The following is a 72,089-nucleotide window of genomic DNA, read 5'->3' on the forward strand; positions in this document are numbered from 1 at the left end:
GTAATGCAGGCTTGTTGAAATTGCCTGTGTTTAAGTATCCACAGTCCTGTTTTATACAGTGCACTCCACAAGTAATTGGACAGTGTTCCATTTTTGCTGTCTAGGTGTTTGAGGACGGCACTGTATATTGTGATGGCGGCATATATTGAGCACCTTGTTACGTGGTTGACATTTTCATTACTGAGGACTGTTGAATTTTTCTCTTGCCACATTCAGTATTCATTCTCTTTTAAACAGCATGATAGGTGTGCTAGGTTAGATAACAGGGTTTCGTAACATGTGGATGTACGAAGAATGAAACCAGTAGTTAATTTTCCATTACATAGCATAATTCGATTAGCCTCTCCAGCTGCAGATGGCCATTGAATAACCTGAAATATGTCGAAGTGTATGGATAACACAGTTTCATTCAGTCTGTCTGGTCAGGATGCGTTAGCGCACCAAGATGTTTGTATCATATATGTTCATCGACGCTAATAATGCCACACGGTGCACTGAGTTCATTATTTTAACGGCATTCCAACCTGACAACTACTAAATTAGTGATAAAACCAAAATAATTCAGCTCAGATCTGCAGGGATGTCTCTCTTACGTCTTTTGAATTTGTCACTTATTATTTGAACCAAAGATGAAACGGCATGTATTCAAAGGACCTGTCATCATCAGGTACAACCGAACGACATCTGTATGCATTTGTAATCTGAGTGGATAAGAAAAAATTGCTTCCATGCGTTTGTGTGTTTCACAGCATTTATTTTATTTATTATTCTAATACGAATGAATGCATACATGAATATTAATGTATGCAAAATCATCTTCATATTTATTTTATTATACAGTGTTTTTAGTAGCTTCGAATAAAAAAAAAAAATCACATATTTGAAGATGTGGGTTACATTAACATTAATAAACGTAGTATCTTCACTTCAGTCCTATCAAAAAGAATGCAATATTCACTGATTACTGTTCGTCATTTCATTCTGTCTGCTCACCAGCCGTGTTTATGTGTTGGCTCCTGATCACTGAATTTCTTATCTTAGATTATTCAGAACAATGCCTGAAGTTTATTGCTACACACGTGCCCTCTGGTGGTGGAAGAGCTTAATGACATGTTAGAATATTTGCTTTATATCTGTGAATAGCAGGGTATTTTGTAATAGAAGGAGAATATTGCTATATTTCAAGGTAGGTCAATACTACTTTTCCAGTACTTTTGCTGTTAAGGCGTGCTGGTCTGTGCTCAGTAGAAGAGAATTGACTGTATGCAGAAACGTCAGAAAGAAATAAACACAAATATCACAGTTGAAGTGTCGTTTCTTGATTGAATTGTCCTGTTTCTGTCGTGTGTGTCAAGTTATATATCTTTTCCCCTGATATACTGAAAAACAGGCTCTTCTAAAATGCTGTACTTCAAAATCTGTTTTTTCCAGGGATTTGTCGGCCTACTTTGGGAATTTTTTTTATGGTGGCAATATGAACAATATTAAACCATATTTTTCTCTGTAGCTTTTTCTCGAAGAGCCCATACCTTACCTTTATCTTGGATTTATTTTTTCCCCCGAGGTCTGCGTATTAGGTCTCTGTGGGTCTATGTACCAAAACCAGTCATCATGACCATGACCATGACCAAACCTCAAACCCCTCATTGTCCTGTGGACTTATGTAAATCTATATATGTCCATATATTAATAAAAACTAAGCCACAGAGATAACTCACAGTGCAGAAACCTCTCAACTCTCATTTTTATCCGTAATTCAAACGTTGTGTAAAAACATTGCTCACAAAAGCAGTTCATGCTGGGTTCTGCACCTTAGTGGGATCAGCAGATTTACTATCATACTATCAACCTCCTGTTTAAGAACTAAAACGTTTTCCATGACCCTGGCCCTCTTAATCCTTTTTGGTCAGTCACATTTTTGTATTTGCAAACAAGCCTAAGTGCATGACCACACTTTTTCATAGCTTCTGATCTGGAATCAGTCTCATGTCGCGTGATGAGTTTATTCCTACACAGTGTAGTAATAAATGTACTATGTGTGGCTTTTTTTCTCACCATACTAAATGTAGCTGTTGGACATGAAGGGGTTAAAACACATCTGAGGCAACTTCTCAGTTGAAACATTAGCAGTTCTTTCACAGGACATGTGATGATCTGCCCTTGGAGGCTGGTTCTAAATTTGTGCTTGTGTATTATGATGGTATCTCAGCTCCGGTGCTGTTTTGCTTTTTTCACCTGTGCAGCAGAGAATCACGCTCTCCTGCTCTTTTACACCTGATTCAGCTCCTGAAGGACTCTGTAGCTGATGTGACTCAGTCGCTGGGGAAGAAAGCATTTTACAACTGCAGTTATAAAACATGGTATTGTGAAATTCTTTGGGCCTGTGATGTGACCAGTGAGCTCAGAATGAAAGACAGAAAAGGGAAATAAGTGGATATGGGGAATGAGAGAAAGAGTGTTGGAAAAAAGGAAAGTGAAGACAAATTGTGAGATGGAGAAAGAGTGAAAATAGAGAACAGTGAATAATAGAGATGATGGAAAGAGACAATAAAAGACACATATATGTATGTGTGTGTGTATCACTCCATTTCTCTTTCATTCTTATATGTATATTATATATACCTATAAATTTATAGAATGAGAGATATGTGTGTGTATGTGTATATATGTGTGGGTGTGTGTGTCTTTTATTGTCTCTTTCCCTCATCTCTATTATTCACTGAAATAAAATCAAGAGGCACGAAATAGAAAAATGAGAGAATGACTAAAAGCGAATAAAAAGGAGAGAGAGAGGAAGAGAGAGAGAGATGAGAAGATGAGAGGATGTGAGAGAGAGAGAGAGAGAGAGAGATATGAGAGAGAGAGAGAGAGAGAGAGAGAGAGAGAGAGAGGTGAGAGGATGTGAAAGAGAGAGAGATGAGAGGGTGTGAGAGAGGAGAGAGATGAGAAGATGAATGAGAGGTGAGAGAGAGAGAGGAGAGAGATGAGATGTGAGAGAGAGAGAGAGAGAGAGAGAGAGAGAGAGAGAGAGAGAGAGAGAGAGAGAGATGAGAAGATGTGAGAGAGAGAGAGAGGAGAAGATGTGTGTGAGAGAGAGAGGAGAAGATGTGTGTGAGAGAGAGAGAGGAGAAGAAGATGTGTGTGTGTGAGAGAGAGAGAGAGAGAGAGAGAGAGAGAGAGAGAAAGAGAGAGAGAGAGAGAGAGATGAGAATATAATACCGAGACTGTAACAAAGGAAGTGACGTCGCCGTGTCGTAACTCCTGTGTTGATGTTGTGTGGAGAGTGAGCGGAGGGGAAGAAGCTAACAACAGCCGCGGCGACTCGGTTTGTTTTTGTTCTCTGCGCGTCGCCTTTTACCGACAAAACCGACTCCTTATTTCACCAAAAACGTCCAAGGACGAGCACTTCGGCCAGAGACGACGGCCAGGCTGAAACACGGCCAGCTCACAACACTCCCCGAGCCGAGCCGGAGGACTCGTCACCCCTGACCCCCTCCTCCCTCCTCCCTCCTCACATAGGCAGCCAACATGACGATCCTGCCTAAGAAGAAGCCCAGCTCCACCGTCGGGGTCCCGGATCACGCCGACGAGAGCGACAGACGAGCCGGTTCGGATCCTCACCAGCACGGCCACGGTGTTGTGCGGACCGGGGCGAGGCCTAGAGCTTCTCCGCCGCCTTGGTCATATCAAACCGCGCCGCCTCAGTCCAGAGAGGACAGGCGGAATGAATCGAGCTCCCGGCCGCAGCAGGCCTCCCCTCCGCCGGTTGGAGCAGGCTCCCCCGCCGGCCCGGGAGATGGAGGCGGTCTGGGAGGCATTAGTTGCGTGTCCGGTGGCCGCGGAGAGCTAGCGGGCGGCGTGGTCGGCTGCGGAGGCGCTATCGGTAGCTGCTGCTCTGGGCCGGGACTCAGCAAACGGCGGCGACAGGCGACTTGCTCCGGAGGAGTAGCAGGCGGAGGGACACCCGGTGTGTCCGGTGGTGGCGGGGTGGGTCCAGGCCCAGATCAGGAGGAGGGCGCCGGGTACAACAGCGAAGATGAGTACGAGAATGCTTCCAGACTGCAGTCAGAAGATCCAGCAACAGTTGAGCAGGTACGTATGGACGGTATGGAAACGTCAACACAAAACAAAGTCTGATAAAAAGAGGTTAGTTCGCCTTAAAGTTACAGTATCGAAGATAGAGGAGCTTAAATGTTTTTGTATGAATGAAGAAGAACTTTTAAAATGTTGAAACAAAGAATCGTCCATTCTTCAGGGAGTTTGCAGTGGTTCCATGGCATTGCTCCAAAGAACTTGGGAACAAAAGGCATTTGATTCTTACTTCAGGCATTTGTTTAACATTGAGCAGGGATGCTATTCATCTTTAAGCCAGCCTTTAAAAGCAGATGCAACATCTGACATGGGAATGAATTTGTTCAAGCCGCAAAAGAAATAATAATTTAATAAAATTAAAAACATCAAATATCTGCAGTGATTTGCTGGTCATGGTCTTGGTTTCCATAATATGGCATAAGTGATTAAAATAAAGGCTTTAACCAATTTGCTGATGATCGCAGTTGATTTTACAAGTTTGCTCATCTTGTGTCTCTATGTTGAACTGGTACATAGTGGAAGTGGTCCAAAGCAGTAGTTCTCACACCGGTCCTCAGGTCACCTGAAATGGTCCATATATTTTTGCTCAGTCTCAGCTCAGAAACACATGGATAGAACAAAAGTGTGCCTGAGGACCAGTTTGAGAACTATTGTTTATTACCTTATTGGGGGGGGGGTCACTTAAAAGAATCTGTCAGAGAAAGGCAGTGGTGCACAACCATCTGAAGACGAATGAATGAATGACACGGTCATCTTTGCTGTTCTTTGCTTAAGCTGTTAAAAATAAGCAACACAGGAAACACATCGCTGTAACTTTATTATACTGTAAAAACTTGAGGCTTTGCTGTTTCCTCAGTTTTGACATGCGCCTGTGTGAAAATGGTGTGCCAAGTAGAAGTAGGTCTTCTGCTCATTTTGGTTCATCTGCTTAGAAAACCTGAAGGCCTAGCCGTTCTAAACCGTGTCTGTGATTTTGTATTTAAATACAGATGAATTAAGTGTACAGCATCTCCAAGTAAAGCTGCCACTCAGCGCTGTATTCGTGGACTGGCAAATACCAGTGAAATGGAGACTTCTATTTTGACAGCACACTTACAAGGAAGTGAAGGAGCTGACTGTAACACTGTCTTCCTCGTTCATGAAATCAGAAATAATTACTTATGAACTTATTTTACTAAAAAATGACGGCCGAGCTCATCAGAGTGTTGGGTGGGATGGATTAACTAGCTGTAAAATACCCTTTACAGTAGTTGGGTTAGCATTAGCTTAGCTCCTGGAAAATAGTGGCACTTCCTGCGCTGTGGTCATGTCCTACTTTTGAATATCAGGGAATAAAGTCTAGATATCCCTCCCTCCCCTCAACTAGCCAGTTTCCCATTTGCTTAAAATAGAACTCCACCAGGTTTTCCCAGTTTTTGGATGATGGAATGGTTAAGATGTAAACAGTCATTCAGAGTGGTTTGTTATGAAATGTTCCAGAACCCTCCAGAGGCAGGATTGTTCACGGTGTTGGTGAAAGGAGCCAAACGTCTGGAGTGTTTAATGTCTCTAAACGTCTCTCACAGAAAGTTATTGCATGAAATGGTTATGAATCCACGCCTAACTGATATTTTAGGACAACGCCTCATCTTAAAATTGTGTTGTGTTTAAACCTATGTATGTCAGAGATGTACATTCATGGCATTGTAAGGCAAAATAGTCTTACTTTTACTTTTGCATGATAAATAAAGTATATATTTGTTATTTGTGTTTGGTTCCTATTACCATCACTGTAAAGAAAATCTGAGTCTAAGCTTCTGCGAAATGACCTATTGTACATCAGTGGTACATAAACATTTCATAAAACTCTGAATGAACAGTGCTAGCCTATAAAGGGCCTGTATAAATCATGCATTCTTCTTTTTCTGCATAAAAACAGTCACAGTTCCTTTTGCATGACCATTTTTCAATTTTTATCTCTGAGAATTAAACAGCCTGATTTAATTACTGCGCCCTAAAGACTAATTTATTTAAACGAGCTCTTATCTTATTAGCTATCCTGTGTTGTACATTCAAAAAGTCTTTTTTTTTTTTTAACACCTCTTAACTTCACTTAACTACACTTCCCTGACTTCAGTGTGAAGGGGTGAAGGCTGAAAACATGGATGGATATAATTGTTTTGTATTTTTTGTGACATAAATTGAAATGGGTTGGTTTTTCAGCTTAATTTATATAAAAGGTCTGTATGGACTGGCAAGTGAAACTGTTGAAAGTTAGTCTTAAATTGTTTATCATGTTGTAATATTGGCAACAGGATTGAACTTTCACTACTTTGTGCAGCACTAGCTGTATCATATCAAGGCTGTGTAGAGCCATCAATTAGACTAAAATGAAGTAAAAATAAAAGCAGACGTCCAGACTTGCACTCTTTATTGATCTGTTAAATAAGCCATTCTTGCATTGTTTATATGTGTATGGACGGTGGTCCCTGTAAGGTTCTCTACTAAAATAGCATGTCTGTCTCTCACGAGTTCTCCTTCTCCCTTTGTTTCTCTGTTTTGTGTTGCAGCAGGAGCACTGGTTCGAGAAAGCACTTAGGGAAAAGAAAGGATTTGTGATTAAAAAAATGAAGGAAGACGGTGCTTGCCTCTTCAGAGCAGTTGGTGGGTCTTTTCTGTAACTTTCTAAATTTGAAATTTCTTTTAGTTCACAGGGTACATGACAAATGGCCTCAAAACGGTGCTTCACATTACCTCTTGATCAGTATGTTTATCCAGGCTCCAGCCTTTCAATTGAACAATAGTATGTAAGAAGGAGTGCCTGCAACCAAATCACAGTTGTAAAGGGGGATTCCACTAATATTTCAGACAGTCTGTGTAATGAAATGGATAACACAAACAGTCGTTCAGAACTGTGTACTCCTGATGTCCCCGTCATTGTTTGAGTTCTGGCTTAAATAATTTAAAATAGGTGTGTGTGTGTGTGTGTGTGTGTGTGTGTGTGTATGTTTTATATATACGCACTCACTGGCCACTTTATTAGGTACAGTGCTAGTAAAAGGTCGGACCCCCTTTTGCCTTCAGAACTGCCTTAATTCTTTGTGGCAGACTTTCAACAAGGTGTTGGAAACATTCCTCAGAGATTTTTGAGGTTGGTTATTTGAGTTACTGTTGCCTTTCTATCATCTGGAACCAGTCTGCCCATTCTCCTCTGACCTCTCACATCAACAAGGCATTTTTGTCCACACAACTGACCGCTCACTGGATATTTCCACTTTTTTGGACCATTCTCTGTAAACGCTAGAGATGGTTGTGTGTGAAAATCCCAGCAGATCAGCAGTTTCTGAAATACTCAGACCAACCTCTCTGGAACCAACAACCACGCCACGTTTAAAGTCACTTAAATCACCTTTCTTCCCCCATTCTGATGCTCGGTCTGCACTTCAGCCAGTTGTCTTGACCACCTCTACATGCCTAAATGCATTGAATAACCAGCCAATCACATGGCCACAAGCTATTTGTGTTAACAAGCAACTAAACAGGTGTACCTAGTAAAGTGGCGTGTGTGTGTTTTTATATATATATATATATATATATATATATATATATATATATATATATATATATATATATATATGTATGTATGTATATATATGTGTGTGTGTGTGTGTGTATATATATATATGTATGTGTGTGTGTATGTGTGTGTGTATATATGTGTATATATATGTATATATATGTATATGTATATATGTGTATGTATATAAATGTGTGTATGTATGTAACACGCACACACATACATTCATACAAAAAACAGTCAGCATCTATGTAAAAAGGCTACATCACAATGTTAAATTAGCTTTGTTTGTATATAAAATGGGGCCCTGTCTGAAATAAGTGGGAAAGGACTTTCTAATGTGCCTCTGCTGAATAGAGGGTTGGCTCGGTAGCTATTTACATCTTTACAGAACGAGTCATTTATTTTGCCCGTTTTGAATTAGCGCTTAGCAACTGCTTGACTCCAGTGGGGAGAAGCAGCTGCTGAGACTCGTGTTTTCTCCATTAGACTGTAGTTGGTTTCCCACATGCCAGCTTCTTATTTAAATGATCTGTTCCACGTTAAGTGGAGAAGCAGTGACTTATAGTGGAATTGATATTAATGTGGGTGCTTGATCTTCATATTTTTGTCCATTTTTGTCACACCATCACTGTTCTGTATCCCCCTTCCGTCATTGATCATCAGCCTATCATCGTTGCATTCAATTAAAACAGTGGGTGGAATCCAGCTCAAGCTCACTCTCTTTGCTTGCCGTTTCAAACAGCGTGGCTATATAAGGACCTCTGGCTCTAAGCTGGTTTTTCTCTCTGGGAAGCATCTCAGCTATTGAACCATGTGGTTAACAGAAGTGTTCCAAATCCTGTACGCTTTGCCCAGTGTGCACACTTCAAAAACCTCTCATATCTTTTGAATTATTACATCCATTCTAAAAGTGAGGTAACACTACTGCACATTTAAATGCTGATGCAGGAAATAAAATTCAGCTCTAATTTTATTTTTACATGTTTGTAATACCTGCAACTCACATGGAAGGCTTCTGCTGCCACACCACAGACCTAGAGCTTTACAGAACAACAGCACAAGTTCAGAGGTCTGTGAATCAGTTTCTTACATAAATAATCCTCTGAAATGAAAGTGTGGCCTTGCATTATGGGGATGGGTTTTAGGTTAAATATGTAGTGACCAACAGAAAAGATCTACTAATCTAGACGTTATAAAAGGCCAGTTATCAGAGATTTCATTGAAACAACAAGCTTGGGACACAACTTATTCTGTATCCTTAGATACTTTTTTTCAAAGAATTACAAAGAATGTCTTTGTTAAAGGAATACGCCACAGTTTTCTGCCTAATTCCTGTCTGCCACATCTGTATCCTGTGAAATATTAACACATTTGGATCCATTGACTTAAAACTAATCAGGCGTTTGTAATGTGAGACTATAGAAAACAAATTTGAAACGACAGCTGTTGCACTCCAACGTTAAGGTCTTTGTTAATAAGACAAACATTAGCTTGTCTTACAAAAGCTCCACTTATGAAATTTTATCCACTTTCGATCACTGGAGCAACAATAAAAAAACAGTTTCGGTTACCTTTGCTTTTCCCCAAGGTATTCTGGTATCCGTGGTGATTAAACTGAGCCTGTGAAAACTCCACCCACTGCGCCAGTAAGAAGTCACCACAAAAAAAACCCAAATAATTTAGATTTACTTTTGATTTGAAGAATTAATGAAACTATTCTAAAAATTGCTTTACATAAGCATTTATTAGAATTGGCAATTGCTCAGTTACTTTTATGTAACTGTTTTTATGTCCATCGGTTTCTGTTCTTTTGCTAAGTACAGGGAAAAGTAGTATTATTGTTTATGGTAGTTGAGTATCGTCGCTGTCACGACAACCTTGCATCTGCAAAATAGAGAAGTTTTTAGGAAATGAAAGAACTTTGAATGGAGTTTAATGGAACAAGATTTCTTGCCTTCAAGTGACTTTTAATTTGTTTCTATTGATCCATTCATCATTTAAAATATGTGAACAGTGTAAACAACGTAAATAACAATGGTTTTACCTTTTTTTTTCAAGCTCTGGGTAAAAAAAAAAAAGGGGGTAAAGGTTTTTCCAGCAGCACCGATTATACTCCAGAGGCAGCAGATATAGTTTATGTAAAGTGCTGTAGTCTTCCTTTTGTAAATGCCATCAGTATGAAGCAGGCGTATGCACTGAATAAAGTGTTGCCTTGAGTTGACATGATTCGAACATGCTCATTGGTTTCACATGAATAAAATGTTTCAGCACAATTCTTAGCAAAAGTAAGTAAAGTGGAATGAGTGGTTATGTCAATGTAATCCATTTCATTCATGTGGAAGCAGTGAACACATTTCAGTCAAGCAAAATCAAAGCAGCGTTTTTTTTTTTAATTCAGTGTAAGGCATTCTGCAAACACTTGATGGCGCTACTAACTCACATGTTTGGAAACCTGCTCCTCCAGGCGGAAAGACTTTAGTCAAAACAATAACCTCCCACAGCTCAGCTACTGTTCAACCCACTTCCCTCAAACCGCAATTTCATCACGAGTCTATTTTTTCATGATCGTGCTCATTTCCGTGTTATTATTATTGTGAGCCAGGGATTTTCCCTGAAAATGGTACATTCCTCATTGGGACCGAAATAAATGACATTTAAATACATTTCTAGTTATAACACTGCATGTACTTTTTTCCCCCCTGTGTGTGTGTGTGTGTGTGTGTGTGTGTGTGTGTGTGTGTGTGTGTGTGTGTGTATATATGTATGTCATGCAGCACACATCCCGTTTAAATGCTGACATGTATGCTGCCGTGCAGAAGTTTGGATTACTTTTCATATTAATGATTATTTAATAATAACTTATAACAGAGCTTACACAATGATAACCTCTTAGTTGTGTTATAAACTAGATACCAAAATGTAAACTGATGGTTTGGGCACAGTTTAAAGTGTTTTGGGAGCAGGTTATGACATGATGAAGGAAAAATAGCAAGTGTTAATGAATAATAAATTCTATAAAACAGTAATAAATTTCTTGTAACAAAATTACCATAAATCGCTGTTCAGTCAGTGAAATTGGTCCCTTTTTTTGTAAATATGAAGTATTCTGGATATAAATTTTTGCTATACAGTTGTATGGAAAAGTTTGCACACCCTTGGTTAAAATGACCTGCTTTGTTTATTTTGTTAAAGTATGCAAGTTTAATGTATTAAATTAATGGGGGGAAAAAAGAAGCCTAACATACAAGACATGCCATAAATTTTGCAAACTTTTTTCCCCATGTTAATTCATTGTGTGTATTTAGAATGTATACAAACGTTCTTAATGACTCCGATTTCTTTACAGTGGTGGTAGTAGGAACCGGGGGTCACTGTGTCTACTACACAGACATAGCCATTTTATTTACTATCCAAAACAACCACTGAACCTGCACATGTCCTCTGGGTTTTTATGTTTAACGCTGATGGTTGGAAAACCTGAAGGTTTTCTTCAAACTATGTACTAACTTTCCGAGAGGAAAGCATGCAGGGTGACTTTGACTTTGTTTACAACTTAATGATCCAGTTATGTAGAACGATTGGTGTAATTCCCCTTTAAGGGTGTATTTTGTATTTTGTTTGTTTGAAACCTGAGCATACAACTCCTCTATCTCCCTTCACACATTCATTTCTGCAAGAGCTATAAAACTTTATTGTGGGAAACTCTCTCAACAGCCCCCGCCCACACAAACTAAACCATGCATCTCTCTCTCTCTCTCTCTCTCTCTCTCTCTCTCTCTCTCTCTCTCTCTCTCTCTCTCTCTCTCTCTCTCTCTCTCTCTCTCTCTCTCTCTCTCTCTCTCTCTCTCTCTCTCTCTCTCTCTCTCTCTCTCTCTCCCCCCCCCTTTTCTCACTTTCTCTCTTTGAAACCCACATTTTTTCCCACTCTCTTCCCTTTATCAACCTCATCTCCTCCTTCCCTCTGTGAGTGTGGATGTCATACAAATCTATGATGTTTGGTGCTGACCTACATGTTGTAAGTTCCCTGCAGGGACTCTGGGCTGCAGGTTTATAACCTCCGATCAGGCTCTAAACATCCAATCAAATAGGCGCCCAGTTACACAACCAGCCTGATTTACACAAAGCTATAGTCACATCTCCTTATGAAGCTCTGAGAGCCTAATCTCTCATTCTCTAGGCTCATTATTTAGCTCTAAATCTTAAGGTTTATTAATCCAATCAGTACTATGAAGTACATGGTCATTACGTTGAAACTGTTATTTGAGACAGAAGTTTGGGACTCTGGATCATTTGGTACCAGGGCGCAATAATGTGGCAATGAAAGACTGCATAAAGACTGAAATCTGCTGCTTGATCTCTTGTTGTTGTCGTTGTCATCGTCTTGAAATTAATTGTATTATAGTAGTTAATTAAAGGGCCTGTATTGTGAAAGACTGAACGTTCCCCACTTTCTTCAACTAGCAGAGTTTTCTAAAACATAAAAATAATGCTAAAGATTCCATTGTTTTTGTCATGTCACAAAAAACATTACATTTACATATATCTATCTCTTTAGCCTACAGCAGTTTAGCCCCCCCCCCCCATTCACACTGATGTTATAAGTAGTGTTTCAGTCTTAACAGACTTTTGAGGCTCTATACAGGGCAGCCAATAAGAATAGTGCTCATTAACATATCAGTCCTGTCGAAATGTAAAAGATAAAGAGAGGTTAATGGACAAATGGACATATAAAAAATAACATGTTTTTGTTGAATAAAACCACGCATATATTTTAAATAGTCCTGAACAAATTATATTAACAAACTTTTTATTTGGACTGCAGCTCCAGGGAAAAAAACACAGAAAACGAGAACGAAAGCATAATTCAATCTAAAATATGCTGACAGCTACATAAAATATGGTTCCATCCACTCTAAAGATGCTAATGAGTCCAAATCATTGAGTGCGATTATGCAGAAAGAAGCTAGTATATGTGGCTATGAAGCCGTCCAGGTACTTCACTATTAAGAGGCAAAATATTCCACAGAAGCAGAAAATTTTATCAAGTGTGTCTCACATGTGAGAAATTGACCTGTCCACCTATAAACACATTTGTAGCACCCGTTTCTAGATTGGACAGACTTTACAGTACTTTTCCAAAAAAGAATTCCCATCTAAATAATTGTGATTTAATGATTTACTTGTTTGTCTTTTTTCCATTATATGTAGCTAGTAAAGCGACAAAATTGGCTGATTAGTCATCGGGCTCTCTAGCGGTCATTCTGTGGAACATCCTATCTTAGGATGGAAACGGCACCAGCTCAAGTAAACAAACATTGGCCACTATTATTCTTATGTTATTAACAAACATCAAATAAATGTTACTTACCACTCTTCTCTGAATGTGATGTAGCACCTTTAAAGGGCAGAAAGTAGAACTTTTGTAGTTTTTGTACGACCCATCAATCATGTTTCAAAAGCTTTATCTGCTTCATTTTATTTGTGCATTTGCCTTGGCCAGTAATTATAATAAATAAGTGTACACTTGTCACAAACCTACATTTAGCATAGCATTCAGCTAAAAAAGTAATGTTATGTAGCAAATTTAATCTAAAATGTAAATTATTAGGCTGGATGAGAGAGCCTGAAAGCCACATCTCAGCAGTTGCTACGAAGAAACAGTGGGTGAAGCATGGGGTAGTTCGACTGAAAACTGGACCCACCATCAGTTGAAGATGCAGCCCGTAAGGGGATATGCATCTAGCTTTCTCTCGAAAACCAAAAAATAAAATCATAGAGATAATCAGAGATTGGGAGCAAGCACTACATATTGGTTGTGCTTACTGGCATTGCTCACCAAAACCCCTGCCCCTGAACCTAGAGTGGTTTTTGAAAAGTCCCCCCCACAGCATCTTTTCTCAGAATTGTAAACATGTTGCATGTTTCATACACCACCATTCAGAAGTTTGTGTTCTCAATAATATTTAACCAGTTTTGTTGCATAAAATGGGTCAAAGATGCTTCATGTGGCACTAGGAATGGGCAGTTAACTCAATGAAAGCAGGTGTAATAGATTAGATCATTGGTATTTTATTTATAATTTATCTTATTGATCACAGAATGTTTGAGTTGTCAAATAAAACATCGAAGAAAATCTTTTGGGGAGTCATTTGTAATGTCTAAATCTGGATATTGTGTATAAAATATCAAAAATGTATATGATTCGTGAGTTCTGAGTGGTCATGTTTGTTATCTGGGTGGTAATGAATGTTTGAATTTTGCGAGTTACAAGTTGCAAGGAACGAGTAATAAAGCAACAAGTCACAAGCAAACACACAAACGTCTGACAGCCTTTCTCTCGTCTTTGTGGGCTTTGTTGTAGTTTTGCACGAGGCGAAGTTTATCATGTAGTGACTTTGATGTCCTTTGTAAGTTGGAGAGTAGCTCTGAGAACAGCAGCCTGTGAAGAGCTACAGTTTTGCATGTCAGTCTAAGCCTTAGGTGACTTATTTGGGTTTTTATTTTGGTTGCATTGGTGTGACTTAACCTGAGCTTCTTCTTGCCCTACCTAGATTAGTAAAGGGTTCTGTTGTGATTATGGACAGAGGGCCTTTTGGGCAGTTGCAGACGGAATACTGTGTTTTTAATAAGAAGCAAACTGGTAATGGAAACAGCAAGGGGCTACTGTTCAGCTTGATTGCATGAGAGGGGATCATTCCCCATCTGACTGTGTTTCTCAGCAGTGTAATAGCAGTCATTTCATTTTACAGAAAGCCCCCCATCCAATGCCTGAGACGCGCACACACACCTGTGAGTTGTATGCGATAGTGAGAACGTCTATCTGCGGTTTCAGTTTTGCTATGACACAGAATAGCCCACTAAATGGCTTGTGGTTTCAGTGCGGGTTTGCTAGGCTGCAGCACAGACTCAGGTGTGAAATGAGCATCTTCACTGGCTCTTTTTTAAGAACCTGCAGTCTATCTTTGTAAACAAGGTTAAACTGTGTGGCAGCACTTTAACTTGGTCAAACTTAACATGGTATCAACTGTTCACTTATAGCTCATTAATATCTGCCCCCAGAGGAGAACGTAAGCGTACATGTGCATGTTGGTCGTAGTAAAATGGATCAGTGGAATCGGCGCTTTCTGTGTACTGCTGTGTTTATCACTATGAAAGGAGCACTATGTCTTCTTTAATGTTGGATGCACTGTGATTTCTGAGCAGCGCTGGAGATGCACTTATTATTCATTTGTTTAATCAGAAACACGCAATAAATTAACAATAAAAGGAGAATAGGAGTGTAGTGGGTTGCATGCAAAGCAGGCCCATATGGCAAAAATCTCACAAAAGTGAGTACACCCCTTGCATTTCTGCAAATATCTTATATCTTTTCATGGGACAACACTATAGAAATGAAACTTGGATATAACTTAAAGTAGTCAATGTTCAGCTTGTATAGCAGTACAGATTTACTGTCCTCTGACAAAAACTCAACACAGCCATTAATGCCTAAATAGCTGGCAACACAAGTGAGTACACCTTCACAGTGAACATGTCCAAATTGAGCCCAATTGTGGTGTTGTCCCTAGCTGGTATCATGTGACTCGTTAGTTACAAGGTTCCAGGTGTGAATTTGGAGCAGGGCTGTTTAATTTGGTGTTTTGGGTACAATTCGCTCATACTGGACACTGGATATTCAACATGGCATCTCATGGCAAAGAACTCTCTGAGGATGTGAGAAATAGAATTGCTGCTCTCCACAAAAATGGCATAGGCTATAAGAAGATTGCTAACACCCTGAAATTGAGCTATAGTATGGTGGACAGGGTCATGCAGCAGTTTTCCAGGACAGGTTCCACTCAGAACAGGCCGCACGAAGGCCTACGTGTTCAGCGTCATATCCAGAGGTTGGCTTCAAAAAAATAGATGCATGAGTGCTGCCAGCATTGCTGCAGAGGTTGAAGAAGTGGGAGGTCAGCCTTTCAGTGCTCAGACCATACACCATGGCCGTCGTCCCAGAAGGAAGCCTGGAATAAGTTTGCTGAAGATAAGCAGTTGAAGAACCATGTCCTGTGGTCTAACGAAACCAAGATAAACTTGTTTGGCTCAGATGATGTCCAGCATGTGTGGCGGTGCCCTGGTGAGAAGTACCAAGACAACTGTCTCTTGCTTACGGTCGAGCATGGTGGTGGTAGCATCATGGTCTGGAGCTGCAGGAGAGCTGGGGAGCTGCAGGTCATTGAGGGAAATATGAATTCCAGCATGTACTGTGACATTCAGAAACTGAGAATGATCCCCTCCCTTTGGAAACTGCGTCACATAGCATTTTCCAACACAATAATGACCCCAAACACGCCTCCAAAATGACAATTGCCTTACTGAAGGTAAAGCTGATGGACTGGCCAAGTACATCTCCAGACCTGAACCCAATTGAGCACTTGTGGGGCATCCTCAAGCGGAAGGAGGAGAAGCGCAAGGTGTCTAACATCCACCAGCTCCGTGTTGTCATCATGGAGGAGTGGAAGAGGATTCCAGTAGCAACCTGTGCATCTCTGGTGAATTCCATGCCCAAGAGGGTTAAAGTAGTGCTAGTGATTATGGTGGTCACACAAAATATTAACGCTTTGAGCACAATTTGGACACGTTCACTGTGAGGTGGACTCACTTTTGTTGCCAGCTATTTAGACATTAATGGCTGTATAATGACTTCTCAGAGCACAGTAAATTTGCGCTGCTATACAAGCTGTACACCGACTACTTAGTTTTTATTTTTTTATATATATATATATATAAATAAAAACTAAGTAGTCGGTGTAACAGCTTGTATAGCAGCGCAAATATATATTACACACACACATCCTGCAGTGATTCCAATTTAACAATTAATTATGCTGTCTTTGTAATTAAATATGCAGCTGGTCAGTGTTTAAGCACTGAAGTACTGATGTCCTCGATACTCAGAGAAGCTTATTATGACATGATGCATCAAGATAACGTTTAATATTGTCATTTTGCCCAGCCCTAGCAGCAAATTCATGGTACAGTTGAACACCAAGCTGACTCAGTTAACTCTTTGTGGTGTCTGTATTTGAATACTGAAATAACTACTCAGGTATTAATTACATTTACAGAAAAATGGAGAAAACGTTCATGCCAACAGTTCAGGGACGCCTTTGTCATGTCCGCCCCTCAGCCTCCGTTACTCATCCGATCTGAAAACCTTCTGATTTTTCTGTGTTTTTAAAAATTTTTTTTAATTTTAGTCGTTACTACAGAATCACTATCCTCTACAGATTACACCTACAGCCCTGTGCTGGTTTTACTGTTTTTTTTTTTTTTTTTTTGACTAGTTGATATCAGAGATAAATGGTTTCTAAATTAGTCATCCACTCATGACTGAAGTTACACAGAAAAACTTTATCAGCAGAAAGATAGAGTGCTAGAAAGGTGATGAGCTTCTTTAAGGAGGTTTTTCCCCCTTTTTGGTTGTTGTTGTTGTTAACTGGTTAGTCTAACCAGAGGTGATTGTTTGCAGCATCGAACAGAAAAATCCACAAATTGTCTGCTTTGTTTCGATTATGCTCCTTGTACTTTATAAAATAAATATGATAAGCTTTTGATACCAATACATGAACATTTATGAAATGTCAAAATTGGGGCCTGGATAAAGCAGAAAATACAGCATTTCTTTCTGTTTGTTATGCAGTGAAATGCAACAATGCCAAAAATGATATTACATTAGTCCACTTTGTGTAAACATTCTGTTCAAATTGGCTGGTATTAAACTGGATTTTAGTATTTTTCTGTTTTAAATCAGTTACCTATATAAATAAATGAATTGAGTAACATGCTACATTGAACGCAAAGAAACTGGCTGTTGAGCACAATGAGTTATTTTGTCATGATATTTTGTCATAAATGCAGCAGCAGCATTAACCTCTTATTCTCCAGGGTATATTTTGGTTTGTCCATCTGAGTGAAATTATTAAGTAACTGCATGAAAAAAAAATGCATATTTTATTTTGTTTATTTTTTTTGTAAAAGCTCATGAAATTAAGTGTTTTATGATCATGCACATTGCTTTATGCTTACAATTCATAGCTGAAAGGCAAAAATCTTAGATGCTCTTTGTATTATTTTATAAAAATATTTTTTACTGAAAATATCACAGAGACGCCGTCTGTTTATAGTTTATAGCCCAGATTTGTGGAAAAATGGGTCGACTTTCAGTAGGAAAAAAATTTGAGTTCAGCATCTTTTATTATAAGGGTTTAAAATTACATCACCATCTATTTGACTGGAAAGAAGACAGTTACAGCCTCACACGACGCCCAGCTTCTGAATGCAGCTTATGAAATATGAAAGTTATGAAGAATATGACTAAGTGCGTTTTGGAACCACCGGTGGTTCCAAGGAGTTTAAGAGAAGAAAAGTGCCAGTGCACTTACCTGATTAGACTTCACATTTTAAAATGGCAACACAGATCAGCTACGATTGAAAACAATCAAATATGTCCATAATTTAGACATCTCTTTGTTAAAGGAGAATTAGAGTAATCTGCAGAAATGAATGGGTCAGTACGTGAACATGAATAGGTTAATCGTTAACTTTTTAATATTGTTAATGTGTCAAATCTTCCGCTTGCCAACATTTGTGAGCGTTCATTTCTATTGAGAGCAGTAAGCGCAGTGTTGTGTTAATGGGGTTACTGGTGGAATGTGAACTTGCGTTTCTGAGACGTGGGAAACGGTGTCAGGTTTTAGTGCCCAGCCCTGGCTCCCAGCACTCTCCTTTCAGCTGTGTGCGGATGGCTCCCCTTTCTTTCTCTCTTTTTCTTTCAATCCTCCCTCCTTCTGCTCTTGGCTTGGTTTAGCTAGGTTTGGCTTGGCTTGGTGTGGGTTAGCGTTGACACTGTTAGCATTGTGTACACACATGCTGAGGGCAGCGAAGGGAAGAGTGGGGCGACCTGACCCAGGCATGCTAAGCAAACTATCGTTAGTTTCCTTGAATGCGGGCACAGAGAATTTTGGCAACCAGGCGTTGACCATAAACAATAGATCCTCTTCTATCAGACCTGGGCTGGGTTGGATTAGGAGAAGTTAAGGACAGGTGATTGTAAGATGAACTGTAACTGTTTGGAATGTGGCAGAAACGGCCAAGTTTCATGGACGTGACCTGTCCAGGCACGCTTACACCTGGTGTCAGGAGAAAGTGAACACCTGCACTTGGACATTCATTATCAGATATCAGTCATAAGTTACCTTTACCTGCTTTAAAATGCTTCTAAGTTGTCTGTGATGAAATCTGAGATTACATCACAGACAACTTAGATGGCTTGAACTCGTTCGCCCGTGACACAGCTACAAGCACTTCGGAAGGTGCTCGGCTAACCAGATCATGAATTTAAGCGTCTTTTGAGCCATTGCACCTGTGCACCGATATCCGATCATGCTTAAAATCTTCTTGGGCAAATGATTTGATATCCGGTGTAAATGGCCTCTAAGATAGTCATCCACTCATGACTTAAATTACAGAAAAGAACTTAATCCACATATAGATAGTGCTAGAAAATTGATAAGCCTCTTTAAGGAAGCAGTACAGCGCTTGTTTGTTTTTTGTGAGCAGGTCTTTCACTTTCTTCGGTAATGGAGCGATCAATCAGGAGGAGCAGACTCTGCCAGCCTAGCACTTTGTCACATGCTTTTTTTTTTTCCCGGCCAATTTCAGTGCAATGGCATGAAAACATCCGGTTTTGTGACTGAGCGTCTGTTGAGCTAATCTTGGCTGGCATGATCTGTCACAAGCTGTTTTGTCTCCCTCCCATCTCAGTGCTTCATCATGTGTTCGTGCCTGCTAAAAGAGATCGTGTTACGAAAAGTGCATACATGACACAGTAAAATATTATCAAACTATTGTACTTTATCGTACTTCATGCTATCTGATTTGTTCACAGTTAGCTGCATTGTCAAATGGTTCTTGTAATCCAGCATGGTATTTATTTCCTTATGAGAAGTGAGGCTGTTTTTGCTGCGGTGGATTCCAGTGTTCGGTATGTGAGGCATTTTTGCTGATGTTAGTCATGAGGCTGCAGGTTGACCTGGGCTGATGCGAAACTAACCTGTGCATGCATGCGCTCTCCTGGCGAAGGTGTGTCGACCTGTGTATGGAAATCTTTGTCATGCACAAATTGCATTCCATGGTAGCCGCCCTGCGTGCGTTGCCTCGAGAGAGTCACCTGGCTTGCGGCTCCATTGTATTCCATCTGGTTTGTTTGTACTGCTGTCTTGATGTGAGGGCATACGCCATGACCTGGTTTAGCGATGGGAGCCATACAAGCAGTCTGGGACAAGCAGCATGGGTGGGGCTGGAATTCCTAACTTCCAGATTGTCGATGGAGGATGCCTCTAGGGAGTCTGAGTGATGGCTGTGCGTCTATTGTGTTGTGGTGTTTGTTTGGCCTGTGTATTTCTGTAAATACACTCACTGCCTGGTCGTGTCAGGTGTGTGCAGCATCAGGGCAAGATTTTCATCACTCCAGATGTATGCATCTTGCCATATGTGACATCAAAGCAGCTTTAAAGAGCTGATTGTAGAGGAAAGCTCCCTTAAATAGAAAATGTTTAAAATTTAGGCCACATCTGGAGCACCTATCAAGAAATTTAATATACCTTGTTCTTTAATTCCAGTTGCTTTCTTAATAGAAAAGGCAGTATAAGAATAAATGTGTATAACCTCAGAGCAGTTGCAGGCAGTTTTTTTCCTGTTTAGTCTAGATTAGTCTGAATGACGAGTTCATAGAGAGTGGGCAAGAGGTCCAGTGAAATGACTTGGTCATAGGTCAGCTTTTGGTGCTACCTTGAGCGCATTCAGTAGAAATGAAGCTGTTATGATCCAGCAGATACATCATGTCCTATCCAAACATGGAACAAAGGTTGAAGATGTGCTGGAGTCAGACGTTCAGTAAATTCCACAGGCACTCACATCATTATATTGACCTGTCCCCCCCCCAAGCCATGCAAATGGCAATACAGGTTTCATAACAAAACAGCACTCACTTGATGGTACATAATATACTTTGTGCTTTGTTGTATGATAAGTGTGTAATTAGTGGAAACACAGATCTAGACCTTAAGGGTCAGATTAGTTCTGTGTTTTCTTCACTCTGACTGATTAACCTCACTTGATTAAAGTGACAAAATTAAAGTATGTAGAGTGAGTAAGAAATAAGTGCTGGCAAATGAGCAGTGAGGAATAATGAAACTTTGCAGGACCTCAGCTCACTGTATTTAAAGTTGTGGAAGAAGTGAGACTGGAAATGAGATAGCAGAGGTTGCTAGTAGAGCTTTGATTGTGCCTGAAATTGAAAACATTTTACTGACCCAACTCATACTTGGTTTCTGAACTCAACTGTAGGCTGACGGAGTTCAGTCCAAACCTGAAACTGTAGCCTGACAAAATTATGTCTGAACCATATTTGGCTACCCCAGTTCTATTGTAGCTGGCAGTATTCTGTCCTGACACAACTGTGGCCTGGCAAAAGTCTGTCTGAACCCAAATGTAGCTCTGCAAAGTTCTGTCCTAACCTGAGTACACCCAACAGAATTCTGGCCCAAGTGGCCTGTAGTCCAAAAAAATTCCATCTATACTGTGGCCTGACATAATTCTGGCCCAGTCCGATTGTAGCCCAACGGAATTCTGTCCCAGCCCAACTGTGGCCTGACCAAATTCTCTCCCAGCCTGACTCTAGCCCAACAGAATTCTGTTGGAATCTGACTGTTTGGCCATGAAAACTCTGTAGCCCTGCAAAACTTTGTCAAAAGTTACAGCTGCCCATTAGCTTAGATGGCAAACAACCTTATGAAAGTAGTAGCCTATTTACGAACAAATTCAATCGAATTCTAATGACTTTTTTTTTTTTCAATAATTCATGACTTTGAACTACATCCTAAAGTATTTTAATTTAAGCTTTTCATAATGTGTCCTCATGGCTGGTCTTGTGAACCTCAGTGGGCCTTGCTGCCAAAAGCATAATTTCTTCCAATGTGCCAGAATTAAGGTCAAAGAAGAGTCAAACAAACTAAAGCAGTGGTAAATGCAGGCCAGAATCCATTAAAGATAGGAGACTTTGGTTAAAATAAACCACCCTGTTCTCAAAAAATATTAATTATGTCTGACCCCAATAACGCTTTGACCATAATATTCACGTTCCGTTAAGCTCAATCAGATATCTCGGGCATTGGTTTGCATCTCCATCCAATGGAAAGCATGACCAGGTTTCTGAAGTCATTACACGAAGAGAACAGAGAATGGGTTGAAATGAGTGACGAGTGTGAAAATATACATGAAAGGCCATGAAAAAAGATGATCCATCTGAAATCTTGTCTGTAACTATTTCAGCTGTACAAAAGTCATGTAACTATTACAGCAAATGCTGTCTAGCCAAGAAAACAGGTCTTCAAGGGCCTTACTTGGCCCGCCAGCCATGTTTGGGGCAGCCATGTCAGACGATTATGACAACGATGTCAGACAGTTATGACGTCTTGAGAGAATATGCAGTGTTGACGTACGACGGTTTTGAAACCCGCTAACCCCAAAACAGTAGGTGTTTCCGTGTAATTTCTCCAGCCGTAGCAGACAGTGATTGTGATATGGAAGTCTGTACCCTTTGCCTCCGTTAGTGTAAAAGCCTGCAGATTCCCCCTCGTCTCGCCTTTGAACTTTTGCACAGCGGGACTCAAGGATCAGCCATGCTCGCTGTTGAGAGAGTGCAGCGATCCTCTCTCCTCACTATAGGACATGAGGAACTTCAATGAAGGTGACCTTTCACCCAGTGAGCGGTTGACACCTTGATGTCATTAGATTGCACATCTCTGCATCATTTATTGGAATCTTGCTGTCTGGTTTCTTAAGAAATTTAATTGAGAGACAGTGTAAGGTCATCAAGACAAGTAAGCCCCCCCCCTTTAGTGCGTTTAATAATAAAGTCTAGTGAAACAACTTTTTCAAATTATGACATTTCCCAAGGCTTTTTTCCAGAAATGTGAGCAGGTTGACAGCAATGGTGGCAGGAAAAGCTCTGCCTGATTGCATGAGGGAACAAAACTAAGAGGAACCAAGACTTTAAAAGGGGATCCCGTCCTTCTCTGGGCCACACCAGATAGTGGAGATGAGGTTTTGAATGAAATTTTAAAAAGTAGGAAGTAGGGCGACAGGATTGTTCTGGAAATGATTCAGTGCGTCACGGAAAGGTGGGCAGTATGAAGGTAATTTCTTTGCTTTTAGTTTAGTGCAGCATAATGTGAAATGTTGAAACGTGTCTAAATATAGTGGTCCGTGTCATGTATCATGAAAAGTGAAATTAGTGTGATTTGATGTGATCGGCCACCCCAGCCTCATGAAATCTCACGTTTGATCAGAGCAGATTCAGTCTGATTCAGTTATTTTGCTGCATTTTTAATGCACTGAAAAACAGATGTTAGAGTATTTGTATAATAGGGGAACTTGAACTAAAACAATATACAAAGTGCTTATTGAATATTCCTGTGGGCTCCTGAGTGGTGCAACTGTTTCCCTATCATCAGGAGGTCGTGAATTCAATCTCCAGTGATACAACAGCCATCTGTTGGCAAAAGTCCAAAGTCTTTTTCACACGAGAACACACACACGCACTTTTACACGAGTTTAGTGATAATTAAACAGGAAGGAATGAAGTATGAACTCAAGCCGGAGTCAAAATCCCAGCAAAGTTGACACAACAGTTTACCTGCATGAGACCTAGAACAGTACCTGGGAAATTACAATAAGGGCTCATGTGTAGATAGATGCCAGTACTTTATTGGGAAATGCAAAAATTGCTTTAGCTTAGTTTTGCTTAGTTTTTCTCCTGAAAAAGGGAGATACAAGGTTTTGTCCCAACAACAGTGGTATATTTTTACAATATTAGTTTAATTAGTTAATATTTCACTGCTTCTGCATTGTGTGCCCCACCAACACATAGCTGGATGCAGAAATTTGAACGTCTGTGGTCAATTGTCATTTTGTTGATTAGTTAACATGTCACACTTAAATACGTTGCACAAGCCACATTTTATGTATTTTGTCTGTTAAATTCAGCAAATAAACAGTAACTGTGTATCAAATTGTGCAGAAGTGTGTTGTCTGTAGAGGATGTTAACCGATTGTCACTTAGAAAATCAATAAAGCATGTAAATTGACCAGGAGGGCCCAGACTTTTGCATATAACTGTACACACACATGTATAATGGCAAAGGTTGGGGGCCATAATTCAGATCTGCTGATGAGTTTGAACCCTGGGTGAAATGTCTGTGTTCATCACGTCCAGACAGCGTGTGGGCTGAGCGTGCTGACTCATGCCCACTCTGTGTTGGAGTGTACAGCGGCTGATGGAGAGATGCTGTTGCTCTCTCCGGAGGGATCAGAGAACTTTGCTCTTGCTGTCCCTCTCTCCTCTTGCCAAACCCCCTGTGCTCTGCTGCTGTTAGGTAATACTGGGCCCTGAATGAGGGGTTTTTTCTTTTTGGTTACCATATCCCATTTAAAAAAAAATTTTTTTGTTTGCACAACAGTTGCACAAGTAGCCGATGTGTTGAGTTTGGCATGTGAAGAAGAAAAAAAAAAAAGTCCACATTTTACCTTTTACCTGACATCCACCTGTGACAGTTGTACTGAATGAAACGGGCTGTTTTTGTTACTGCGCATTGAAGTTTCTATGTAAATGATGCTGATTAGGTGGAAGTATGTAAATGCATTGGTTTTCATGACCTCTCAAAAGCAATGAGTTCAAAATAGGAAATTGTTGGCAAGTTAGGTTCTGTATATGGACTGTATGATGTATATGGACAAATGTGATACGTTTGAACTTTTAACAACATTATTATTTTGTTTATAAATGAACTTTTTCTTGTGTTTCTGGAACTGTTACATTATCAGAGGAAATGAAGTTACAGTCAGAGTAGGGGAGGACTGAAAATAAATAAATGCACAAATAAGTCGGGGGGGAAAAAAGAAGGGAGTTGAAGGGCAGAGTCTGTTACCATTTGGAACAATTTCAGGAGTTAGATAGTGAAAATGAATACTTGGTGATGTCTTGATCCACATGCTGTGCTCCTGTGTCAAGGTACAAATCATGTTCTCCAAGGTAAGAACATCTCAGATCTACAGTCTTTTAAACAGGCCCTTTAATTCTTACCTGTCTCATTAGTTTTGTCTTTCCTTTTTCTGTTCTGTTTACATGTAATTGCATATTTAGTTGTAAATGAATTACATTTGTAGCCAATTCACATTCTGTATGGAGTGGTTTGAGTCTGCATTTCATCCTTTTTCTTTAGTTTCAGTGTCAAAAAGTGACTAATGTGGCAACAGGGCAACGGATGGTTTACCTTTTTTCAAAACGAGGCTGTTCAGTTCAACAAATTCAAATCATTATAATATCACTGCACTGCTTTTTAAAGAATTACTAAGCATACAAAGATCTTGGTATGAAAGGCATTTAAGGTAGCAATCGTGCCTGTAGGATCCATGGCATTTTTTTACTGCAAGTGTCTGACTGACTGGATTTTTGTAGCTTTTTTTTTTGTTTAACAAATTTCATACGTGACTGGCTGTAGGAGGAGCTTTAGGGAGGGTGAAAAAAAAACAAAGGTTAATGTCTGTCTCCTATAAAGTGTTTTGTGAAGACTTGTTCATGTTTATTTTACAAAAACATTTTATACCTATCAATCCTTACTTTGGTCGCTGCTGATCAGATTCAATAAACAACCAGTGAGGTTAACGTAATGTAATTAGGAAACTGCTGGGACTCTTCCCACCAAAACTGCAGTTGATCTGTCAGAGGTTCCTCTGCAGAGATCTTTGTATGACTATTTAGAGGAAGAGTACATATTAGGGATTGTGGGTGGTGTTTTTTTTTTTTTTTGTTTGTTTTTTTATTTTTTGGACTTGGTGGGGGATATTTATCTCCTCTTCAACCACTCAACAGGGTCAGAGGTGGAAGTGACTGGTCAGATGTTACTAGAGTTCGTTGGAACCTGACGGTGTAGCAGCATGGTCAGAGCGGGTGACCTCAGCTCTGAGCAGCTGAACTCTGATACTCGTTGTTCCACACGTTCAAAAACCATCCAAAACTCAGAGCACAGGACACGTGGAGCAGCTCTGCTGAGGGGCTGATGTGAGGCATGCTGATTTAGGACTAACATTCTATCCTCATATTTTGCAATTAAAAGAATGCTCAGCTTAGAAATGGCTGAAAGCTCTTGGGCACCAGTTGGCATGATCTCATCTCGGAAACACAAGCTGAGATCGGCCAAATTTAAAATTGTACATTGGCTGGTTTGCTGATCACATTCGGAGCAAAAATCTGCCAGTTCAGATCTTGGCTGATTCCAATTGTACGCCACTGTTCCTGACAACAAAGCCTGCTATTGCTGTATTTTCTATGCCATCAAATTCTTTATCCTTACAGAACTACATTTTAGATCTTTACTTTCAGAACCACACCGCTGACACCATATCTGTTCGGTAGTTGTTCCAGAATAAATTATAATTGTTACTGAATAATACATCTTTATTTCTCTGTAAAAATATATTATTGAAATTCATGGACAAAACCAAAACACTAAGATTTTTCAAAAATGTATTTACTGTTTTATTCATGCTTTTGAATAAATGTGCTGAAAATATAAACTACAAGAAAGTATTCATTTATCCTTAATAAATTGTGCTATTAATTGGACAAAACTGAGCTGACAATATATAAAAATTTGCATATGATTAACATCTGAAGGCGACAGCATATGCCACAAAATCCAGCCCAGAGAATCTCTTGTCGGTCAAGGTAAAGAATTCTGAAGGCTGTCGTTTGTGAACATATTTGTTTTATACTCAGGATGAAGAGAGATTATAAACTGCTTGTCTTATGTCCTTCAAAGAAACTGACACAGTTCCACACTGTTTCACTGTAAGTCTGTTGCTGCTCAGACTGTTTGTGTCTGTGCTGATTGGCAGAGCAGAGCAAAGGGGAGGGGATGGGTTTAATCACTGTTTTAATATTTATCACCATTAAAATTATTTCTAAAGTCTTAGATTATGACTTTTGTTGTTCCTTCTAACCTTTTTGTTTTTGCCCAATGTTTTTGGCCTTTTTTTTTCCTCTTTAAGCCAAAACCAAAAGTTTATCACTGTGTTAAACTAAAAATGTACATCCCTGAAAATATTTGCAGGGTTTGCAGTCAAGTGTATTAAGAATTAGTGAGCTGACCAACACTGGCACTTTTTAAATGCTGATTATTGTTTGTTCCTGACAAATAAATAAAAAATTAACAAAAAAAAAATGCTATTTTGAGAACAGCTGGAATAGTGATCTTTTAGGTGTTTCATGAAGACTTGCACATTACTGTGTTATTATGAAGTGTATACATGTATATATAAACAGTACTGTTCAAAAGTGGTGGACATCTAAACAAAAATGATTTAAAGCCAGTTATCTGCATAACAGCTCTGAATTTCTTTTTCTCTTTCCCCTTTTTCCCAAAAAAGTAGGTATCATCTTGTGAGCTGGTTAGAACATGTTTGGTTCTAGATTCCTGACTCCCCCAGCTTCCATGAACAGGAATTTCTAATTTATGTCGGTTCCTGTGCTGCCAAGTCCTATAATAATGTATTATACTGTGATACAGACTGCGTTTGTAAAATTTTGCTTCGTTTCTTCTGATGCTGCACAGCCACACTTCCCATGTCTTCTCCGAATTCGGGCTCGCTTATCTTGTTTCCATAGTATTGCGGTGTGACGTGTTTTCTGACGCTCGAAAGCTTGAATGAGCCTTTTGCAGTCACATGTCCTCTGTGGATCATCATGGGATTCTTGTGAAGAATAGACTTCTGCGGTCGTGCAACTTTACTGAGGCCCCTGCTTCAGGATGATAAACCCTATCAGAGGCCCGCAGGCCTGATGGGGCGGTCCTGGGTGTGTCTGGCCTTCGTGAGGCCTTGGCCAGCGCCGCCCCTTTCTTAGAATGACTCTTGCTGGTTAGCAATGCAGCGCTATCTGTGGCCTCTATCGGTGAAGGCGCGATTGTGGTTTTGCTTCTGCTAAGTGACGGACCCAACCTCTTCTTCTTTCCCATGAAGTCTTGCTGCTTCTGTGTCGTTTCTCCGTAGACTTAACCAGCAATTTTTTTTGCTTCCGCTTTTTGTGATGGCTTGAGTGCCGTTCTCAGCATTGATCATGACCAGCGTAAGAAAAAGGTCACCAAGCCTTTTTTGGAGTTGAGAAAGTTATGCATAGTTTATTGAAGAAACTACATTTTATATTATTATGTAGATTTTGCTGAGGACAGTTACTACTTGAAGTATTTTGGTGTACGTTGCGGAGATGTTTATGAGCTTCAGTGCAAACTTAGGAATCTTCTTTATCAAAGCTAAGCGATGCACAGTTATAGCTTATGAAGTTTGCATAAGTGAACTATCTGCCATCACCTATGGAAGAAAAAAAACGAAGTCTTTTGCAACAGTTTGAACACACTCAAGACACATTTGATTTTTCTATTTTTTTTTCTAGAAAATAAGTGAACAGAGCATCTACATGGGGAAAAAAAATAAGTGGTATTTTCTGCAAATTTTAATACACAATTTTTATGTTTTCTGTGTTTGATATATTGGAAAATAAAATACATATAGAGGATGTGTTAACATGTCATTTGCCCTGGAGTTTTGCATACAACTGTATTTGCTCAGTGCTTTTAATTAGTGAGCCTTTGCCTGTATGTAAAACATGCTATTAGAGCTCAACTGTCCGTATCCAGAAACCTAATTAGCTTTGGTGTCTGTTTAACTTGCACAGGTTTTGACTGTGCATGTTTAAATATTTTCTCTTTTAGTTCACGTCTGCTGTTCAGAGCACCCAAAAATCGAAATGGTCACTCTTTTCCCATAGACATGGTCCAGGACTAAGCCATGCACTGTTTTTGCTGATAAAAGATCTGTTTCCTTCAAAGAGTCATTTGTGTGTCATGACTTTTTGGAGGAAGGTCACCATCATTTGCCTGTATTTAAAAACAGAGCAGATGAGAGATTATGATTCACATCACAACCAGCTTTGCTCATGATTCACAATAATCGGCCCAGTTTTCAAGAGCCTGGCATTAAGTAAGAGGATCTTACTATCGGAGAAAGTGCTGAGTGTGATGCTAGCCGGGCAGTTTGTGATTGTAGTGTAGCCTGTTTGGGGAAACTCAACCATCAGAAAATTTCTCAAGACACACAAAACACAAATATTCTGTTGTGTTTCAACAAATGGCGCTTGTCTGGGCGGCCTTCCTGTTTCACTGTGTTGTCACGTTGTTTTGATGGTGACAATACAAACCCTGATCCAATGATGTTGAAAGAGCGGTTTTCTGATGAAGTCTCTTGGTGATTATCTTTAGGGCTTATAAAACAGTGTAAGGGTGGCCAATATGGCTAAATTATAGCACAAAAAATGGACATTTTAACAATAAACAACATGTATCACAAAATGTATTACAGAGACAGCATGATTAGACCTGTTCAGTTCAGATTTAGGGTTTAAACACACACACACACCTTCTAAGCCGCTTCTCCTTTTGGGTCGCGGAGGGTGCTGGAGCCTATCCCAGCAGTCATCAGGCGGAAGGCAGCATACACCCTGGGCAGGTTGCCAGCAACCTGCAATGAGTAAAATTAATCTTAATGTATGTTAAACATAGCATCCTACACTATAATTAAACAGAATGTTGATCTCATGTATTGAAACTTGCAGTTGGTCAGTGCTATTTCTGAGTCCAGGTCAAACCAAGCTTTTACATGTGTATACTAGGGAGGCGCTTCTGTACTAGTGTGTCCTTTCCATTGGACTGCTTTTGCATGACTTTAGAATTACAAAGATCAGTTTGCTTCATATGAACAGTGTAGAATAACACCGTCCTCATTACTAGTAAGAATGTAATGATTATGAAACTATGTTCAAAAGGAAATCTGAAGAGGTCTGCTGTTTTTTTTCAAGATTTCTGTGTCTAAATGGTTACTAAATTATTCCTCAGAGTGGTTTGATATGAAGTGCTCTCTTCTCTTTCAGAATTGTTTAGTGGTGGTGATAGGAACCCGAGGTCTGAGGCCTCTCGAAACTCCTGTTAAGGAAGTCATTACATGATGTGTTACCTGATGTCGCAGGCATTGGTTTACAATAGTTTTGAGATGATTTAGACCTAAAAAGTCTTTTTGAAAAAGCGTTTATGGTGGAGACGGCTGTGCAGGGTGTTCTAAGCGTACTCTGAATGACACCTTAACAATTGAATTGTGGTGAAAAACCTATGGAATTTCCTCGTATTCCTGGCCACAGAATCAAGACATCTTTTAACATAATATATAGAAAATCCAATCTGGAATCGTTTAGCATATCCAGCCTGAATATATGTGTATTGTCACACCCCTGCTGTTTACCCTCATCAGCTTATGCACAGCGAATCCTCTGAGCACCACGTGGCAAGGCAGCCCTCACTTTTTGTGACTCTTGTTTTTTTTTTTTTTTTTTTTATTTGCCTGTCAAATTGAGGTCGAAATTGGGAAAGAACAAAGCCAGGTGTTTATGATCACAGATGAGTCAGATTCATGCAAATGTCCCACGTTGTAGGGGGGGGGGGGGGATGTCCCTGCCTCACCCGGATAGCACCCATCGCTCTGCTATAGCAAGAGGTGTATGACAATCCACACTCATCTCATCGTTATGAATGGAAACAGCAAGAGGAGCTGAAAAACACCCAGCTCCAGATTGGGAACTGAAAGCAGTCAGAAATTCCAGCGGTGGGCCCACGCTGTTTGTTTCAGCTATGAGGGCTCCACTTGGACACCATCTGCGTCGTTATGCTATGACTGTGTTCCATGGCTTGAGTAGTTGTATCTGTCACAGCAACTAGACAGCAGATGAAGTTAATACTGATGTACGCCATGTTCAAAACAAATACTAGCATCTTAAGTGGTGAACATAGACCGGGGCACTCTTCCCTCGCAGTAGAACTACAGCAGTTTTCAGGCATAATTACCACAAACTGTCAAATTGAAGCTGTAGGATTTCTTTCGGAATTCTTTCACATGGGTGTCCCTGAAGTGAGGTATATTGTGCAGTAGGCACACTTTTTGTTTTCGTTTGTTTAATTTTGTTTGGTTGCCTGAAAATAGAACCTTTGTTCGCTTAGAGAGAAAAGAGCTAAAGCTGTAGGTAGTTTTGCTTAAAAAAAAGAGAGACTCTGATTCAGTGGAATGGACAGTTGCTATGGAGTTTTCCATGGAGGCTTAAGTACTTAAAGCACCATTTTTATGTGATGCTTCATGTTTCTGCAGATGCTTACAAACTTTGTTTCCTTTTTCTTACAGTAGGCAGTAGAGCGGTCTATAAGCATTTGTCTCGTTTCCATCTTAGCCAAATGACATTCAGTAGTTTTGCAGCAGTCAAACTTAATTTAGTGCAGAACTGATAGACTGTCACTGTTCAAATTGAGCTTTACTGAATATTCAGCACTGCATACTCTTGGACAAAGTTGCCTGATAAGTTTGATATTACAGGCCATTGTGAAACTGCATGGCAGTACTGGATTGTTTTTGAAAGCATAGATTAAATAATGTGTAACATGCACAGGCTCTTATTATGCAAATGCATGACATAATTTTCGACTTTCTGTGCTGCCAACATACAGTTCAGTATTTGAACATTAATCAATTGTTTAATTTAGGCATGCGTGCTATTCATAGTAACCAAAATTCAGCACAAATTAGGCTTTCCTGAGATAAATGGAAAAACCCCACAAAAATTCAACGATGCAACACATCAAACATTGATGTGCGCTGAACTGTCACTCTATTTCTGTAGGCTTTTTTTGGTGGTGCAGCATCCTCAGCCTCAGTGTCACAACAAAAGTAGGTTGATGCCGCGAAAGAGGAAATTGACTAAGAGATTCTGAGAATGTGTGCGGGCAAGGTCATGTGACTTGCTGGAATGGGCCCTCAGTCATTTGCATGTGGCCGCTTTCGGGAGGAAGAGGCATGGCCTCAGCGAGGAACCTTCGCGCCCGTTTGTTTACATCTGCACCCCCTTTTTTTTCTTTCTTTTCTTTTTTTGACTCATGCGTTGCCACACGAATAAGATTGGCGGAGATAAAGCCCGCCAAAAATGTCACTTGCATAACGATCAGTGCAGCCATGCATGTATTTAGAAAAAACAAGTCTAAACAACCTGTTTAGATCAGTAATTGTTGAATACTATCTTAATGAAATTACTGTGAATATTTGTGGGGTAATTCAAGCAGATGAACTTGAACTTTGAAATGAACTTGATTTACCAGATGTAGGGCACGATTGGCCACTGAAGTTTGTTTCAGTCTTTGTTTAGGATTCACTTCTTTTCTTCTTCTCCAGTTGCCAGGTTTCCTTCTCATTTTTCTGCTATTAACCCTCATGAAACTTTGCATTCTGACCTGTTTGTGCCATTGGTCTCTGGTCTCCAATGGAGCATATGTATGTTCCTGGTTATCAGTAATTTTTACTATTAAATCCTGATCTCATGTATTTACCCTAAATCTATTTATTTGTCCACAGCTGACCAAGTTTACGGAGACCAAGATATGCATGAAGTCGTTCGCAAACACTGCATGGACTACTTGGTAAGCGCTTCGCTTCTTTACTGCACGCCATCAGAACCAGCCAGCGTTTTTACTTACCCGTTTCTTTTACGCCTTTTATCCACAGATGAAAAACGCAGACTACTTTTCAAACTATGTCACAGAAGACTTCACCACATACATCAACAGGAAAAGGAAAAACAACTGTCATGGGAACCACATTGAGATGCAGGCTATGGCAGAGATGTACAACCGACCGGTGGAAGTGTATCAGTACGGCACAGGTGAGACTGGAGGGAGGGCCCCTGCGCCACACTTTGTCACTTGGGGAGAAAAAAAAACGTATGGAACATGTAAAAAAGCGTTGGCGAATGACTCAACTGGTGACGCAAAAAGTGATGATAATCTAACTGATTTTCAGCCAAAGGTGCTCAAAATTAACTTTCAATACCAGTCCTCAGGCCTGAGAGTTAGAGGTCTGCATGGGCAGCAAAAAAATATATATATTCCTCAACTCAAGTCGTTCTCACAAGCCTGTCCAGTTCCAACTGGTACTTTTAAATTTAAAACACAAACCGACCAAAACCCGCAGAGTTTGCAGAGAGTAGTTCTTTGCGTAATTACTTGACCGAAAGTGTCATGGTGCAATATACTGTATAGTCAGCTATAAACAGTATTTATTGTAGCTTTGTGTATTTGCTGATTATACATGGCAGAATAGCAGAGCAGCATCTGCCCACCTCAGATTGCTGTGTTGAAGTCTCTACTGCTGCTACTGCAGAAATGCATAACTCTGGTAACAAGCAAATGGAAAGATCTGCTCTGGCCTTTCCACCTACCCAACACATCCTCATCCATGGTGTGATTGAGACTGATGTCAAACTTCATCCCCAGTTTCGTTCAGGAGCATTTTCACCCACTTCTCAGGCTGTTGCGCTGTATTTAATGCCGCTATAGACTATAACATGAGTAGAGAGCGAGAAACCGAGAGAGTACAAGAAAAAATCAGTGTAAAAAAAATCACTTGGGTCCAGTTCTACAGATGAAAACAAATCTACTACATAAAAAAATCACCTATTAGAAAACAAACACCAGCACAAACAGAGATCAATGTTCTACATGAAAAATCGGTTATGTTTTTGTCCTGAACCCGGCCCAAAATCGAATTTTTACATTTTTATTTATTTATTTACTTATTTATTTATTTTGGTTATCTGAACCTGGTGCAAAACTGCTGTTATTTGTGGTCTGAACCTGACCCAAAAACAATATTTTGTTGGCCCCCATCAAGCTTGATTCAGGTATCAGACCTTTACTGGCGGCTCCAGTTTAATGTTGTTTTTCTAATTCAGCTTATCAGCTAATTCTCTAGTTGGAACATTTTGAAGAGCAGATAAACAGAAATAAAATCCCTCTGTCCTGTAACCCCCCATGAGTTTGACACCACTTGCTGTAATTACATGAGAATAGTTTCTGATCCCTATCTGCTCAGGTATGCAAAGAATGATCGATATCTGTCTATAACCTTTAACTTCGGTCACACTCCAGTGGTTTACTCTGCAAAAAAACAGACCCAACCCCCCTTTGTGACGGTACTCAGGGCTTTCTTTGGCCTTTTGGACATTGCCAGGTTTTGAGAAGTCACATAATCAAGAGTTTTTCCTCTTTTACATTAGAAAAAACAAAAGCTGCTCTCTCATCTGTGTTATGTTTACACTCCCTTCTTTCAGAACCAATCAACACGTTCCACGGGATCCATCAAAATAACGATGAACCAATCAGAGTTAGCTACCATCGTAACATTCACTACAACTCAGTGGTGAACCCTAACAAGGCCACCATTGGAGTGGGCCTCGGCCTTCCTGCCTTCAAACCAGGGGTAGGTGCATGTTTTCTGCATGAAGCCTCTTCTGTGTCCCCTTAATATCAGAACCCTACAAAGCGAGTGTGTTGCACTGCATTTCTAGAGGTCCAAACTGTTGCATCATGAATTTTATCAAGAATATTTGGCAAGAAATCAAATTCAAACAGTCCTCCTCATATCCAAGGCTAGGCAGTATGGCTGTTTATTGACTAACTGCATGTGTTAGTACAAATAGCATAATTTGACTTGTTCAGCTGGATTTAGTGCATCACAGTAAGTACAACATTGAATAAAATGACCATATTCTTAGTTTGTGAGATTGTTTTTTGATGTGGTGCCACTTTTTTTGTGTAAAAATTGATCAAACCTGTGAAAAGCCAAATATCATAATGCATATCATATAACGTAAGAACAGCTTGAAGTAATTCGATTATATTTTTTGCCATGTCACCCACCCTTACTGGAGTTTACTTAATCAGCCAAGACATGTTTGGTGTCCAAAGTTTGGACACAAGACAGAATTGCATAGCTAAGAATAGGAATAGCGGCCATCCTGAGGCCTGATATTTGCCTTTTGTCCATTTTTATGTGTGCCTGTAGTCCTTTTGTGCATTTTCATGTCATATATTGTCAAAGTATATAAGCAGCAGTACTATTTGTGATTTTAAAAAAGCCTCAGTATGTAATCTTTAGGGATTTGGAGATCTCACTGCTGTGGTCTCCATGCGCAGAAGACCATTTATATATTGTTCATTCTAATCTGAATCTAATGATGGTGAGCGTGTTAAGAGACTATTTAAAGAGAACTCTGTCAAAAATTCTGGGGATGTGAGTAAATGATCATATATTTTCATCAGTAAAATGTTGACTTTGACAATTAAACATCAATCCAGACCTTTTCGAGCCTGTGTTTTGACATTTAATATCTAAAGATGTTTTAGCATGTTTTTTTTAACCCCTCCTCACTCAGTAGTGCTACTTATTTTAATTTTAATGTAAAATCTTCTGCATCTTTAACAGCTCTAGCAAACTAGACGTATTGTTTATACCATGCTAACCAGGCTGTTATCCTCCATTCCACTCCTTCCATTACTTGTTTACTAGATTAGCCTTGTGGCTCCATTGCAAATTTGAACACATCATCTTGGCTGATGAACTGCATCTGCACTAATAGGAAAATCTGTGTACATTTGATATTTTGCTGAACTATTGTTTAGCAAATGTCTTTTACCATCAAATAAATCCCAAATTATTAGTATTATTCAGTGGCTGAATAAGGACCATAAGAGATCATCAAACTACAGTGCCCTGTCCTACTTGTATTTGTAGGATTACTTGTTGCACAGGTCACCAGCCTTCCTGGAGATCTACTTTCCTGCAGAGTTTATTTCCAACCTTCATCCAACATGCCCCCTTACATAATACTAATGCATCTGATCCAGCCAGTCAAGAACATCTGAAGGTGTTAATTAGCCAGAGCACTTGTGGCAGATTGTGGTTGGAAGACTCCACAGAATGGTGACCACTGATGTCCAGTTTGTAAACCTAAAATAATAAGAAGGTTTAGTTCTGGAATATTTGGTTTTGAAATGCAAGTCCAGTCAGTGATGTTATTTAGGTCAGATTGTGATGCCTGGGTGGTTGCTAGTGATGCGTGGGTTCACTTGCACCCATGCTTTTACCCTTGGGCTGGATGATTTAATATGTGATCAGTAGGGGGGATTTTGGGCTGAGAGTGGACTTTTTGTCGTTTAAAACCAGTCAGTACAGATGCACATCTGTTTTTTGGCACTGCAAGTGCAAGCAGGCGAAAGAAAAGCAGACCCACACGTCACTGATGTACCCATACAAGCTTTCTTATGACTTAACTCATCTAAGCGATCAATAAAGTAATCTCCGTAGTAGGTTATACAACCTGTTTTCATTGATTTGTCTCAATGGAAGTACAAGCAAGATAAATTAAAGCGGATTATTAATGACTCTAACTGTAGTTATCTTGTTCTGGAAGTGCAACATGATTGAGAGCATCGGTCTTCTGCTTTGTCCTGGTAGCTTGATACTCATTGTGAGATATAGGCTAATCTGACCTAGCTGACCCCTGTCAGGGTGATTGATTTAAAGCACCGAGGTGTCACCATGGCTAATATGCATTCATGCATGCTCTCCACTAACTGCGCAGACTCAACATCCCCAAGACCCACATGCACACATCTTGCAGGTTAGTGCTATTTCAGCAGGACCTGCTCCTACGTGCTTGCTGTGTGTTGTGTGATCTATACGGTACAGAACGTCTCGTTGCTAAAACGCTGCTTAAGAGAGAGCGACACTTCACTGGATTAGTTCATGTAGTTGAAGAAAAAGATTTAAGATAAATGTTTATAATGCTTTGTTTAAGGCTGCTACGATCACTCTACTAAGCTTGATTAAAAAATAGCCAATTAAAAATGTCCTACTCCGTGAATTGGTAGTGAGCCGTGGGCAGTTTGCTGAAGATAATGCATGTTTTAAATTCTCTATCTGTTCTTTCTTATGCTAACCATACATTAAGATTTTGCAAAGACTAGCAATCTTGCAGTGTCTCTATTTATAAGACTGCAACTACATTTTTGAGATTATGCACCTGGTGGAAATTTAGAAGCCGACAAACACTTTTCATTCCACTCTATAGTGGTACAGATGGGACGATACATTGGCTGGTCATGTAAAGATCTGGGGCTCAACCCAGTTCCCTGTAGAACTGTATATTCTGGCAGATCACCCAGAATCTTTGAATTAACCCATAAAATGTGCAGTTACTTTTTAAATTTTATATAAAGATTTACACATCAACACAACATGCAGCGATTCAGCGTTGTTGATCAGATATTATGAACTAAACCATAAAAACGGTGTAACAGAAAGCAAAAAAAAAGGAAAATAAAAACATTGATGATTCTTCAGTAAAGCCGTTCTTAAAGTCCTCTGTGCATTTCATTACATCACTGTTACACTCAGTGAACCTGAAATGTTAAAGCAGTCAGTTTACATTCTAAGTTAATATGATTATTGTATTAAAGTGGAGCAGATTTGCTGCTTTTACAGAGATTTTAGGCTCTCACACTTTGTCGCAGCGTCAAGATGAGAAAAAGACTGACGTGAGACTGCCGTCTTGACCGCCTCACATTAAACAATCGAGATGACACGAGCACAACGCTGCTCTTGCAAGACCCTCATGACTTTATTCTGACATTGGATATATGTCTGGGACAGTGAAATCGCTTGAAAAGTCATTTAGTGTTCAGCCAGTATTACAGAGAGATGCAGATCCTGATTAAATACACCCAATATATGCATTTTTACCACATGGGTCACAGCAGTTTAGCTCTGCCCAAAAAAGAGGTTAAAAACGGTCATGTTAAAATCAGTCATGACCATTTTTAGTATGTGCACCACACAGATGTTATAAGCAGACATAAATACAAGAGGAATGTGGGATATGGGCCTCTTATATATTTAATATATTTCCTGGGTAGTTGGAGGCTTCCTGGTTTACCTTTGTACAGTAAAACTTTTTGCAATTCTTGAAACGTTAAACACAGTTTCTTGTCAAGTTTTATTGTTTGGCAATTTAAAATAAAACAAATTATTCTGACTATTAATCAAGTAATCAGTTGTTTGTTGAATATAACGGAGACTTTGATTAAATAGCTGGGTTTAATTACTGAGACTCTAAAGGATGGTTCTGCAGTTTGCACCCCTTTCAAAATCTAGGTGCTTCTCAAAGGGTTCCCAGAGACCCCCAGGTGGTCTGTAATATTTATCTGTTTGGCTCACCAAAAGACCAGACAAGAATGCAGCAGCACTGGACAGACAAAAATGAGCAAATCGCAGAGATGCGCAAGCTTCTTTCCATTTTTTTGAGAAGTGAAAAGAAGAATTTTAGACTTCCACCACCTCATTCAGGAGCTGAAACTTAATGAGTGCTTTGACAGGTAGTTTGGGTGTCTGCAACCCAGTGTGAGCTTCTTTTGCTATGGCGACAGCAGTGATTGGTGGAGCGAGTTAAGGCATTCAGGTTCACAATATTCAAAATTTTACAAAAATATAATCACTATATGCAGCACTATAATCATGATAAGTAGGAATATAATAATTTCATACAATGACATTTTATGTTTGAAAAACAATTACATAATATGTATATATAATGTGTTATTATTTTTACATAGATGATTTCTGGACATGCCCTGCTAATTTCGTAAATATCCTTAAAGGAAATAAACCAGAAACCAGATATATAACCAGAAAAATGAATATGATGCCGTGTATCAAGTCTGCCAGAATCGTTGAAATGTCCAGCATTGTGTCAAGTAGCCCGTGTTGTGTGAATCCATGTAATCGGGTCACTGGCATCCACACATATGCAGGTCGTGGCCAGCGTGTGCCTGTTTTTGCTGGACAGAAAAGTCAGAGGTCTGTGATGGTCATGAGTTTATCAAAGCCCGCTGAGACAGACAAGTGTGTCCTGCAGCGGCCCACTTCCACAGCACACCTTCACTTCAAAGAGCCTGTGGGTGGGGGAGCATTCCACACGTCTGTGGTTTTCAGAGGGAACCTTATTAGCAGGGCAGCGTTTTGTTTGTGCACCAGATGCCTAATGATAAAATGGTGGTGGTCAGTTTCTGTAGCAAAAGCCTTACCAATAGTGACTATGCAGAAGGGTCAGGGTACATATACTGCCTGTTCTCAGCCATAGTGTCTGCCTCATACATTTCAATAAGTTAAAAGATTTAAGATTTAGCTAGCTACAAATTAAAGCAATTTAGATCTAGGTACTGGCTCCAGTTAACCTGATATTATCAGGTAAGGTACAACTTAGGGTTTTTTGAAATGTTATGTAAGGTGTCTTTGACGTTGGAGCAGAACAGAGCAGAGAGCAAGCGGTTTTAGATAAAGCTGGAAGTTTTTTCTCTTGATAAAGAAGATAAAAACACTATTGAATTATTATTTTTTTTATATGCATATATAATGTACCATGTAAAAGTCAGAGACCACCTTTTGTTTATTTCATTTCTGGTCAAAACTGGCATCAAGTTATTCAACATAAAGAAAACAGAAAACCTATTCAACAGAAAACTTGTTTAACAGAAAATTGCACAAAAGCCTCACAACTAAATCTAAATTTTCCGTATTCAGTGTTCACTCTGCCTTTATTACAGCTTCCTGTCTTTTTAGGGGAGTTGCTGTCAGTGTCTCAAAGAAATCTGGCATATTTTTTCACACCGCAAAGTTCAGTCTTAGAAGTTGTTTGTATTTTCTGCTGCTCATGATCCCAAACGCATTCAGTGATGTTGAGGTCTGGACTTTGGGGTGGTCAGTCCACTGTTCTGAGAACACCAGCAGCTTCTGTGTTTTTGTTTGCAAATTTTTTTTTATCTGAAGCAAGTGGAGCTAAATTCCTCCTCTCCTTCTCGAAGATGTAAGCTTTAAGTGCTGTTTATCTCATTTGTAAAGCGCTTTGAATGACAGCCGTGTATGAGAGGTGCTATATAATTCAATTTGCCTTGCATATCTGATGGGCACAGTTTTAGTTGTCTGCCAGGTCTTGCATGATTCGCTATCTTTTTCTCATTTTTTGAACTCTAGTTTTGGAAACTTGTGGGTTTTTTTTCATAATGAAAGTGAATTATCGTCTTATATCAGAGCTATCTCCTGAAAAATTAATAACATTTTCACTGTAAATAAAATAAATTGTCTCTCATATACACCTGTGGGGAATTCTGGTCATGTGCTGAGGCCTTAAAGCAGCACCTCTAGTCTGTAGAGTCAGATGATTTCTGTGGATTGTGTCGTGTTCAGGCTTTAGTAGGAGTTAGCGTTCGACCCCAGCTGTGTGAGTGGTGCTGTCGGGGTCAGCTGGTTTCTGTGTAACAGCCGGCTTTGGCAGCACTGAGCCGGAGGATAGCACAGTTGGCATGTGGACAGCATACGCGGTTGCGCTGCACAGGAGCCGAACACATGCTGTCTAGCGCTCGAGACGCTAATCCAGACTGGGTGTGAGAGGGAGAGAGAGCGAGAGAGAGAGAGAGAGAGAGAGAGTACATTCTGGTGCTGAAATCAGGGCACAGGATCAAGCTGGTCCTGTTTGTTTCCCCAACGTGTTCCGGAAAGCAACAGGCCAGACGAGAAAAATGACTTCAGTTCAGCTTCTTCTGTGTTCTTGTTGGTGTTCATAGAGCCTTTTAGTCAGGATGTGGATAAAGGTGCTGTGAATGTGAGCTTAGTGTTGGAGGAAAATGCTCAGAGGGGCTATTGGTATTCAAACTGTTCTGTTTCTGTTCTCTAATGAAAGACATACTTCAAACATCTCTGCACTTAGTCTAAATGAGTCACAGGGGCTTTAGGCCAGGCTTACAGGTAAAACATTCGTACCTGATACCTCACAGGTATGAACATTTTATTTTCTCCCTCTCTCTCCCTCTCTCTCCCTCTCTCTCTCTCCCTCTCCCTCTGTTTCTTTCTTTCTCTCTCTCTCTCTCGTTCTCTCTCCCTCTCTCCCTGTGTGTGTGGGGACAGTATGCAGACCAGTCTCTGATGAAGAATGCCATTAAGACGTCGGAGGAGTCGTGGATAGAGCAGCAGATGCTGGAGGATAAGAAGAGGGCCACAGACTGGGAGGCCACTAATGAGGCCATTGAGGAGCAGGTGGCCCGTGAGTCTTACCTGCAGTGGCTTCGGGACCAGGAGAAACAGGCGCGACAGGTGAGAGGAGAATCTGCCTACAGCTGCCCTGCACACCTCATTCCAAACCACATTCCACATCAGCCATAATCTTCCTGAGAATGCACAGTGATGGTCATGGCCATTTGACAATTTTATCCTTGTGGCTCAGCATAATGCTCAGTAATCAGATCATTCAAAGGGGAAATGTTTTGTAATGCTGGTAATGCAGTGATGTGGCAATGATGGCCAGAATTATAGCGCTACCAAAACATTCTCTTTCAGTATTGCTTATTTACGTGCAGTGAGTTTTCATCTGTTTTCTCCCCCTTACAATAATATATACCAATTCATATAAAGGCTATTATTTCAGAGAAAAGCTTCACTGGCTGAGAATCGAGTGTTTTTGTCACAGTAGCAATACGTGCCGTCAGTGGTGAGCGGCTTGTCTCACTTCGGCCACCTGTGAACTGCGCCTTATTTCAAATAAATGCTCAGCCTTCATATAAAAGCTCTCAGAAGTGAAAGTATCAGCATTTGGTCAGTATATGATTCATTCTCTCTCATTCTTCCCCTGCAGCCCCGGAAGGCTAGCGCCACCTGTAGCTCAGCCACAGCTGCGGCCTCCAGCGGACTGGAGGAGTGGAGTGCACGATCTCCGCGGCAGCGGAGCTCTGCCCCCTCCCCTGAGAACCCTGACCCGTCCCACTCTGACCCAGTGGCCAAGCCCCCCTCCCCGGCTGGAGCGGCACTAGCACTGTCCAAACCTCCCTCGCCATGTGCACCTGGTACGCTCCAGCACAACAAACAACTAGGGCTGCAACTAATCATTATTTCTATAATTGGTTAACCTATTGACTGTTTAACTGTTTATCAGTACTAGCTGTACTACCAAATGCCAGCTCATGTACTGTGTTGGAAGTTGTTGGCATGAGCTCATGCTAGGTATGAACATTATAAATAGGATGTCAAATGTTTAAAGTAATTGTTTTCAGACTTGACACAATCACAATTTGTTCTCCTATTTGGTCAGATTTGATCCTAAAGAGAGTTTTTTTTCCCCATTCAATTAGCTATGCATTTTGTTGTAGCTATATGAGTGGACCAAATAAGATTCATTAGAATTTAGATATTACTTTCAGTAATTCATTAACATCATTTTCATTGTGTCAGTGCAGGTTTCACATGTACCTGAACACTAAATCGTGGTTTCCATAGATTTTCCAATTCCAAAAATAATTACTTTGGCTATTCGTTTCACTTTTACAGACAGAAATGAACAACCCATCCTGTTCTGGTACTTAGAGATGCTTTTACGGATTACTGTGTTCTTCACACCTAGATCTGGGGAGCCACTTTCAGTCTAGTGTTCTCAGTGTACCAATTACAACGGATTCAGCTCATGTTGCGTTAAATCATATGTTTTTAAAGGAGGAAAACAATACATTGTGCAGTGCTTTGGATTTCCAGGACATTATGTGCAGAACACTTGGAAACTGCAGTACATGTATCACAATCACATTTCTCATTGATGTATAATATATTCTGGAAATTAACTACATTATCAATGCGTAAGACAAAGTCGATCAGCGTTAAATGCTTTGTTTTTAGATTTAACCGATGAAATCTGATATTCCTGTTGTGTTAACCAGGTCCCAGCAACCAGGCCTGCGTTGGACCAGACAGACCCACCTCATCCTCCCTGGTGTCTCTGTACCCAGCACTGGGCTACCGGGCCATCATGCAGGACATGTCTCCAACTGCTTTTGGTAAAGCAACTCATCAAACATAACAGAAAAATGTGCCTATGTTCCGATTTCTCACTCGGAACAGCTCTGATATTCAAGAACTTAGCTGGTACAGAATCAGTGATCAGCTGATTTTGGCCAGCTTGTGGAATGATTTTATAATAAATGTGAGCCAGCCAAGTACACATACAATGTATGGACAAAAGTATTGGGACATATACGCATTACACCTACGGGAGCTTTTATGACATCCCACTCTAAATCCATAGGCATTAATGTAAAGTTGCCCCCCCCCCTTGCATCTGTAACAGCTTCTACTGTTCTGGAAAGCTTTCTGCAAGATTTTGGAATGTGTCTGTGGGAATTGTTGCCCATTCATCCAGAAGAGCATTTGTGAGGTCAGCCACTGATGTTGGACGAGAGGGCCTGGCTCACAATCTTCATTCTAGTTCGTCCCAAAGGTATTTGATGGGGATGAGTTCAGTGCTCTGTGCGGATCAGTCAAGTTCTTCCACACCAAACTCACCCAGCCATGCCTTTGTGGACTTTGCTTCATGAGGTGGCATGCTAAGACAGTGCCGTGTTAAGTCACTGAACTCATCAGTGCAACCAATTCTGCTGTTGGTGTTTGTCTATTGAGATTGCAAGGCTATAGCTTAATTGTATCCGTCTGTTAGCAATGGGAGTGGCTGAAACACTTCAACTCAATAACTAGGAGGGGTGTGCCAGTGTTTTTGTCCATACAGTGCATGTTTTATATGAATGCTGTGTGGATGATCTCTGAATGTGCTTAACCACCAGCCTGTTTTTTTATATCACTGGTGTTTTAGCCCCCAAAACATGAGCTTTGGGTTAAAGAGCACATAAACAGTAGCTGGGTTTCCATCCATGTATTTTTCTGCACTTTTTGGCATATCAATTAAAAAATACTTAATGGAAATGGTGCATGTTAAATAGTCACTAAACTTTGCATTAAAAGTTTGCTTGCTTGAGATGGATACATTTGTGTGGATACACAAATGTGATGAATCAAATAACAGAATAAAGGCTGAAAAACAGAAATGGAATAAAGGCTGATCATGTATTTTATTCTGCGTTAGCCATGAACACACCTGAAGACAACAGGTACTAGTTACCTCATAAGGAAAAGAAAATATACCAGTTTCTTATCAAACAAAAAAAGGTAACTGTGATATAAACAGTAAACAGACAGAAGATACCCATGCTGATATATTTACATTTATGGCATTTGGCTGACACTCTTATCCAGAGCGACTTACAATTTGATCATTTTACACAGGCAAGCCAAGGCGGTGTTGGGAGTCTTGCCCAAGGACTCTTATTGGTATAGTGTAGGGCGCTTGCCCTGGTGGGGGATTGAACCCCAGTCTACAGTGTAGAAGGCAGAGGTGTTAACCACTACACTATCCCAACCCCAAATCCACTGATAAATGGATTTCCAAAGCCCATATCCTTTTGTCCTGTCTTTCATTGTCCTACAATATAAACTACACAAAATGCAGCCATACACTTAAACAAAGCAGGAACAAGAAGCTGCTCAACAGACGAGATTTCTATGTAAACTCAGTTCATATTTCTTGGAAGTGTTTTCACACATATGACTGTAGAGGGTTTTGTATATCTTTGTTTATCTTATGTAGCTGATGAAAAGAAGCATTTAGTTTTTTTTTTTTGTTTTTTTTTTCCCAACTTTTCAGTTGTTTGCTCTAATTTCATTCAGCAGCTGGATGGAAACCCGGCTGGCGTTATTGCATTTGGTACCTGATTTTGTATAAAAATAAAGAAATAAATAACTTCAGCAAATACAAATCAGCAAAAATGCAATTAGCTGATTTGCCTGTTGAAAACAGCTGGAATCTTCTATAAAAGAAGTCGGAGCTACAGGTGGCGCTAGCTTTCCGGGGCTGCAGGGGAAGAATGAGAGGGAATGATTTAAACACTAAGGAAATACTTCCTCTGCATTAAAACAAGGGGATCCAGTTACTAATTTGCATTAATTTGCATCTGCATTAAAACAAGGGGAACCAGTCTAATTTCCGTAACGCTTAATGCTGATAGGACCTAATAGCTCACCTTGGTTATTAGGGACATAAACAAATGTGTTTCGTTCAGCTCATGCATTTCTCCCTCCAGTAGTTGTGGGCTTTTTTTTCCCCTTTCATTTTTATTTTCCACTTTTTTTTTTATTCTGTGAGTCTTATTAAGGGCAGGTGGGTGTATGGGGGAAAAAATTGACTGAGGATGGCTGATGGTAAATGATAACACGTTTGTCTGAGATGACCTAGTTTTCTATTTCCACTCAGCATTAAATCTCACCAGGAAGCTGATAATTCTAATAATGGCTGAGCTGTAAGCTGTTCGTCAAAACCGCAAGACTTGTTAACTTCATGTTGACGAGAGCATGGCACAGTACTTTTGCATGTAAATGATAGAAGTCTTTTGTTTTATTTGTTCAAGGTCTGACGGATTGGGAGGACGATGAGATTTTGGCCTCAGTTTTGGCCGTATCGCAACAGGAGTACCTCGACAGCATGAAGAAAAATGCCATGCATAGGGAACCCTCTCCAGACAGCAGTTGATAAAGGCAGGAAGGCACGCGACGCAGCCCTCCGCACCCTTCAGGAGGAGGCAGAAAACTGGGGATCAATCAAATCTTGTTCTCTCCATTGTCATGAAAACCACATCTACCCTTTCACTTTCTCCCAGCACCCCTTCATGTTTTCATCACTGTCCCCCGTCATCTATCAGTAATAATGACCCGTCACTGTAAGACTTCCCTCGCCACTACATCGCTTTGTATTGCCACTGATGCCAATGTTGGACTTCTTTAGGTGCATGTTTAAATCAACATAACTGATATCATAGAAAAAAGATGGGAAAACAAAAAAAGTTATAAAAATGTCATACTGTATCATCTTAATAACTGATTAATATAAGCTTGTTGTATTTTATTTTCTTGTTTGGGATGAAAAAAATGCTCTTTTTTTCTTGGAATAAAAAAGGAGAAGTTTCTGAAGAAATGTCTTATCTAAGTGCTGTTTACTTGTTTTGTGATAATCCAGAATATCAGAAGCTCTAGTGGAGTGTGAAGTTTTCGTCATGGTCCACACTCTTAGGAAAAACTGTCACCCCTCAAGGGATTGATTAAACTATACTCTGTTGAAATCTTGACTTCATGTAACCTGACCTCACTCCAGGCCTTCTATTATATTTTATTTTATTCAATGTCTGCATAATGTTAGTCATTCAGAGAGACAGTTGTTCTGGAGAGGTTTATGAAATTGTTCACCAGGTGTCCATGCAGTTAAATGCCTCTGAAAGCTGCCTCACACAAAGCTATTACATGAAAAGGCTGCGGATATTCTGTCTGAAGCCTGAGACATTGTTTAACAATAGTTTTGCCTTTTGATTTGGTCCGAACACGTACTTTAAAGACATCTGTTCATGGTGGAAATGTGTACATGCAGGGTGATGTAAAGCAAAATAGCCCCCTAATAAAACTTTTTTTTTCTTTTTCGGGTAGACCTACTATCTTACCATTATCAACATTAGACATCTCCGTCAGGACAAAGCTTGTATTCTTATGTAAAATGTAAGCAACAGCTGCCCTTTACATTCTGTCAGAAATTCAAGATGGGCCTACAGAAATAGTTTAACTTGGAAATTAGAAGACATTTAGGTTCACTGGTCATTTTGAATAGTATTTAAAATGGCTATATTTTAGTTCCAGACGTTGTGACCCCAGGTTCATGTCACCATCACCGTAAAGGAATCTGAATCGGTTTCTCTACAATTAACAACTTTACATCAAAACACTCTGACCAGCTTGGTTTACGTCATGACCGTTGCATAATGCAGAATTTTTGAAAAATCTGTGGAATTCCCCTTTAAGGTAAACAACTGGACCTTAAAACCATTGTTGTACCACTCAGGCTGCGTTTATACTGTTTGCCCTTATTTTTTATTTTGGCAGTGCATCAACTTATTCCGGTTTTAGTCTTTGCAGAAGTGGTGTTTAATCTATTGGGTATAAAATGATTTTCTGACTGCTAACATAAGTTTTTACCTCATTCCCCACAGGTTTAGGGGGATGAAAAAAAACCCAAAACGAGTTAAATAAGTTTGGACCAAATGAATTTCTATTTTAAAGGTGCTATATTAAAAGAGGAATTCCACCAAATTTTTTCAAAACGTCTGAATAATTCAAATACACATGTGTGACCAGTCATTCAAAGTGGTTTGATGGGAAATGCTGCATTGTAGGCAAACTTGGCCACATTGACTTCTTTAGTGGTGGTGATGGGAACCAGGGGTCACAATGGTTACAATATCTACCATGCAAATATAGCCATTTTATTCACCATGCAAAACGAATTCTAATGTTGTCTTTTGAGTTTTGTACTGTCGTTGGAGTGTCAACAATGACAAAAAAAGTGGTGAGTAAGGGAACTATTTTACTGTTTTTGAACCTCAGAATAGATTTTTAATAATAATGATAATTATAATAGACCAAAATCTTATCTGAAATCTATCGTAAAGCTGTCTAAGGTGTTATATCCGTAACTAGCTTATGTACTCGCTTCCTGTGAAGGAGCTTTCAGAGACCCTGAACTCTTCACACGTCTGGTTCCTATCACCACCACTATGAACAATTCTGACTGGGCAAGTTTCTCTAGAACGGTGCATTTCGCACCAAACCACTCTGAATTATTTTGTTTACATCTTAACAACTTTATAATGCTCAGATTTTGAAAAGGTGCTGCAATTCCACTTTAAAGCACATCACTGCAGAGGACCATCACTAGGGTGTAAGAAAGTGAGCTCTAGAAACAACAAAGCAGTAAGTGAGGCTGTAGATCCTCTTCCTGTACCAGAGAGAACCACAATCCAGCAGTCTTCTTCAAGTCGTCCGAGGTCAAAGGGTTCAACCGACAGAAATATCCAACCTATTCTGTTTTTATTTAACAAACCATTGGCATAAGTGCAGTTGCAGGCTTTCTGCAGGAGATCCTGAGGCAGCAAAAGAGTGAAGATGAGTTGCATTACACTCTTTACAAAGATGGTCCTTAAAAGGTTATTTGGTCAAATGAATGGTTCTGTTAAGCACAATGAGTTCTGTATAGAACCATTTCATGCTTTAGTGGTTCTTCTAATATGTTCGTAACCCTTTTTGGTGCTATACAGAATCATATACCACACGTTCTCCACCAGTCTGAAGAACCACTTCACCTCGCAAGGAACCGTTTAATCATGAAATGGTTCTATATAGAATTCATGGTTCTAAACAGAACAATTCCCTTTACCAAAGAACCGTCTTGTTTCAGGAATGCATTGCTGGTGTGTTTCGTTCTGTAAGCTGTGCCGACTCGGCTGTTTTAGCTGTTTCCCTTTCCTGAAACCGAAGACTGGAGTCCTGGTTTATGGATCGTGGACAGTCCCTGTTCTTCAAGAGACGCTTTTCACTTTCGGTTTGTTTGTTTTTATTCATTTCAGTGAATATCTCAGTATATGAGATCCTCAGTGAGGCTCTAACTGCCAAAAAAAGGCCTTTTCTTCCAGGGAAGCCAATAACGACGCCTTTAGCCAACTTAGCAATCCGTGTCTGTAGGTTTTTCACTAACGCCCGTCTTTTCGCGGGCAAATTTGCCATAGCGACGGTGAATACCTCTACCCGCGCGCGCGCCTTGACTGGAACGTTTCTTGAGCAGTTCAATTCTACGAATGTTTGACCGCTGACTCATTAATATTCATGCCGTTTGAAAGACTCCGGGCCGCGATTGGCTGCTCATTTCAAAACACTCGCAGCGAGTCCGACGTGGTTGGGTGGAGGCGGGGGCTGTGGGCGTGGTCAGGAATGTAAACTTTAAAACGTCAACAAAGTGAAGAAGGGCATAGTAGCCTGTCTGCTGCCGCTTGTCAGAGCGGAGAGAGGAGCGGCGACCGCGGGTTTTTGAACGGAGACCAGCGTACGAATCGTCGAAACATGGATATGCTGTGCTGAGGGCATTCGTAACGGAGATATCCGTTTTGCCGCCAGAGTTTATTCGACCTTTTGTGGATATTCAAGATATTTTTTTTTAACTTCGTGAAAATGCTGGACAAACGTATGGTCGACTTGCGCTTGGACGAGACGGACGACGTGAGGGGGAAGACCGGTAAGAGGAGTTGTTTAGTATCGCCAGCTAGTTTAACGCTTTAGTTCCGTTGCTTTATAGCGTTAGCTACGTCTGCTGCCCTACAGAACTCCTTTTCACGCTACGAGGCGAAGGTTGGGTTCCTATTCGGCAGCTTCTTGTGCCAAGTTTCCCGTTCCACCTTAAGCCTCAGGCGGCAGAATGTAACTGCTGCACCTTTTAAGGTGGAACGGGAAAATTAGAAAAGTAAGGTGACTTTAGCTTTTAGGTTTGCCAGCATTAGGATCACAGTTGGGCAGCTTAGTGTGTAAATACCTGGTCTGTGGTTGTGGGTTTTTAATTTGCTATCGTTTAGCCGCCTGGTTTAACTTCCCCTTTCCTCCACAGTTCCAGCGAAAGAGCCCTTTGATAAGCAGTACAAATGTGGAGCGCTGTTGGGAAGCGGCGGTTTCGGCTCAGTATTCGCCGGCCAGAGGATCTCAGATGGCTTACAGGTAAGTTAAAAGCAGCCAATGCAGCAATGAAGGTCCAAACGTTGAAGTATGTAGGTCTGTGACTGCGGTGCCGCGTCCGCTAATTAATGTAATTTGTTTCAGGTTGCCATCAAACAAGTATCCCACGACAGAGTACAACAGTGGGCACGACTGGTGAGTCACTTATAAGCACTTTTGCACTTTTATTCTCTCTTTTTTTTAAACCAAATGCTTTGAAGTGATTTAGAAAATGTACATTTTTAGCTAATGGCAATAATAACAACTAATAATATTTAGCTAACAGCACTAAAACAGCGCGTTACAAGTACGTCAGACAATTGGTAATAATTGAGGATACTGCGCCCTCTAGTGGCAGTAGTGCGTATGTCCATAACATATAACTAGTGACGCAGTGGGTAGTGACGTCGATGGGTTTTTCAAAATAACCCATGAGGAAGAGCCAAATGTATTTCCCCTACTGTGGGTTTTGTGCCAAAAAATGACGTGGCACAAACAATAAATGACGTCCCACAGGGTATTTCTATATTATTTTCCCTTCTGTATGATGGTGTTTTAGCTTGAATTCCAGTCTTGGACAAAACTGATTAGTAAGCCTTCTATTCCAGTCCAGTGTGAGACTAAAATCCTGGAGAACAACTCTTATTGCTTTGTCATTAAAAAAAAAAAAAAGAAGAAGAAGAAGCAATTTTGCCATAATCAGCAACCAGACCTCTTCATCTCATCATTCTCTCTCCCCTTGTCTTTCACAGCCTGATGAACCAAGCCTGGTTCCCATGGAGATCGCACTCCTGGTGCAGCTGGGAAGCGGGTCGGGAGCCGGGCCCTCTCACCGTGGCATCATCCGAATGCTGGATTGGTTTGAGGTGCCGGGTCAGGGATTCCTCATCGTGTTTGAGAGACCCCAGCCTTGCCAAGACCTCTTTGACTTTATCACAGAGCGTGGTGCTGTGGAGGAGCCTATCGCACAAAGGTACAGCCAAGTAAATAAATAAATTGGCGCAGGCCAAACAGTACTTTTATTGAACCACCCTACAACGTTAACTGATCTAAACCTTTGTGGGTTTACTTGCTGACGCTAAAAAACGGCTTCTTTTTCCAGGTTTTTGAAACAGGTCATTGAAGCAATTCAGTTCTGCCATTCGAAGGGAGTTGTGCATCGAGACATCAAAGATGAGAACATTCTGGTGGACACCCGCACTGGAGACATCAAAATCATAGACTTTGGGTCTGGTGCTCTGATGAAGGACTCCATCTACACTGATTTTGAAGGTAAGAGTCTGAGCTTAGTGTGGCAGATGCATCTTATCCTTTCTTAAGCCTCCATCAGGAATCATATTTATATAGACAAGCAGCTGTGATTAGAACAGTGTTCACTGTTTTAGTGCACTAATCTCCATAGGTTGGGGCCTGATGTGCTCCTAATGGCCGGTTTCACTCTGTCTTTAGGGACCAGAGTTTACAGTCCACCAGAGTGGATTCTGCAGCAGCGCTATGAAGCTATCCCTCTCACTGTGTGGTCTTTGGGGGTCCTGCTGTTTGACATGGCCTGTGGGGACATTCCCTTTGAGCAGGACAGAGACATTGTCCAGGCTAACCCCAGTTTCACTAAGCGCGTCTCTAAAGGTGAGTTCCTCTGCTCGTCTCTCTCCTGACAGACTGCGTCTACTACATTCTATATTAAGCACCCAAACTGTTTTTATTCTACTAAAACTGATTGTTAATTTGTATTGTTTGTTTTGCTGCAGAATGCCAGTCTCTGATTCGCTGGTGCCTTGCTTACCACCCTAAAGACCGTCCCACATTGGAGCAGATATTACTGCATCCATGGATGACAGAGAGTGCAGAGGACATTGGAGATTTGCAAGAGGAGAGCAATATTGCACCGAGCCTTTAAACTGGACTAAAGATGGCTGCAAAAACTTCACATACCCTGTCTGATTGTACACTGGACAGCTTTTACACTGGTTGCCTGCTTATCAACACATCCTAATTTATCACTGTTTTGTTTATTTATTTTATTTTTGGAAATGTTCTGGGACACATGTTTTGCTTCATGCAGACATTCCTGTGTCCTACGCCCGAAATTCAGCCCTGGTCTGCTGCAGATCCAACCCCTTGTGTGCAGTCTAAATCTACACCTACACGACTGCATACATGACTGGAGTTGAAGCTGTTTTGTCTGTTTTATTTATTACTGGTTATTTATTGACACAGATGCATACTAGGTATTTATATTCTGGACTTGAGGGTTAATAATATTTCTGGAAGATCTGCTTTTGTATTTGCTCTAACAGACTTATGGGTGTCGTGTCATTGGCGGAAAGTCTCTTAATGCCTGGTTTTACAGGTTCTTTGTATAATTTTTATTCCCTCGTTCTAAGAGGTACATGAAAAAGACTTTGGATCCAGTTTCCAGCAGCCTCCTCCTTTGGAATTTGGACATAATTCCTGGCAACACTGTTGGTGGGAGTATTGTATCAGGACTGTTTGCAGCACAAAAGAAGACAAAATGCATTCTTTTAAATTCAGTTTGGTTTAAATGACACTGTTCACTAGATGGCCCTCTGGGAGATACTAACAAGGTGCCTTTCGGTTTCTGTCTCTTGTTTTATTAAGTCTCGAGAAAGTGAGCGATCACATTTGTTAATGCAGCTGTTCACCTGCTGTAGTTTTTGGTCAAAATGAGTGTTGAAATTTAGTTTTTGGTTCACTATCTGTGTTTTACCAAGAGGCCTCTAAATTTAGTTGTTGCTGTTTAGTTACCAGAGAAATCTCTTGAATCTGTTTGTTTTTAAAATTGCAATAATTTTCAACCCACAGGACCAAATTTGTGTGGACCTGGGCTGTTTCTAATCAGACTTTTTTATTTTAAGTTTTATGAACAACAGTCGTGTTATGGAGAAATACTTGTTGTTTTGCTTGTGTTCGCACAGCAAGTTTGCTGTAAATACTTGTGTATTGTTTCTTATAATGTGGCAGCAGTCACATGACCGTATTTTAAAGAAAATCCAAATCTAAACCGCATCTGTCTTGTTTCATTTGTCAGTGAAAAGTGGGTGTGAAGTATTGATTCCTCAGTTCAGCTTGAGGTCAGATCATGTTATCGCAATCATGATTCATGAAGTGAGATTACAAGCAGTCACAAGCAGATTCTTTGTTTTATTCCAGTGGAGAATATTTAAAACAAGTCAGCAGCACGGTTTCCAGAGCAATCCAGTAGGAAAGTTGATAACACATGCAAAAACACACATACACTGATCAGGCATAACATGACCACCTCCTTGTTTCTACACTCTGTCCATTTTATCAGCTCCTCTTACTCTATAGGTGCACTGTGTACAGTTACAGACTGTAGTCCATCTGTTTCTCTGATACTTTGTTAGCCCCTTTTACCCTGTTCCTCAGTGGTCAGGACCCCATGGACCCTCAGAGAGCAGGTACTATTTGGGTGGTGGATCATTCTCAGCACTGCAGTGTCACTGATGATGTGGTGGTGTGTTGTGCTGGCCTGAGTGGATCAGACACAGCAGTGCTGCTGGAGTTTTTAAGCACCTCAGTGTCACTGCTGGACTGAGAACAGTCCACCAACCAAAAATATCCAACCAACAGCATCCTGTGACCACTGATGAAGGACTAGAGGATGACCAACACAAACTGCAGCAGCAGATGAGCTGTCGCCTCTGACTTTACATCTACAAGGTGCACTGACAAGGTAGGAGTGTCTAATAGAGTGGACAGTGAGGGGACACAGTGGTTAAAAACTCCAGCAGCACTGCTGTGTCTGATCTACTCGTACCAGCATAACACACTAACACACCACCACGTCAGTGTTACTGCAGTGCTGAGAATGATCCAGCACCCAAATAGTACCTGCTCTGTGAGGGTCCATGGGGGTCCTAACCACTGAAGAACAGGGTAAAAGGGGGCTAACAGAGTATCAGAGAAACAGATGGACTACAGTCTGTAACTGTAGAACTACACAGTGCAGCTATACAGTAAGTGGAGCTGATAAAATGGACAGTGAGCGCAGAAGCAAGGCGGTGGTCATGACGCTCTGCCTGGTCGGTGTATTTCACAACAAAGTATGAAGTTCTGCGCTTTTCAGAAAATACTGAGTGTTGCTGCCATCTAGTGGCCATTAAACTGAAAGGCGCCTAAGCCGCGCCTGATGAGCTCGGCCAAATCTCAAATGGCTCCCCACTCCCTACATAGTGCACTAGGTGGGTATTAAAATATTAGCTCCTGTACCCAAATATAGCATAATACGTCGAACAAAGAGTCATTTGGGATTATTTAGGATTACCTAACGACTGTATAGAGTTCTATTTGGGTGAGGAAGCCAACTTTCATAATTCACAGAGTGCACTATATAGAAGGTAGGGAGCCATTTGAGACTCTGCCTATTATCGGTTGTACTTTCTTTTTTAAGTAAAAAATATTTAAATGAATAAAATGAAACAAATTCATTTTGACTCTTGATCTCACCTGGCCTCGCCGTTACCCCCGGGACTGTTCCATTTACCGTATTAGCTCAAGCGAGGTGTGTTTAATGAACCCTCGGAGGAGCCGCAGGTCGAGTGAACGCCGGATCGACTCCCGCTAAAAGTGGCAGACAAAGGCTGCTCCAAGCAGTACTGTACACTACTCGTCATTTTAACCTATAACATTCAGTTTGCTCTGGTAAAACTGGAAATAGGTTGTACTATAGGAAAATGCCACCTGCCATGTTCAACCAAATGTCGCTACTTTATTCCGCTAGCTTGCTAGTTAGCAGGCTAAAGGCTGCACAGCTAACTAGCAACAACATAGAGAAAGGAAATACACAAAGCTCACAGCTATGAAAGCAGTTATTAGTTAAATATGTTTATTTAAACCTTTAAAAACACCTTTTGCTTTACAAAGTCTGCACAGCTAGCTAATTGGTTCACTGACGGTGGACATAGCTTTGGTCAGACAGCTGTAAACAAACTAATTGTAAACAAAATTGTAAACACAAAAATTTCTGTCTGGTCCTGTCTTGTTTTTCAAGGAATTCTGAACAAGAGGCCTCACTGAGTCCGCACAGACAATTTACAAAGGACTTTAAGGACAGTACTATAAGGACTTTCGCCTGCATCTGTGTGGTCTTCAGCAAAGGGTGCATAGAGGCCACACTTCGAATGCCAAACTGAGAAATGGGACACTTCATAAACTCATGGCTGGAGTAGTATTAGACTTAGACTTAGACTTAGACTTAGACAGACTTTATTGTCATTCAAATTTACACCATACAGTGAGCATTAGAACAAAATTACGTTGCATTGGCTCAGAGTAGATTGAGGAGAACAGTAATAATAAGTAATACAATGTAGTGTAAAGTGTAGTGCACATGTAAACACACGTATATCAACAGATAAATACATTTAAATCAGTATATACACAAGAGCGTGTATTGCAGTGGAGCTCCCAGGTATGGAGTAATCAAAAAAGGAATTGGAGCAGCATTTTATTTAGAGTTCAGCCGTCTTATGGCGTGTGGGAAGAAGCTGTTTTTGAACCTGGCTCTTCTGCTTCGAAGACTTCGGAACCTCCTTCCAGAGGCCAGCAGGGAGAACAGTCCATGGTGGGGGTGGGAGGGGTCTCTGTTTATGTTCTGAGCTCTGGTCAGACAGCGACTTGTTGCAGCGTCCTGTATGGGAGGAAGTGAAGTCCCAATAATTCTCTCTGCTGTCCTTACCACACACGTGTATACACAAGTGCAAGCTGTTAAACTTTCAATCTCTTTGTCATTTTTTAGAAGATATTGAGAGTTAAATAACATTTTTTATCCACCTCTTGCAAAAAGAAGGCTGTGAAAACTTGGAACATGCTCCAACTTTTTATATAAAACATCAATATATATTGTAGGAGCTTACATTATTAGTCTATATATTTCTTGTGTACATTTTTATTTTGTAACACAGCTCCTCTTTCCCCTTTCCTTTGAGATGAACTTGTTTTTTGTCTTTAACTGCAGCGCGCCCTGAGTGGTTTAGTGTGAACTGTGACAGTAATGTGATGATATTATTATGCAGTTCAGTGACATCAAATCAGATGACATCATTAAAAAGCTTCACGTACACGTGCAGTTTTAGGGCTCACTAAAGCACAGACTGTACTACTAATGAAACAGAACAGCTGTGTAGATCATCCATTAGGAGCAGGTGGCAGCAAATCAAAGTGTTGCCGGATTGCAGATTTACACTAATACTGATCTTCACAAATCAAATTCATATAAATTCCAAACTAAAAGTCTGCTAGACCCAACATCCAAATAGCCTGTGATATTAAGCACATCTCGGATCTATGTGCATATAATCACCGGCTGTTTGGGTGTTGGCCAAATATTTATTTAGCAAACGTTTTCAGTGAAAATAATCACAATTACTCTTCATTTGATGCACTAATATATTGGGAAAGTAATAAAACACAAAATGTGCCCTGATGGAGTTTGCATGTTCTCCCCGTGTCTGCTTGGGTTTTCTCCGGGTTCTCTGGTTTCTTCCCACAGACCGTGCAGTCAGGCCGTTTGGACATGTTACATTGCCCCTTCGTGTGAGTGTGTGAGTGAATGTGTCTGTCTGTCTGCCCTGCGATGGACAGGCGACCTGTCCAGGGTGTATCCTGCCTTTTGCCCAATGACAGCTGGGATAGGCTCCAGCACCCCCCACAACCCAGAAGCAGAAGCAGCTTAGAAGATATGTGTGTGTGTGTGTGTGTGTGTGTGTGTGTGTGTGTGTGTGCGCTTTAGTGCTGATTGTCTGGTACCAGTCTGTGGGACGTTTGAAGATTATGTTTTCACACTGGCTGCCTTGCTGGTCCTCTGGGGGTCCTGACCACTGGAAGAAACATCAACATTACATTCAAAGAACCTCAGAAGACACATGTACTGTGCCGTGTAAAAGTATTTGCCCCTCACCTGATTCCTTCCACTTTTGCTTATTTGTCACACTTCAGTGTTTCAGGTGGGTCAACTTATTTTGATATTGGATAAAGGCAGCGTCAGTAAACAGAAAATGCAGCTTTTAAATGATCATTTTATTTACTGAAGATAAAGGTTTGTTCAAATGAAAAAGGAATTGCCCCCGAAACCTAATGACTAGTTGCGGTACCCTTGGCAGCAGCAGCTGCAGTCAAATGACTGAGTCTTTTACATTGTTGAAGAGAAATTTTGTCTCACTCTTCTTTGCAGAATCACTTTTACTTGCGTAGGAGGGTTTTCAAGCATGAACTGAGCTTTTAAGGCCTTGAGAAGGGATTCAAGTCAGGACTTTGACTCAGCCACTCCAAACCTGCTTCACATTGCCAGACAGGTTATATTTAATTGATGTTTAGATTCAACAGGGCTGGCAGGAATCATGAAACTGAACCCAGTACTCTAAGTATAAGTAAATATTTTGTAGCTAAAGGGCAGATTACTTTTTCACATAGGGCCATGGAAGGCTGACCAGAATTTTTCCATTAGTAAATCAAATCATTTAAAAAGCATCATTTTGCATTTACTTAGGTTATCGTTGTCTAATATCAAAAGTAGTTTGATGATCTGAAACATTCAAGTGAGACAGATATGCAAAAATAAAAGAAATTGGGAAAGGGCAAATAAACCATGTACTTGAGTAAATGTAGAGATACCCAAGGTAAAATATTACTCCAGTAAAAGTAGAAGTTCCTCCCTTTAGACCTCCACTTGAGTAAAAGTACAAAAGTATTTGACTTCAAATATAGTTAAGTATTGAAAGTAAAAGTACTAAAAGATTAATTATGACTCTATTGTCCTATTATCATTTGTTATCAAACTAAAGTGCACACTTTGCCCTGATTGGTGTTCTTGCTTCACACTTCTTTTGTTTTGACATGTTACGTTTTTACACACACGTAAAACAAAAGGAATGACAGATTTCTCAGAATGTAGTGGAGTAAAAAGTAAGATATTTGACTTGTAGTGGAGTGAAAGTAAAAAGTCGCCCAAAATGGAAATACTTCAGTAAAGTACAGCTACAGGAAAAACTATTTAAGTACAGTAATTAATCACATTTACTCAGTAACTGTCCACCACTGGAAATACTTTCTCTCAGCACTGTACGTTCAGTGATGGCTTAGTAAATAAAGTGGTTATATTTGTATTGCAGGCATCGCGACCGGTTTTTATCAGCACTTCTGTAAAGAAATCAGTAAGTTTGTCCCAACTATGGAGTCAAATTAGGGTCTTTAATGGTGACGAGAAAAAAAATATATCGCAAATATAAGATTAGCATTTTGCATTTTACGTTCCTGTTTTGTTTCTGCAATACTTTCCCTCTTTTGCGTTTCTTTCTTTTGTTTGCGCGTCACACTGCTTTTCTTTGCGTCTCGCATTTTACGTTCATCATTTTTTTTCGCGCTTCTCTCTTTTCTTTGCTCCGGTTTTACCCTCTGTGTGGGGGGGCGGGGAAAGAGGCGTGGCCATGAGCGAAAGGCGTTCGGTTTACTGGTATCATGGCAGACGGTCGCCCAGCTGGACCACAGGTATATACACTTTATAGACTGATGGTAATAATCGACTTTTATAGACATATTATCTAATTCGGTGGCTAGATTTGTTTTCACTTACTAAACTGTGCAGTGTGATCAGGGCTGTGAGAAGAGTAGGCTACCTGGCTAACATGGTAACCATGGATACCAGTTCCCCTATATAGCCAAATGGTTCCCACGGCGTCCACCGCTGGATCCCAACCCGTGTTTCTTTAAACATGTTATCTTGGTAAACGGGAGATAATGAACTCCAGTAGGTTAATTACGAGCTAACTTCAGTTAGTTTGAGCAGTGGACTGGGCTGGTGGTAGCTGCTTTTTTAAATGAAGACTTTTAGTTTAGGAACCATAATTTAGGCCGTGCATGTGGAGGTAGTTGGTTGTTGGTCATGGAGCTGGCTGGGCTAACCTTACTCTGTATAATACACTGTTAACGGCCTTTATATTTAGCAGAAAGAGTATCCTGATGTCACTCCGGCCACTCAGACTCTTATACATTTGCTGACTCAAAGCTCAAGTCAACAGGGAGGTCAGGTCCAGCAACCGAGACAACCCCTCCCACCCCCTCCTCCTTCTCCTGTTCCTCCTCCTCCACCATACCTAGCACAGGTCGATTATTATCATCAGTCTATAAAGTGTATATAGCTGTGGTCCAGCTGGGCGACCGTCTGCCATGATACCAGTAAACCGAATTGCCGCGCTGTGTGACGGTGGCTCCAACTGATGACGCGGTACGTCCACGACACGCCTTTCGCTATTGGCCACGCCTCTTCCCCCGCCCCCACACAGAGGGTAAAACCGGAGCAAAGAAAAGAGAAGCGCGAAAAAAAAACGATGAACGTAAAATGCGAGACGCAAAGAAAAGCAGTGTGACGCGCAAACAAAAGAAAGAAACGCAAAAGGAAGAAAGTATTGCAAAAAAGCAGCAACATAAAATGTGAAACGCAAAGAAAAGCAGTGTGACGCGCAAACAAAAGAAAGAAACGCAAAAGAGGGAAAGTATTGCAGAAACAAAATAGGAACGTAAAATGCAAAATGCTAATCTTATATTTGCGATATATTTTTTTCTCGTCACCATTAAAGACCCTAATTTGACTCCATACCCAACGAAGCATTTTACATCAAACCAAATTTTGGAAAAATCGGTGGGATTCCCCTTTAACGCTCACCCGGACCAACAGATGGCGGTAAACGGTCCTTTGCTGGGATGTAATGAGGGTGAGGAAGTCAGTAGAGGAGCTGCTGTGGACGTCGACGCCGTAGCGCTGTGGGGCTGTTTGGAGTTCTTGGACTGTTTTTTAAGCTGTCATGTCATTTTTAAAGGCCACGAAATGACGCCGAGGTTCATTTAGTCGGTTTGTACATTAGAGTTCGTGAAGAAAAAGCGACGCTTGCTCGCTGAAGGTAGTTGTGAGGTGTTAGCGCGGTGCTAGCTCAGTCGTAACCGTCAATGCCAGCATGGCAACGGGCGGCCAGAGTCCCGGCTCGGGAGGCGGTGAAGACAAGCTTCCCTCTCACAGACAGAGCGAAGGTAAGCTCGGTTTAGTGTTGTTTGGTACAAGCACGGGGTCATCATTTCTGCTTAAAGGCATCCCAGTTAGCCAACAACGCTAAACGGTCATTCTCTCTGTTTCTGTACGAGTGATGCAAAGCCGGGCCAAGGCAGAGCTGAGCCTACCTGACAGGTTCCGCAGGTTCCCTGGTCTCTGTAGCTAGTGCGCTCTTTAAAAAGACGTTTTTCCAGTTTTTTTTAGTAAAGACACTGGTACAGAACATCGAACCCTCAAAGAACAATTTACATGCCTCTATGGTTCTTTGGCTGGTGAAGATGTTCTCCAGGTTGATGGAGAACGTGTCGTATGTGGATCTATAGAGATTTTTTCTGAAAACGGCTCTTGATAGCACCGAAAAAAGGGGTTTTCTGTTACAAGATTGACATCGTTACAATTACTTAACGTTTTGGTGCTTAAAATAACAGCTTTCAGAAAGATTCTGTATAGAGACAAATGCAGCACTTTCTCCACTAATCTGCTGAACCATTTCATTAGGCAAATACTTCTTTACGTGTTCATGGTTCTATATAGAACCACTCTCTTTACTAAACCCATTGAAAACACATCTTTTTAAGAGTGTACCTCTAACCATTTGTATTCTTGGGAACATAAGATTTTGTCTGATAGGAGTGAAGTGTCTTTAAGTTTTTACACACTTCCTTTTACTGCCAGTCCATTCTGATTACAAGTGTAATTACATTAATGTTATTACTCTTATTTATTTACTTGAGACAGAATATGCTGTTACATCTATTAAGATGCACTTGTGTGATTACATGAGGCAAACCTGAAGTTGATACGCATGTATCGTTACATAAGCTATACTTCTGTAATCCAACTGTAACAGTGACTAAATCATCAGTATTTACATTGTTGTTGCATGTGTTTTCATATGTAACTACACAGTTATAAGAGACACTTAATATGAAGTGGGACCAGATTATCTTTTACATATGAACCATCAGTAGGGCAGAGTGTTGTTCAAAAGTTTTGGACACTGATACTTTGACTTCAATGTCAGTTGTTAAACAGCTTTTCCGATGTCTTTTTCTTAAGTCTTAAATGATGTGTTGAAAACATTACATTTCTATATTGGTGTAACATGTTTTACTGATTTTACTAACAGGCTTATTGGTTCACTGATTCTAATAAGACTACCTAGATATTGAGATTTGATATCGAACAACACTGAACCTTCTACACCCGGTGGTTTATAAGTTGAACTGAATTTTAATATTCAGCCCTAACCGTTCTATTTGGTACCTTCATATTTGTACTCTTGTCATTTGACACTTTGACACACACACTCTCCCTTTCCAGGGGAGCTGGATTTCAGCCTGAAGCAAATTTGTATCTTTCCACACCTCAGCCTATTGTCAGCCTACCTGTGCCATTATCTGTGACCCGATGACATATCAAATGCCTTCAGTCTCATTTTCCTGTTCTCAATGGAGACAACCCAGAGAGGCATTTAAAGAGGCAGTTTGCACAGTCAGTGTCTCATGTATCATAAGTCAACTACAAAAAACGGAGGTAGTATTAAGTTCAAAGTAGAGGTGAGCGATATGCCAATATTTATCATCACGATCAATTAGGTCACAGTAGGAGGCTGATAATATCACAGTCCTTCAAGGCATTTTCGCAGTACACGATATGTCACATTATACATTTCTCTGATATCTGGATAAATTAGAAAAGACAAAGTAGTTCCATATTTTAAAAATACTATCAAAAACTATGCATGCAATAATTTTGTATTGAACATCTCACAAACTGCCCTGAATTAAAATCAGTTAAGCAAGACCAATTTTGCTCTCTCTGTAATTAAACACGCAGTTGGTCTGTGTTGTACTGATGATATCCTCAATATGCCCAGAAAATCATGCTGTGGCATATTTTGATTTGTATATTACAATAATGATAACATCATATTGTCCACCTCTTTGTCACAACGCTAGAGATTGCAGATATGAGCAGAAAATGTTGTATCAGATATAGAAAGGAAAAAAGAATGGATGTGATCTATTCCTGTAACAAATATGTCCTGAAATAGTGTTTCCTCACGGTCTGCGATGTTTGTGTGATGTTTACAGTGTTGGAGTATTTTGAGCCTGATTGTAGGGTCGTGACGGTATGGATTTTTTCTTACCGTGGTGAGAAAGCAATGCATCACTGCGGTGCAGCACAGCGCTATTGAGTTAAAGTGGATGTGTTAAAGCAGGAAAAGTTCTCAAATGTGCAGGACAGTGGGCCAGAGTTGAGAAACACTGTTTTAAGCCATATCAGTTTCTGTTAATTAGAAGAATTTGTCTACTACTTCAAAATCTGTCAAACATTCAGAAGCTTATCCTGTTAGTGGTACATGCGTTAGCTTGCAGACGACATACCACTGTTTAATTAGCTTAAAATACATCTGCTTCTTCTGCAGACCTTTTCATGCATAACTCGTCTAGTCGACTAGTACGTTAAATGGTTGAACTGGGTCAATGATGCCAGTGCGACGCTTTTTTTTTAACCCCCTGTGAGGGTAATATTTCTCTTAGTCAAATAGAACCTGTTTGTCAGACCATTGTCAAACATTCACTATATTTCCAAAAGTATTCGCTCGTCTGCCTTCACACACATATGAACTTGAGTGACATCCCATTCTTAATCCATAGGGTTTAATATGAATTCAGCCCTCCCTTTGCAGCTATAACGGCTTCAAGTCTTCTGGGAAGGCTTTCCACACGGTTTAGGAGTGTGTTTATGGGAATTTTGACCATTTTTTCAGAAACGCATTTGTGAGGCCAGACACTGATGTTGGCCAGAAGGCCTGGCTTGTAGTCTCAACTCTAATTCATCCCAAAGGTGTTCTATCAGATGCAGCCCAGTATTCAGTTTATAATCCCACTGACAGTTGACTGTGGAATATTTAGTAGTGAGGAAATTTCATGACTGGACTTGTTACACAAGTGGCGTCCGATCACGGTACCACCCTGGAATTCACAGAGCTCCTGAGAGCGACCCATTCTTTCACTAATGTCTGTAGAAGCAGTCTGCAGGCCTAGGGGCTTGGTTTTATATATCTGTGGCCACGGAAGTGATTGGAACACCTGAATTCAATGATTTGGATGGGTGACTGAATACTTTTGGCAGTATATTGCATCACTGTATCACAGGTCCTCACACTTAAAGGTGATTATTAGTCAATTAATTCACATGATAATCAGCTATCACTGTCCCTTTTTACAGCCCGGTATTGTTATCGGCAAATAAAGAGCAGTATTGTGTCACTTCTACACAGTGCACAGTGCACTTCTCTGTGCATATCAGTACTTAAAGAACACTGAACAGTTTCATGGTTCATTACAACATATGAGCAACAGCATAATTAGTCACTGATTATTTGATTTTGAATAAAAATTGATAAAGCTTTTGAGGGTATTGTAAAACATTTTAAACTGACACTAAACATTGTGTATCTTCAAAATGTCTTCAAGTTAGGGCTGAATTGTTTGGGGGAAAATATCAAATTTCAATTTTTCAGACTAGTATTGTGATTGAAATTTTAATATGGCTATAAATTAAACTTGAAACCTTTTTTCTATCAAGAAGATCAGCGCATATGTTTTCTTTGTGCTTGAGGCTTAAGTGCTGAATATAATGTGCCGGACTGACAGTTCAAAAGCTATGCACTATTTAAATTTCTGCACTAACAACTTGTTGTCAACAGTGTTGATTGAAGCTATGATTAAAATAGCAGCCATTGTGATTTGAATTTCTTTAAGTATCTTCAAGTATCAATATATTTCTGACACATTACCCACCCCTAGTTGAAAACTGTTTGGTAATTGATCATTTTACCATCATAATGTATTAGGAAACCCAAGTTTGGATGATGTAACATTCAAATAGTCATAGGTTATATTTAAGTTGTGTCCTATTAAAAAGATTTAATTTTTTTTACCCATTGTTGATCCAGATTATGATCCGTTTTGGACAACTGTTTTTTTTCATTAATGTCCCCTACAGTATACAGTCGTACTGTCCTGCAGTGTGAGTATTAATGAGTGTGGGGGTGGGTTGACCAAATGACATCACTGAGCGCATGAATGGACCGTTTGTTGTTGCGTAACTGGAGTGTTACGCCAAGGTGGAGCAGGCAAACATATTCCTGAGCGCCAATAGTAGTAGGTGCGCCTTCAGTCCAGACCAGGACAAACTAGTCTTTCATATCCTTCATTTCTTAGATCTTATCTTGAGACTGTAGGTCAAGTACAGTTTGCCAATATACAATTGAATGCTTTAGATCTTCAAAGGTGTTTGATAAAGTTTACATATATATGTCCTGCTGTCTAACGATGGATTAAAAGTGTTTGAGGTTTTTGAAGGCCTTCCCAACAGTTAGCATAGTGTTTATTCTTTTACTGCAGCCACCTCATAGTGCATCTTTGTAACAGTCCAGGCATGTGTCCAGACTTCTGTTTGTCCACCACCTCAAAAGGAAGTTCCACTGATGTTTCTACATTTCTAGACTTTTTCTAAACTCAAGCTGTTTTACCTTAGAACACCCTGCATGTACTTTTCCACAATGAATGATTACATTTACACGCTCAAGACTGCTGTAGAAAACTGTCTCATCAGGCAGTGTTTTCATCATAATAATTCCTTGTAATAACTTTGTGTGACAAAGCTTTTAGAGCAGGGTTGCTCAATCCTGGTCCTGGATCCTGGTCTACCACCCTGGAAAGTTCAGATCCGCCACACCTGGCTCGTAAAGTCACATGCCCCTAAAGGCCTTGATTACTTGGATCAGGTGTGTTACATTAGGGTTGGAGCTAAACTCTGCAGAGTGGGAGATCTTTTTTTTTAAAGGGATTAAATGTTTCAGACATCTGGTTCCTATCACTACCACTGTGAACAGTTCTCTTAGTAAGTTTCCCTATAGCAGAGCGTTTCACATCAGAACGCCCCGGGGGTGTCCAGTCTTATCCACACAGGGCTGCTGTGGGTGCATGTTTTCGTTCCAGACAAGAAGAGCACACCTGGTTTCACTTGTTTAATCAGTCACTCTCAATCTTTAAACAACTGAGACTGTGCGCTCCTGCCTTGTTGCAATGAAAACCTACAGCCACACCGGCTGTTTGCAGATGAGATTGGACTCCCTTGTCTTAGCTATTTAATTGTGCCAAAAATGTTGAAGAATACACTGTCTTCCCCTTTAAAGATTAGTTCTTTTAAGTTTAGCCTTCACTTTGTGCTTCTTTTTCATAATGTGGTCTATGAACCCAACATGATATATTTTGCAAAATAGTTTACATTTTTTCTACTCATCATTTGTGTTTGTCAACAGCTAACAAGAAGCTGAAGTACATCAGTTTAGCGATTCTGGTGATCCAGAATGCCTCGCTGATCCTCAGCATCCGCTATGTGCGGACGTTGCCGGGAGACCGTTTTTTTGCCACATCTGCTGTGGTTATGGCGGAGGTCCTGAAAGTCTTCACCTGCCTCCTTCTCATTCTGTTTCAGAGGAGAGGTACGTTGTCTACTGCATTATAAGAGTCTCACTCACTTCCTTATCACTCGGTCATTGAGTCTCTTAAGTAAGTTAACCTATTCCTGCTGTACCCACAGAAATCGGGGTTCACTTGCCAAGTTAGACGGGTTTTAAGAACACTGACTAAAATCTAGCGATGCATGATAATATCGGAATAAAACCACTAGCAATAGAGAATTGCTTCAAAAATATGACCGATGTTTAGATTTGATTGATATTATATTTTGAACTGGTGTTCGACAAAATAATGATCATACTCTGGAAGAGCAGAATGTTTAGGTGATGCTGAGCTATTGTGCACCAAAAAAAGGCCTGTAATTCATTGTACTTCATTTGCAGCCAAATTATTTCTTTGTAATGCTAATTTAGAAGTCTTGCTGTATCAGAAGTCAGAATTGGACCAGAATTCCAATGTCAGTGCATCCCTACAAAAGTCCCCTTTAACCTATACAAAACTTATAGCACATTCTGAGTTGAGTTGCTGTGTAACATTCAGTTTGAGCTAATGACAACTAGGCAGGTCAGAAGTGACACCAGCAAATGAAATATAATGCTAATATTTGTCAGGTCATAAAAGAACCATCCAGTCTGTCCCAACACTGTGACCTTTCATAGACAGACACAAAGCAAATCTCATTTGAACTTAACAAAGAAGTCATGCGCAACAGTTTCTCAGTAAGTTGGACAGGATGCCAATGTTCTGTAAAGTTCCTCCAACACTGCAGCAGTTGACATCTGTTAATGTACTTGTGGGTGGAGCATTTTTAAGTCAATTCTCTGTTAGATTTTCTCCAGCTACAGAGCGAATGTTAAATATCTTTTGTACTGATTTAAAGATGTGAAATAATGCATGAGTAAATAATGGATTGTCTCTCTTTCTGTCTACGAATGTAGGGAATGTCAAGGAGTTTGTGGTGTTGCTGTTTGACTCTATAGTGGTCCAGTATTGGGACACACTGAAGTTAGCAATTCCATCACTCATCTACACCTTACAGAACAACCTGCAATACGTGGCCATCTCAAATTTACCAGCAGCCACTTTCCAGGTGAGGAACTGACCACATGCACCACTTACACCCCCCACCCCCCCATATCTCTCTCTCTCTCTCTCTCTCTCTCTCTCTCTCTCTCTCTCTCTCTCTCTCTCTCTCTCTCTCTCTCTCTCTCTCTCTGTGTTCTCTTTCAAAGTAATTCCTTGGTTTCGGAAATCACGCCTAGGGTATGTTTAATTGGGCTTATGCCAGTCCACGGGTGTTTTCGGTTTCTCAGTTCACTCTGTGTTCTCAGCTTTGCTAACCCCTTGTCTGTTTGTATTCTTGTTCTCTTTCCTTTAGCTTCCTTTTTCTTGCTTTCCTTCTTTTCTATGCATCTCTCCCTCTTAATTTTTTTCTGTCCCTGTCATTTTTTTTCTTGACTTATTTTCCTTTGTGTTCTTTCTTTCTCTTTACATTTTCTATCTATTCCTCTCTCTTTCTACATTGATGTGATTGTTAGTCTTCTCTACAATGTCCCCCACATGTGTACTCTCTTTCTGTAGGTGACATACCAACTGAAGATCCTGACCACAGCGTTGTTCTCGGTGCTGATGCTGCGAAAGAGCCTGTCCCGGGTGCAGTGGGTCTCCTTGCTGCTCCTCTTTGCTGGCGTGGCCATTGTCCAGGTGGAGCAAGATGGAAGCAAGCAGAAGGAGGCTATAGGCTCCTCTGCTAACCAGAACTATGCCAAAGGGCTGGTGGCAGTGGTGGTGTCGTGCTTGTCCTCAGGCTTCGCTGGTGTTTACTTTGAGAAGATCTTGAAGGGCAGTTCAGCCTCGGTTTGGCTCAGGAACGTACAGCTGGGTATTTTTGGCACTGTGCTGGGCCTGCTGGGCCTGTGGTGGAACGATGGTGCCGCTATAGCTGAAAAGGGCTTCCTCTTCGGTTACACTCCCATGGTGTGGGGTGTGATCTTCAACCAGGCCTTCGGGGGCCTGCTGGTGGCTGTGGTGGTGAAGTATGCGGACAACATCCTGAAAGGCTTTGCCACCTCCTTCTCCATCATCGTGTCCACAGTCATGTCCATCTACCTCTTCGGGTTCCATGTGGACCTGCTCTTCACAGTGGGTGCTGGACTGGTTATAGGAGCCGTATACATGTACAGCCTGCCCAAAGCTGCTGCGCCACCGTCCAGCACCAGGTCCTCGCACTCCTCATCAAACCACAGCAACAGGGCCGGAGATTCAGAGACGGATGAATTCCTTCCAAAGTCAGTGCTGGTGAAATGAGCCTATCTGCAAGGTTTTTCCTTCTGCGTCTCCCCCATATGCTTGTTTCTCATCTTTCACAACTTTCTTTTCCAGTAATCCCTCATTGGTTTATCTTCCTGATTCTAATTCTACCCTAATTCTTCTCTTTCTGCTGCTTTGGGGATGGTTTATCAACTACCTGCTGTCTTTTTTTCACTTGTGAAGAAGAGTCTTTTGGGCTGTGGGTTGGGTTGTCAGTATGCACACAGTCATGCTGAAAGGTTGAATTAAATGACTTGGGCTTTATCTTCTGCTCCTAGAGAATTGCCCTCCTGCTAAGTTCAGTTCCAGCCTGAGTGTCACACAACCACAAATTTTCAGATACTCTTGAAAACTTTAATTAGCTGGAGCAGGTGTGTTGGGAACTGAATTCTGCAGTGGTGTAGCTATCCAGGAAATGGGTTGGGCGTCTTGACCATCAGACTTTTTATGCCTTGAAGATTTTGGCTGATAATTTATGAAAAGCACAAAGTCTGGACAGAGGTAGCTGGCTTTATGTGTGTATACGTTATCACAGCGAGATATCAGTTTGGTAAATCTTCGTTGTTTCTGCTGTATGCCTTAAAAACTGTTCTCTTCTAAAGAAAAAGATATAACCTGGGCAACTGTAATTAAGGAGTCATTGGGACAGTTATTTTCAGTTCTGTTTATCCAAAGGCCAATCAAATGCTAAAAAATGTCCTAGCTACTAGGGATGCACCAATCAAAAAAGTTTTATGGCCAGTTCCGATTTCTTTACTTCTGTATTGGATGATGGCAGAATTTCTTGGCCAACTTTAATAAGACTTTAGTTCTCTGCCTAAAGCTCACACTGTGTGGGCTTAATGGACACTTGAAACACACTAGCACATTTTCTGTACTTTCTGCCAAATTTACAATACAAACATTTACTCTTTAGTCGAGCAAACTTTGCTATTTGAAGCTACACTATGTAAGATTTGTGCATTTAGAAACTTCTCTAGCAGAAATGTGTAATTGCACAAAATATGTGGAAGAACATTTTGTAATGTTCCCTGACCAGGTGACCTTGAAAGAGTATTCAAAGAAAACTCAGTCAAAACCTAGTGAATGATGTCTTTAAATTGCATTTGAGACCTAAACATTGAGCCAGACCTTTTATTTTAGGCTGTGCGTGTGATGTTGACATGTAAAGACTTCCTGTAAAATCTGACCAGATGCTTATGACTTTTTAAAATTACCATTTCATACCTTTTTTTTTCCTTCAGAGTCAGCCATGCTACTTTCAGTTTCAGCAAAAAAAAATCTTACCTAGTGCAGCTCAAATGAAAAATCAGGTGGCTTAAAAAAAAGGCTTTTAAAACAAATACAGTGCAGCACCAAAAGGAAAAGGCAACTGGCAATTTAGCACAATGAGTAGGGCATAATTATTCTACATGTCATTTTGATCTCAGCTGATTCTGATTGTGCATCCCTACTAGCTGCTTGTGTTAATTTATAGCCCCTTCTCTAAGATGCTACTAAGAATACAATGTCTAGTTAAATGAGGAGTTTGAGTGCCAAAATTATAGGTAACAGCAAAGTGCTTTTGAGAATTCCTTGGCTGGCCTTTCTGGTACAGTATGTGTTGTTTTTTGCAGTAGTGATTTCTAATAACACCATGACTGAAGCCACTGTAAATTAATTTGCATATGGTTACATTGCGGCAGAACTCGCTCTTAAACATAGTGATTTTTGGGAAATTCTAATTTTGTCAGGCAATTTAGTATGAAAATACTTTTATCTGCCTTAAATAATCAAATTATGGCCTAATGATTCATCGACATCCAGGGTCTTCTTATTTAGATCTTGTCTACAGTGTGCTTCGCCTGAGTTAGGAGACCTGTTAGATAATCAGATGTGTTGGAGCAGGGAAAGCATTAAACTCTGCAGTTCTCTGACCATATTTGACCATATAATCCACATGATTAAATACCCCAGAGTGGGCTCATATCAGCTCTGATGTAATCTTAAATTTAAATTTTTTCAAGTTCTGCATTTTCCCCCTTTCTTTCTTCCCACCCCACTGGACTTGAACTGGATACAGTCGAAACTTTCATGATACTTGTAATTTGATTGATGAGCTGCTGTGTGGGTCTTTCTAATGAACTGTCTGAAATGTTTCTCAGTCTTTCCATTGTACATACACTCAGCTTCTTATAGGACATTTCTGACTGGACTAGGGGTTCACCAGTACTCTTCACAGATAGCAAAATTGTGTAAAAACTGAGGGGCTGGCAACTATGTGTTTATTAATATATGACAAAAGACGTTATGTTTATCACTCATTACTAGCTCAAGTTAAAACTCACTGTACCTCAGTAGCCCCCAAAAGCCATCACCATCCACATGTCCGTCTTTATGATTTTGCACATCCATGTTTAGTTTTGTCTTATTGCTTGATGGTTACTTTTGAAATGGCACACCATTGAAATTTTGCTGTCGCCTATGCGCAAAATAGTCCCGAACATCACTAGTTATACCAGTTGTCTATTGCGCCCTCATATGCATGGTTCAGAAACATTCCTCAACTTGAATGATAGACCCCCTGTTCAAATAAGAACTGTTGTTTACTAGAAATAAAAATAAAATAAAATTTACGCTTTTTACTGAACGTTTGCATCGGAAGCTAAAACAGTTGCTCCTGTTGTGAGGGTCTGTTGTATCTTCATTAAATTTATGAATACAATTTGGAAAATGAGAGATAATGATTTCTAGAGAGACTTTTTGCCTTGACAGCAAACCCTCTATCCTAATTGCATTCAGAGCAACATCTTAATCACTTTAGCAATCTGTAGTTGATACTGGCCTATATTGACAAATAAATATTATTTATTATTATTATTATTATTATTATTATTATTATTATTATTATTTGCATTGAGCTGCCAAAAAATGGTATCGGTGGACCCCTAGTTAGTGCTAACTAACCCGGTTCTATCTCACCAACATGGCATCTAACATAACGAACATGTATGTGTGAGTGTGTCTGTGTGTGAATTTGAGCAGGGGGTAGATTTTTTTTCACCAGTGCTAAGAAAAAACAAAAAGGTTAACACTGTGCCTTTTTCAGTGCACTTGTGACTGTATAGTAACCAATGTCAAGTTTTACAAATGTAAATAATATAGTTATTATATCCTAATTATTTTGATTTGATGTTTGTCATGTTACATATTGTATATTTTTTTGTTGCTGCAAATATTTGATACAAATATGCCAAAATTCTTCTTTCATTAAGTTTTTTTTTTTTTTTTTTTTAAAGAAGCAAGGTTTGTGGAGATGGGGGGCGGGGGGTGTTTGAGACGTACCCTAGAGCATATCTTATGAATGTTATACTTTTTTCTTTTTGGGGTGCGCTTAATATATACTCGCCAGAGCACATGGTGACTGTTGGTGACCCAATGAAGGAGTATTTAAAGGGGTCAGGGATAAGTGCAAAGAGTAAATGGGTGGTTTTATTATCAATTTTGGAGGTTTACAACATATAAATCATAGACTCTTCCCTGGGTATAAGGCTGCTTTTTATACATTAGAATGACGTTCTGTGATTTTTCTTTGTATTATTTAAGCAGAATATTCTTCTTCTTTGGATGTGATTCTTGTATTGTTTTCTGGTTTTTGTTTTTGAAGGAATGTTGTCTTTTTTTTTTTTTTTTTTTTTTGTATGCCCAGGTGAGTTTATTGATTGCTGAGGAGAAAAGGTAATGAGGTGGTAGTTCACTGGATTTTATTTTTTATTGATTCTTTTATCCTTGTATCCGTTGGAGGTCCTGTCAGTGGCACAAGAGCCAGTGTTTTCAGGCAGCTAAAGTGAATGGTTGGGTGCGTGCTCGATTGGATTTTCAGGGATGAGAATATTCACTAAAGCCATTCTGACGCTGAAGGCCTGATTCACTAAGACCATAAGCTAATGTGTACAGCTGTCCTGTCTATTATGCACTACAAATGAATTACATATGGGCTGCATTTTCTGTGAAGACCAACATAGTAGACCCTGATATTGATGTTACATAATGGAAGACATACAGCTGTGTAGAAGTTTGGGCACCCCTGGTCCATTTACATATTTTGTTGATTTTCTAAGTGAAAATAAGTTCAACATGTCCTTTACAGAGAACACACTTCTGCACATCACATTTGCTAAAAATAATAAAACATAAAATATAGCCTAGCACAAGTTTTTTTTCCTCCAATGTGTTCAACTCAAATAAAAACTGCAGTAAAATTTTCAGAGCAGTGCTCATATATATACATTCACTTAGTGAAAACAAACATCCTTTAAAAGCACCACACACACACACACACACACACACACACATATATATATATATAAACATATATATGTGTGTGTGTGTGTGTATGTATGTATGTATATGCATATATGTGTGTGTGTGTGTGTGTGTGTGTATGTGTATATATATATATATAATGTGTGTATAATATAATGTGTGTGTGTGTGTGTGTGTGTGTGTGTGTGTGTGTGTGTTTGGTGCTTGTAAAGGATGTTTTCACTAAGTGAATGTTTTCACCCTATTTGAGCTGGATTAGTTTTATTAGAGCAGGTCTGGTGATGTAATTCGATTCGACTTGTCAGTTCATGTGGCATAAAGTATCTGTGTAGTTTCCCCAAATTTCCACAGGTTGAAACATCATAGCCTGGACATTAACTTGACTGTTAAATTTAGAGTTAAACAGTTCCAAACAAACAACAAAAGCGAATCAGTTAATAGCAGATAGTATAGCATCAGGCTAGTAAAGTGGCCACATTCAACTTAGCAAATGTCATGCAACCGGACAGAAATCACAAACTACAGACATGACAGATTTGTATTGGATTAAAATCACAGATCTCGTCAGAAATCACTCAGATTATAGCAGCTAGTCCAGCTGGAATACATTTTCACTCAGAAAATCAATGTTTAATATGACCGTACAGTGGTGTTCACATCTTTG

The 72,089-nt window shown here is 40.2% G+C and overlaps 3 protein-coding genes across 3 annotated transcripts in view; all 3 read left to right on the forward strand.

Annotated features, from left to right (window-relative positions):
• The first annotated feature begins 3,229 nt into the window (after positions 1-3,229).
• Positions 3,230-45,626, forward strand: otud5a (OTU deubiquitinase 5a). Its single transcript, XM_017720432.2, has 9 exons — positions 3,230-4,092; positions 6,642-6,735; positions 32,252-32,316; positions 32,402-32,558; positions 34,005-34,153; positions 40,694-40,879; positions 41,418-41,625; positions 42,490-42,606; positions 45,064-45,626. The coding sequence occupies exons 1-9, from the start codon at positions 3,529-3,531 to the stop codon at positions 45,183-45,185; spliced, it is 1,662 nt and encodes a 553-aa protein (XP_017575921.1). The 5' UTR covers positions 3,230-3,528; the 3' UTR covers positions 45,186-45,626.
• Positions 45,627-48,510: 2,884 nt separating this feature from the next.
• On the forward strand, positions 48,511-52,253 carry pim2 (Pim-2 proto-oncogene, serine/threonine kinase). The gene is made up of 7 exons (XM_017720431.2): positions 48,511-48,761; positions 49,128-49,234; positions 49,337-49,387; positions 49,984-50,204; positions 50,334-50,503; positions 50,681-50,857; positions 50,980-52,253. The coding sequence occupies exons 1-7, from the start codon at positions 48,698-48,700 to the stop codon at positions 51,126-51,128; spliced, it is 939 nt and encodes a 312-aa protein (XP_017575920.1). The 5' UTR covers positions 48,511-48,697; the 3' UTR covers positions 51,129-52,253.
• Positions 52,254-58,993: 6,740 nt separating this feature from the next.
• Positions 58,994-72,089, forward strand: part of slc35a2 (solute carrier family 35 member 2) — a 19,693-nt gene continuing 6,597 nt past the window's right edge. Inside the window, exons 1-4 of the mRNA XM_017720430.2 lie at positions 58,994-59,293; positions 64,651-64,833; positions 65,749-65,900; positions 66,392-67,098. Coding sequence (XP_017575919.1) covers positions 59,221-59,293; positions 64,651-64,833; positions 65,749-65,900; positions 66,392-67,098 — 1,115 coding nt within the window. The 5' untranslated portion in view covers positions 58,994-59,220. The remainder of the gene's footprint in view (positions 59,294-64,650; positions 64,834-65,748; positions 65,901-66,391; positions 67,099-72,089) is intronic.

Source organism: Pygocentrus nattereri, chromosome 28 (genome assembly GCF_015220715.1).
Source record: "Pygocentrus nattereri isolate fPygNat1 chromosome 28, fPygNat1.pri, whole genome shotgun sequence".
Lineage (NCBI taxonomy): Eukaryota > Metazoa > Chordata > Actinopteri > Characiformes > Serrasalmidae > Pygocentrus > Pygocentrus nattereri.

Excerpts from the sequence above, each read along its gene's own strand:
- otud5a (XM_017720432.2), top strand. The coding sequence starts at position 3,529 with ATGACGATCCTGCCTAAGAAGAAGCCCAGCTCCACCGTCGGGGTCCCG. Across the intron at positions 4,093-6,641 it reads ATCCAGCAACAGTTGAGCAG|CAGGAGCACTGGTTCGAGAA; the intron begins GTACGTATGGAC and ends TTTGTGTTGCAG. Across the intron at positions 6,736-32,251 it reads TTGCCTCTTCAGAGCAGTTG|CTGACCAAGTTTACGGAGAC; the intron begins GTGGGTCTTTTC and ends ATTTGTCCACAG.
- pim2 (XM_017720431.2), top strand. The coding sequence starts at position 48,698 with ATGCTGGACAAACGTATGGTCGACTTGCGCTTGGACGAGACGGACGAC. Across the intron at positions 48,762-49,127 it reads CGACGTGAGGGGGAAGACCG|TTCCAGCGAAAGAGCCCTTT; the intron begins GTAAGAGGAGTT and ends TTTCCTCCACAG. Across the intron at positions 49,388-49,983 it reads TACAACAGTGGGCACGACTG|CCTGATGAACCAAGCCTGGT; the intron begins GTGAGTCACTTA and ends TGTCTTTCACAG.